General features: G+C 42.5%; 4 protein-coding genes across 12 annotated transcripts in view; 3 read left to right on the forward strand and 1 right to left on the reverse strand.

Annotated features, from left to right (window-relative positions):
• Positions 1–12447, forward strand: part of LOC308106835 (inactive serine protease PAMR1-like) — a 27614-nt gene extending 15167 nt beyond the window's left edge. For 4 of the 7 annotated variants that reach the window (XM_080458821.1, XM_080458820.1, XM_080458817.1 and 1 more), the window contains 6 exons: positions 941–1138; positions 1233–1415; positions 1751–1817; positions 7211–7425; positions 9052–9347; positions 10868–12440. In XM_080458821.1, coding sequence (XP_080314947.1) covers positions 941–1138; positions 1233–1415; positions 1751–1817; positions 7211–7425; positions 9052–9347; positions 10868–11323 — 1415 coding nt within the window. In that variant the 3' untranslated portion in view covers positions 11324–12440. Of the gene's footprint in view, positions 1–940; positions 1139–1232; positions 1416–1750; positions 1818–7210; positions 7426–9051; positions 9348–10867 lie in introns of all 7 variants that reach the window. The other 3 variants (XM_080458816.1, XM_080458822.1, XM_080458818.1) reach the window with 2 other exon arrangements.
• A 1354-nt stretch (positions 12448–13801) lies between these two features.
• On the forward strand, positions 13802–37809 carry LOC308106870 (excitatory amino acid transporter 2-like). 2 transcript variants are annotated; one of them, XM_080458880.1, is made up of 11 exons: positions 13802–14148; positions 25409–25548; positions 26721–26873; positions 28610–28860; positions 28937–29045; positions 30362–30488; positions 30565–30798; positions 31587–31781; positions 32811–32945; positions 34105–34315; positions 35241–37809. In XM_080458880.1, exons 2-11 carry the CDS (start codon positions 25419–25421, stop codon positions 35310–35312), a joined length of 1617 nt encoding a protein of 538 aa, XP_080315006.1. In that variant the 5' UTR covers positions 13802–14148; positions 25409–25418; the 3' UTR covers positions 35313–37809. The 2 variants fall into 2 exon arrangements, with proteins under 2 accessions (XP_080315006.1, XP_080315005.1); XM_080458879.1 differs by lacking the exon at positions 13802–14148 and adding an exon at positions 23419–23652.
• On the reverse strand, positions 36972–41925 carry LOC308106871 (uncharacterized protein). 2 transcript variants are annotated; one of them, XM_080458882.1, is made up of 5 exons: positions 41338–41925; positions 38964–39755; positions 38814–38870; positions 38651–38729; positions 36972–38535 (listed from the first exon to the last, which is right to left on the reverse strand). In XM_080458882.1, exons 1-5 carry the CDS (start codon positions 41408–41410, stop codon positions 38358–38360), a joined length of 1179 nt encoding a protein of 392 aa, XP_080315008.1. In that variant the 5' UTR covers positions 41411–41925; the 3' UTR covers positions 36972–38357. The 2 variants fall into 2 exon arrangements, with proteins under 2 accessions (XP_080315008.1, XP_080315007.1); XM_080458881.1 differs by having other exon boundaries at positions 38814–38873; positions 41338–41495.
• Positions 41926–51938: 10013 nt separating this feature from the next.
• apip (APAF1 interacting protein) lies at positions 51939–70362 on the forward strand. Its single transcript, XM_080458883.1, has 8 exons — positions 51939–52074; positions 57443–57511; positions 59160–59260; positions 63429–63477; positions 64052–64169; positions 66471–66606; positions 69657–69824; positions 69905–70362. Exons 2-8 carry the CDS (start codon positions 57446–57448, stop codon positions 70002–70004), a joined length of 738 nt encoding a protein of 245 aa, XP_080315009.1. The 5' UTR covers positions 51939–52074; positions 57443–57445; the 3' UTR covers positions 70005–70362.
• Positions 70363–71493: the final 1131 nt, after the last annotated feature.

Genomic DNA, 71493 nt, shown 5'->3' on the forward strand with positions numbered 1-71493 from the left:
TGGTGACACTCTGCCTCCCCCTTTAAGATGCTGCAGCACCGTGTCACTAGTTTGCATGCGACTCCCAGACCTTTTGATTTTGATTCCTCTGTGTCTGTGCAGCCTCATGCCCTGTGCAGCCTCATGCCCTGTGCAGCCTCATGCCCTGTGCAGCCTCATGCCCTGTGCAGCCTCATGCACTGTGCAGCCTCATGCCCTGTGCAGCGATGTGAGACAGCCAGTCAATGACACAAATTTATCACACCTATTTACCTCCCTGTGTTGCAGGGAGGTAAATATTACATTACATTTATTCAGTCCTTTACCTCAATGGGCATCGCCTCTGAACCTGAACATATCAGAGCAGTGCAGAATCAGAATCCTTATCAGAAAAAACTTTATTTATCCCAGAGGGGCAATTTAAGTGGGCAAAGAGCAGTACATATAAGGCAGGAGAGAGAATAAATAAATAAGTTAATCAAATAAAAGAAGAAGGCGAGTTAATTAGAGGCTAGCAGATTGTAATCTTGCACAGGTCCAGACGTTAATACACATGAACAATATTGCACTAAGAACATTCCCGGTTCTTGTAGCCCCTTGGAGTTCAGCAGGAGAACAGCAGTGGGGACAGAAGCTGCTCTCCAGAAGCCCTAATGAACGATTAATGAACGTTGTTCCGCCTGTACTACCGTAAATATTTGCTCTGCAGGGGTCCCCCAGGGCAGTGTCCTCGGGTCACTACTCATTTCACTATGTTTAATGATTGCTTAGGTTGTTTCCCATATGTATACAGGCGACATCCTGATGTTCAGCGGGACCTGGAATCAATGCTTAAAAGACGTTATATATGAGTAAAATAAAGTACCTTGTCAAATATGCCTGTGTCTCTAAAGACTAAAGTTCTTGTCTCCAGTGAGGACGCTCTGAACAGACATTTCACCAGCGCATCTTTTCTCCACAGTTCCTACCATCCGGACCACAGCCTGTGCACTCCCAGAAAGACCAGCAAATGGATATTTGGAGCCGGTATATGGGCCAGAGAAGGAGCTAGTATTTGTAAATTATCAGTGCTACCCACCTTTCATACTGACCGGCATCCAGCAGAGGACCTGTCTGCCTAATGGCACATGGAGCGGCACAATCCCCTCATGTGTGAAAGGTACTTTCTCAGCAGGAGGCTTCTGATGTATGTATAAATAAAAGCCACGTGAGGAATTTGCTGTTATTTTCTTCCCATCTCAACCCACATTCAGACCAAACAGGCCCTGTCCAGTGTGCTCCCCTGCCTAAATTGCTGCATGGCTACCACAGACCTGCTGGAAACAGAGAGAAGGTTGAGTTTTTCTGTAAGAACTCCTACATTCTGAGTGGAAACCACCGGAGCACCTGCCTTCCTAATGGCTCTTGGAGTAGCAGGCCCCCCACGTGTCTAAGAGGTAGTTTGTCTTTCTGAAGAGATGGATGGGCAACATACTTTTACAAACAAAAAGTAGACTTTTTTATTCATTTTTATACAAATGACTTTGTTGCCTTTAAAGAAAAGAATCACCTGATAGTTTGCATGTTATGAAATTAAAAAAGCTAGTTTAAATAATGCACTTTATCAAAACAGTCTGATACAGTTTAATCCTTTTCTTTTCTCTTCGTAAGGCACGATTGTCTCTAATAGTTCAGGTTTACTTCTGTTGACTGGCTCTGCTACTCGTAATCATTCATCAGACACAGAATATTCTGGCCTTTTTATAGTGGAATGTTTTGTTTTCTCCTGCAGCTTGCCGAGAGCCCAAAGTGTCTGAACTGGTGCGACAAAGTGTGGTGAAGTCCCCTCCTCTCCCAAGGTAAACTTCATAAGTCTGTATATTGTCTCTTGTTGGTTCTGGTGACGTTTTATTCTGACACTGATCACACTCAGAATTACATGAGGATGAAAACTGTTGTAGTTCATGTGTTGCTTCGTAATACCTCAAACAGGTGATAATGACGAGCACGAGAAAATCAGTGCACACTGCAAGCTGCCGCTCTTTGTCTGATACTGCCTGTGAGGCACCAGAGTCACAATCCTGACGTCTGAAGGCCCCAGGCCAAGGGAAACCATGAAAACCCTCCAATCAATAACCATTGAACTCCAGACCAAATGATCCTAATCACAGAAGCAACAGCGCTTACAATAATAATCACATTTAAAACAATGTTTTGCCATATTGGTCTGAATATTATACTATGAAGTGTTTGAGCCCCTTGAAGTAGGTTAGAAAGAGTTGGTGTATCTTATGTGCTGCTCCAGCTGTTAGGATGAGTTGTACTTAACAAGAGAAGGGGCGTCTCTTTACCCCCCCACAGCGCTCAGACCTACTGACACACAACGTTTTGAAACGGCTCCTAAGGTGAAGCTTTTTGGAAATGTTTTCTGAAACGTTGGTACTACTAGTACAACTACACCACTGCTGTAGTAAATGTTTCTTCTGCACATGCAGGACTAGATAGCAGAGCTGGGCAATAAGAAGAAGGTTTTCCTCCAGCGTGTCTCCCAGTCCACCTTCTCCTGCTGGTTCTATAGTTGAGTCACCAAACAACAATACCAAAGTCTGTCAACTCACCATTGTTCCTTTTTATAGCATATTGTTGTCTGAACGCATGTTTGTGTGGTTTCATCCTAAAAACAACCAACAGCACCCACTAGTGGCCCAACATGAAAAAGACATTGTTTTCAGCGTTTTTGCCGTTTCCGTGTAAATGGACATCGATTTAGAAACATTGCAGTGTCAACCAAAGCTTTTCTGAAATAAAAACGCAAAACGATGATGCACACCTGAGTGCAGCAGTGAACCAGCAGAAGGTAGTGATACTGGAGGGATGAGGAGTCAGCTCCAGGCCTGAGGCTCCGCCCACCCGCAGGTCTTCATGCTCACATTTTTTGCTGGTATTTGATTTTTTCACGTGATCATCACATTCCATTTTAAACACGACCTCTATCAGACTGTGAACGTGATCGGACCCGACGGTTTCGGGCCCCAGAGCGCAGAAGATGATGTGAGGTCACGCCGAGCAGCACGCTATTTACGCACGGCACGCCGGTCAGCACCAGGGTTGCCAGATTGGACTCACTGTTTTCAGCCCAAACAATGTAAAACCCACACACCTCAATAGGAAGTGTAGGAATCATGTTAAAACCCTCAAACTATCATATGTGTAATAAAGAACACGCCATAAACACACAAATACACAAAATAAACAAAGTTAAAAGGTAAAGAGAGTTTGGCTCCCCAACTGGGGGATACCCTCCATATCTGGCAACGCTGCTCAGCGTGTAGATTCATTCTCAAGTGGTTGTTAAATCCGAGCGACAGAATCGAGACAACATGAGGAGGAAAGAAGAAGAAAGAGGATAAAAGAGCACAGCTTTTATTCTGGCGGAGCCGCTTCCTCTGGCGCTTATCAGTGACGTCAGTCACCCGTCGATGACGAAGCAGTCGAGGTAGAACAATATCTGAGCTGGTACCACATATGAACGAGGCCTGGTTCTGGAGGGAAACATCAGAACCGGGTCTCATTCCCCTGCAGTGTGAAGGAGGTCTAGAATGAGTGATGAACAATCAGCCTCAAACATTCAGAGACGTTAGTGAACATTCAGCCAACAGGAGTAAAGTCTTAAGTAATCTAGTTACATTGTTTTCTTTAAGTATCTTTCTTTCATTATTTTACCACATATGAACGAGGCCTGGTTCTGGAGGGAAACATCAGAATTGGAGCTTTAACACTGAAACAAAAGAAGACATGAGTCACTAGTGAGTAAAACATCAGAATCGGTCTGATTCCGCCGCAGTGTGAAGGAGGTCTAAGACTGAAGGACGACAGCTACAGCCAGACAAGCAAAGCACCTATTTTTAAAACTCTCATGCTTTCATTTCTTTTAAAGCTTTAATGTTTTTCTTTTATTAATATCATTTTCATGTCTTTGTAGTTTCTTTCTGTATTTCTTTGTAAAGCACTGTGACTTGCCCTGTGTTTAAGTGGTGCTCTATAAATAAATTTGCCTTGCCTTGCCTTGCCTTGCCTTGCCTTGCCTTGCCTTGCCTTGCCTTGCCTTGCCTTGCCTTGCCTTGCCTTGCCTTGCCTTGCCTTGCCTTGCCTTGCCTTGCCAGATCTGTGAGAGTAAGGTTGAATTGTTAGACTTACAAATATGTGCATGCATGTGTCCATGTCCTATCAATGATATCCAAACATATCTATACACGCTGAATATTTCTTATTTGCGTCCGAGTTGATTTCCAGAACATTTTTCCAATATGAATATAATCACTAACCACTAAAGTAAATGTTCTTTCTTGTCTCCTTCCTGCCTTTAATACTTAGTCCTTGCGTGTTGTTCGCCTCCTGGTGTGGTCTCGGGTGGGGGGTTTGTTGTGGGGGCTGTGTGGCGTCTTGGTGCCAGGCCTCTTTGCGTCGGCCACTCGCCCTGGGCCTCACTGAAAGTTCCCCATGCATGTCTAATGATGGCTCACACGCTTGTGCGACTTGTCTCAATGCTTGACCTCACAGCTCGGTTCCTACACTTTGTCCACATGCATGATTTTGGTTCCTCTACAGCTTTCCAGACTAGTATCTGTCGGATTAGGACAACTCGTCCTAGTAATAACACTAATATGTCTCAATAGGGTTGAGGTTTGTTGTGGTCGATCCTCCTCTCCACTTTGTTCTGCTAGTACTGCTTGTTCTGCTCGTGAAAGACTACCTGTCCTTCCATTTCACTTTCTTTGTCAGATTTATATTCTGTCCCCTTGTTACCCTCTTTTGTCTCGCCCTTCATTCACCGCAGTGCAACAGAGTCTGCTCCGGCTGCCTGGTGAAGGACACACTAACACACAAAGAACAGCCACACAGATAGAATTTGACAAGATGTGAAACACAGAGAAGATCTCACTGCTGGATTTAACAGCATCTGGAGCATACACAAGCTCTTTTTAATCATGCAGAAACCTTTTACATGTATATTTTAAACATGGTAACCATCTTTTGGTGAATTTCAGGTTGGTAATGGGCGTGTACAAAACTGGCCCAAGATGCAAACAAGCAGATTAGGCAAATCTGGACATGGCATCTCCATATATCTGCATGTAGGAACAAGGCACAGCTGAGAACAATCGGGAGGAGGACACCAGGGTGGAGCACGTTTACACAACAGTGTTTTCAAGTGAAAGCTTTCAATCCAAGGTGCAACTTTTTGAAAACGCTCTGACTCCGTCTCTGTGCAAACAGGGGAAAACACCAAAATGCTCTGAACCCATTTCCATGTGGACGGCGGACACGCTGCTACTTGTGCACCATGGCCAGAGTCAATAGTTCTTCTGCACATGCTCAGCAGAAGGACATTAACAACAATGGCGACCTCCAGACTTCGTTCCTGGAATCCATGTAGTCAGTGTGCAAGTTGGTGGATATCTAATGTCAGAAGGCCATCCTGACTTTAAATCAATGGATTGTTTACAGAACAATGATTTCAAGTGAAAGTGTAAAACCTTCATTGCATTTTGGGTGTTTCACCACAACAGTTTATGAAAATGACTCCGAAGGTGGAACTCTTTGAAAACACTCCAACTCCATCTTTTTGGAAACGAGAAACTGTCGTAACAAATTGTTCTTCTGCACATGCTCAGTAGATGGAACATAACAACATTTTCCTCCAGAGGGTCACGACCCCCAGTCCACATTGTCCTGGACTTCCACCGTGATAACAATCCAACTTGGTCGTAGTAATGTCTGTGTACTCACAGTGTTAATGCTTATAGCAGATCGTTCTCTGGGTGGTTCCATTACAAAAACAACCAAGAGAACCAGCTAGTGGCCCAATGTCAGGAGAATTTCCTGGTAGAACCCTGAGAGAGACCGAAAACACTGGAATCATACTGAGAGCCATTTAAAAAGGTGTGAGACCATTTACATTATTCCTTCAGGAAGAGACAAAGTCACAGTACAGCCTTTGCATGATTGTCCAGGACTTTGTCTCACTATGAAGTCAGACAGCGCCCCCTAAAGGCTGGATTGTTTTGAGAAAGATCCTCCTGCTTGATTGAAGGAGACCAAACGTAGCACAGAGGTTCCAGCAGTACTGACACAGAGGTTCCAGCAGTACTGACACAGAGGTTCCAGCAGTACTGACACAGAGGTTCCAGCAGTACTGACACAGTTCATCCTGGAACACAGCCTGACTCACTACACATCATTCTTTATGAGACGGAACCCCCAACATGAAAACGACATGGTTTTCAGCTTTTCTAACACACTGCTGTGTAAAAGCAAAACCTTTCTGAAAGGAAGACATAACAACAGTGCGTTTCCACTCGACATGTTGTCAGGTAAACGGTCCTAAAGACACTGAACCAGGAGTGGGAGCAGATCAATGTAGCGTCAGAGGAAACACAGAATGCAGATTTGTTTTCTCATTTTGCTCTGGATTCAAAATCTCTTTTCGTATTCATCTGCTTACCTCACTTCCCCGATGATCCTCACGGTGCCTTATGTGGCACTTAGGGCTCCTATTTCATGAAGAAATGTGCAGCAATTATGCTTTAAGAGGGGCCGTAATTTCCACTTACTAAAGGTCTCCGTTTAGCCAGGCGCAGCCCTGGGTCCGAAGCTGACTGTCAATTATCATCGCAGGGAGGCCGACACAGCTGATCAAGGTCTCTTTCCTCTCCTCACAAACTTGTCTTGACGCGAGCACATGCAACAGTTTAGGACTGAGATAACACTGAGATAACTGCTTCGTCGTGCATGTGAGTCCACAGCAATGCCCACGGTGCATAATGAATACATAGGTGAGGTGAGGTGAGGTGAGGTGAGGTGAGGTGAGGTGAGGTGAGGTGAGGTGGAATGGGATAAGAACAGACAAGACAAGACAGACTTTTATTCATCCTACAAGTGGGGAATCCCAGCAGCATAGTGGACAGTGCAGAGCGATATCCTGCAAACCAAGAAATATAAATAGATTTTAGATTTTCTGATTCAAATAATCCATCATCACTCAATCACAAAAAAAGGCCTTGTGATGATTTTTAAATCTTTGAGCCAAACTCAGGGCTTCTTTGCTCTTTGTCCAGTTTAGATATTATTATTACTGTTTATTCAATATGCTGATAAAGGCCACCAGATGCACTCTGACTACATATATTTCCACAGATAAGATATGAGATAGAACTTCTCATCCCATTGAAAGCCTCTTCTCTTTATCCAGATACAGCATGCACGATGTGTTGTCAGCAGGCTTTCTCCCACTGTCCCTGGACAAAGAGGACAGACCTGACACCAGCTTCCCTCCAGGCGTTCACCCAGTCCACACCAGCATCCAGTACAAGTGTGCCTCGTCTCTCTACCGCCACACAGGAAGCTCTCGGCGTACCTGTCTGAAGACCAGCCGCTGGAGTGGCCAACATGTTTCCTGCTCGCCAGGTGACCCCTGCAGTGGAACATGGAGTACTTCCAAAGAGAAACTGAGGGCTGGATGCAGTACTGTGTGAAGATTCTCTGTAGGGAGCGTGAAAGTGCCTCTTATCAATGAAAGTATTACAATCAGGAAGAACTTCTGATAGGCTCCAGTCGGATCCTGCAGCACAAAACAATATGATCAAGACTCGAGCATGAGCTGAACAATGAGTTTGAAGGAGATTAGAAAGTGTTTCAGCAGAGTTCAATCTGCAGCCTGATCATCAGACACAAAGACCTGAAGAGAAAACCTGCTTTTTAACGTCACTCCACCTCAGAGGGATCCATTCTGTCTTACTTTAGGGGCCATAGTGCAATTTCCTCATGTGGGTCCAGACTGGTGAAAAAGAGCAAATTATTAAAGTAATAACTATTGATATATTACTAAGGAGTTCACAGTGATTGAACTATCCTTTTATAACATGCTTTATAACGTATATGTGCTTTACAACTTACAGATCACAGTGGATTATTATTATTACACTTTTTACATCTCCAAAGGTGTAAAACATTTATAATAATAATAATAATAATAATAATAATAATAATAATAATAATAATAATAATAATGATAATAATAATAATAATAATACCTTAAGATGAGCTCAGATGAGGCTTTTATGTATGGAGAGAAATGCCTTGTTTCATGCTGCTGTTTGATTTTAGTTTGTTTCCAACCCCTGGTCTGGGGTTACAGAAAGATACAGAGAGATTTCATCATGCATATAAACCTACAGGAGGTCTGTGGCCGGAGCATCAAGCTGCTTGGAACAATCTCTCCACAGAGTTTGCAAGTTCACTGAGAACGAAAAAAATAAATAAATCAGCTTTTATGTCCAAACAAATATGCATCAATCCCCAATGAAGAAGAGTCGCTGACACCAGAAAGGGGAAAACCCTTTTCAATAAGAAGAACTCTTTAGACACCAGTGATGGTGGCTCTGTTCTGGTACCGCGAGCTGTTTGGAAGGCAAATGCTCATAAATACACGTCTTCAGTATCTTTGTACTCTCTGCAGTACTTGATAAACCAGAAACTGGTAGAAACCCTCTCAACACAGGAAAAACCTGATCTTCTAGAAACTAATTTCCATTGAATAATTACATTTAAAGAAAAAAGTGTCACATTAAAAACAACAGAAGGAATAAAACCAAATAGAAGGCAAATTGAGAAATGACTGTTTTGATATATTTTGTGTTTTTTCTTTGCATGTTTTTAATTTGATGCCCAGATTTTGGCAGAATACTGTCTCTCTGTGTATACATTTAGACTTTAGAATATTATTATCACAAAAACCACTTGTGTGTTTTATCTACATATTTGCAGCTGGAGGCGTTGTTTGTTAACTCTTGAGTGTCGGAGTAAATCTTTGACCTGGGAGAAAGTAGATTATTAGGAATAGGTTGTGTTGCATTTAATTTGTATTCAATCATTTATATCTCTGCTAATTCAGCTCCTTCATGTTCCTCTTGCTTCAAATCAACTGAGAGTTCCATGTTTAAAAAGCAAATCACACCTTTTTTTCTGCAAAGAATACGATGAAGTTTCTCATGTTCTTCCATGTCTTTCTTCCGGGTGATGCTTCGTCCACAGAGTGCGGCAGACTGCAGCTTCCAGCCACTCAGTGGCCGTGGCATGTGGCCGTCTATATCCGCTCAGCTCCTGACGGCACCGGGGGGTCCAGCACGTCCCAGCAGAGGAGTGTTTTGGGCCAGCAGGGGGCCTCGTCCTGGTACCTGGCCTGCAGCGGAGCTCTGGTGGCTCAGCGCAGCGTGCTGGTGGCAGCCCACTGTGTGGCGGAGCCGGGCGGGCAGCGGCCCCTCCACCCTGCACAGGTGAAGGTGGTGACGGGGAAGCAGTACCAGGGGTCCAGGAATCACCACCTCAGGGTACAACTCTCACCTGAAAATATCTGAGGAATTCTGACCAGAGCAGATCTTTCAGACGTCCAGTTGTGATGTGTGTGTCGTCGTTTGATGTCTCTGCAGGTTTGAGTCTGAAGACGGGGCATGTTGTACGATTGCATGTGTCAAACCTCAATAGACCGTTTCTATGACCAACATCCAAACTGTAAATTGCAGACTGTTGCAGTGGAACCCAGGGGGGTCACAGACATCACCCCCCAGGCCTTTTGTTTAAGAGGCCAAACCACTAAGAACATGGGAAACAGTTCAACCAAGCATTGATGTTTTAAAGAGCAGCGGCACAACTGAGATATCGATGCTGCTCCATGAAAGATTGTAAATTCAAACTCTCCTCAAATCCATTGTGTCAGGGTGAGATCGTAAAAACATGCAACAGCTAGAGGAGAGCATTCTTCTCTTATATTTCACTGTATTTAGCAGAAGAAGGTTTCATTAAAATGAGCTTTATTTTGAGATTTAATCATTTTCGGTAGGAATTGTTTGGTTTTATGAAAACATGGACATTCCCATCACATATACTCTGCAGCGCAACACAAAGATAAAGTTGAAATTCAAATCATCATGCGACTATTTCACTGGGCCGGTGCGCTCAAGAAGAAATTGGGCTGCATGTGTCCTCTGAACTAAAACGTGTTTGAGACCCCGGGTAGAGACACGAACATGCATCCTGCAGGTCAGACCCAGACCTGGGATGACCTGACAAAGTCTACAAGTCAGAAAGAAGAGAGGATTCATTTGTTGGTAAAAGAATCTGCTGTTTCTAGTTTGTTCACTGAGGATTTCACTGTGAGCAGAAGAATTCAATAAAACGATCAGAGATGGTGACATGCTTCTGCCTGCATCCGTCTGAAGAGACCACCTCCTGCTGCCACCGTTTCAGATTGAAGTTCAGAGTTCAGGTCACATGTTCAACGCAACAAATCCATCCAAAGAGACGACATGGTTCCTGGACCTTTCTGCTTTTTCTACCAAGCAGAGTTAAAAATTGATTTTAAAATTGCACTTTAGTTTCTTTTGCAGGTTCAATTTGTTATTATTAGTTATCATAAGTGATTATTTTACCAATGTGGCTCTATGTCATCCCTGAACTAACATAGATAACTGTGCTATCGTTAATTATTCATCTTCCAGTCATCAAATTACAGAAAAAACTAAAGTAAAACTTTCTCATACCTAAAATTGTTTTAAACAAATGTGAGGAACAGCAGTGATAAAGTATTAGGAGAGAGTCTTCTTTAAATAAGTCTAATCCTCTGGATGAGTTTATGTTTGTAAATGGTAAAAGATGAAATCCTGCAGCGGAAGCCTGAAGAGCAGAACAATATATTTGACTTGGACTTGAAATATCTGCGCATCTTGATGCAAATAGTCTGGTCTTGATATGTTTTCCAAAACCAACACAACCTGGCACATTGTGAACGAGAGTCAGGCTCATTTCTGAGGTACTTCTTCCTTTTTACCCCCCCCCCCTCTGCCCCCGACAGGTTTCAGACGTCGTCATCCATCCGGACTTTAACTGGGACTCGGACGTCGCCGTGCTCAAACTGCAAGACAAGGCCAAGATCAGCCGATTCGTTCTGCCGGTATGTCTGCCTCGAGTGCAAGGAGGGGAGGTGACGGCGGCGGAGGCGTACACCTCCAGGTGGACTCTACCTGACGCTCACCACGACCTGAGCCGCGACACGCCGCCGAGCCAAACCCGGCCGGTCCAGCTGACGGACGTGGCTCAGTGCCAGAGAGCGTTTCCTCAAAGTGGATGGCTCAGTGACGATACGCTGTGTGTCGCCAGCGAGCCGGCCGGGATTCCAGGCATCACGGTGCTGCCGGATCCGTCTGGCTGGCAGCTGCTCGGCCTGGAGAGTTCCATTTATACCCACGACCACACCGTTCTGACCAACATCGGAAACTTCCTCGATTGGATAAAGGAAAACATGAAGTAGATGTGTACCTTCTTCAGGATAGTTAAAGAAAAACTTTATAAAAAGTTTGGTCAAAGGAACTTCTTAAGTTGGATTAAATATCTGTATGAAAGGAAAAGCAGCAGCAGTCTGCGTCGTCTCACTGGCTGCCGCTGCTTTTTAATTTATTTGATTTGTTTTTAAACCCTGAGATGGTTTCAGAGCTGCTCCTACCTTTCTCTCCTCCAGGTAATGAAATCAAAGCAGAAGCCACGAGGGGAAAGAATATTTATCTAAGTCCCGCCCCCTGAATGCAAATGAACCAATAGGATTCCATAGGTTGAAAAATTTACAAATAAAGTTTTATTTTAAAACAACAACTACCAACTGCCAGGACTGGACCAACATTGTGAGCTCAGTAGAGAAGCAGTAGAGCTGGAAACACTTCAGTTATTACTTTTCATTTAAGATACAATGGTCAAATACACGTGCAACAGCAATACGAGTTGTAATGATAAATTACAGAGTTTATTTCATCTCATTTCCCAAACAAAAGATGGACAAAAGTTTTTATTACTTTTTAGTGTTGTTGGTTGTTTGATTAGTTTTTTAATTCCTGTGTTAATTACATTTTATTTAGTTTCATTCCTTATTGTTTTTATAATTATGTTTTTTGAAAATGTTTTATGAATAAACATGGAATGTTAAATAATTACAGGTTCTGAAATGTACTCAAGTGAAAAGCAAAGTTTTTTCTTAAAGCACCTTAGGGTTAGGAGTTACCAAGGAAACTATTTTAACCAATTCAAATGTAATGAAGCCAAAAGTGTGATAGAATGTGATAGTTTAATTCAAATATTACTATGTTGCCACCTCTTACTTGATAGAATAGAATAGAATAGAATAGAATAGAATAGAATAGAATAGAATAGAATAGACTTCACTAGAACTGTGTTTTTTACCACTTTTCTCTACAACTTTAACAACGTTCCCACAGACACACAGAGTCTTCCTCCAGCGTCAATCAAAGGTTTTTAATCTCTTGTGGCATCTCAGTTTATAGTCTACGTTTTACACTTCTACAGTGCTTTCAGCTTGTTTTATGGTTGTAATTGATCTCTCTTACACTGACAATGACTTGAGTAAAGACAACAATTGAACTTCTGACTTCTTGATTTTGATCACTACGTCCTCCCTGCTTCACCCGGAGACATTGACACTCTGAAGACCACTCACGTGAGACACTGTGACGTGTTGGATTGAAATCAAACTGCTCATCATAGCAGCCACACAGCAGCTCCATCGCGGTGACGATCTTCATGTCAAACAGATGTTTCCCCCTGTAAACATCCACTAATGGAATCTGAAGTAGTGGAGATTACAGATCATTACAGCTGCACCTCACTGCCACCTACTTGTCCACTAGCTCACTCTCAGATCTTTAAAATGCTGTCAGATGTAAATTCTTCCTAATCAAATGGTCTCACACTCGCTGTTTCCTGCATCTGTCTCAGCACATCTTCAGTCGGTGACATCACTACTGGCAACACATTTTAACTTTCTGGAGCTGGATTAAAACAGAAAAGTTGCACCACAACAACTAAAGTTTATTTGCATGAATTATCTTTGGCTGTCGACTGACTGTTGACCGGCTTCAGGCCTCTTACCTCCGACTACATTAGATAAATCATTCTCCAGGAAGGACTCTTCATCTGCACAAGTAGGCTCACGGCTGTACAAATATGCACGAGGATTTCTATTTATTATTTATTTTATATTCTGCTTTGCTGAAAACTTAGATTAATTAGATCTCTCATGTCTTCTCGGTTTGTGCACCCTGTTCCTAACCCCCCCCCCCCCCCCCCACCACCACCACCACCACCTTTGCACGTATCTCTAAGCTCTGCATGTGCTCCATGTGTGGCTGCATCTCCATGTGCAGCGGCGGTAAATACCGTCTGTGCGTACCTGTACCTGTGTGACGGCGGTGTGCCGGCATGTGAGCTTCTGCATTGGTGAGTTTCCTCCTGCAGCCGTCCAACATGTGCCGTCATTGAGGAACACACTGAGAGGATTTGCTAAACTTAGCTCTACTCCTGAGACGCAGACGCCCGCTGTGCTCTCCACGGCTTTGTGCAGGACACCTTTTAATCCTCGGCCAATTAAACACTGAGTTGCTCTGCAGCCCATCTCTGCAACTTGCAGAGTGAAATTGCCAGAATAAAAGAGAAGCAACCTAAGATGTTAGCCGCTTTCCTCCACCGTGTTTAAGTGGAGCAGCAGAGCGAACGCTCAGGTCTCAGGTGTAGTGCCTTTCAAATGCATTGGAGTTAACATTGGAATTATTATTGGACGTCCAGAACATGTGGGATGATTCATGCTCAATGCAACTACGTGCACATTTTTGAAAGTATTGTGTTGAAGAGAGACGCGGTTGACTTGAGCCTCAAAGGCAACAGGTCTGTATTTCCCCTTCTGATGTCACGATGCTATAAATGGGCAAAAGTCTGCTAATCAATTACTGTTTAACGGAGAGAACACCACACCCACACCTGAGAGGAGGCACTGAGCTGTCTCCTGAAATCCTCAGCTCACTGAGAGCACATCAGTCACCGTGCATGACAAGGCTTAGCTTGCTTAGGTTTCTATACCTTAGACTAGGAGGAACCTGCTGCTCTACCTTAGGTTCTCTTTAAACTTTTAAAAAACAGTCTTGAAAGTTTTGATGCTGCTTTGACTGAACACACACACACACACACACACACACACACACACACACACACACACACACACACACACACACACACACACACACACACACACACGGCCAGGAGACTTCAGATCGGACCAGCAGAGGACTTCCACAGGTGAGCACTTCTCTTTTTCCCACATTAAACTTGCTCATGATGAGTGTGACGGCTGCAGATCCTCCAAAATGCTGGAATGTAACGGAGAATTTCTTCCTCCTGCTGATTGAAGCCTCGGTTTACCTGCTGCCTTTTGTTCTGTTGATGCTGGATGGCTCCCGTCATCCTGAGTGTGAATGCTGGGGTAAACATATTGTTGGAGTGTGTAGCTGTTTATTAGGGAGGAACTGCCAGACCCACGGCTGTGAGCCGTTTCTAAGCATCCCGTAATGCAGAGGTTGTATTACCCCTCCTGCTTGTGGGCGAACGGCTTGTCGGGGGTCAGTTCAGGATACAGGCAGAGCGCCAACTGGTGAAAACATCCCCATTGCTCAAAGTCATGAAATAAGCTGGATTGGACCAAAATTGCCAGAAACGCATTGAGAACTGCAACTTTTTCTTGAATCAGAAAAGATTAATGACTTTGCATCTCCAGACAGAAACAGGTCAACCGATGCATGTTTGGGGGGAAAGTGACAGTTTCTTAAAGCAAAGCAAACCCCGCCGGCCGGAGGCCACATGTGCATCATTAAAGATATGGTGCCGCGTGCGATGGACTCCCACCGCACTCCTTAACTCCACACAAGGCTGCATGAGGATGGAGTTCAAAAGAATAGCCTGCAGCGCTCCACTATAAATCCCAAGTAAATGAACATCAGACAGCTTCTCTCTCCCTCGCTGTGCTTCTTGTTTGGGAACGTGACAAACGGGCACAACTGGCCTCCCTCCTTCTGCTCTTAGCATTTTCACTAAAATAGTTTTTTAAAATAGTGACTTTTTATGTTTTTGTTGTTCTTGTAAAGAGAGAGAAATGCTGCAGTGGCTTTTTATTGCCCCTGTCCAGGAACATTTAGTGTTGTACTGAGGTCTCATGTAAGTTCAACCTCACAGAGTTTCCTATTCTGACGTGGAAAGGCCTTCAGTTCTATTACTACATACATCACCTAGTAGCAATATGATAACTTTTCTTTGCCAGCTTGACCTGAATCATAATCAGGAGAGAAAGCTAAAACTCAAAGTCAATAAAACCAAAAAACCTCACAAACCTGGGATGGAACCAACGTTTTTCCTTCCTTTTTCCTGCAAGACGTTTCCTGTTTGAGGCGTGAAGCATTAATCTGAAGCTCAGTGCTTCTGCCAGAGCCCAGGCTGACGGCTGAAGGCAGGCCTTTGCTTTCAGAGGTGGAGGCTGCATGTTTTCCTCCTGCATCGCCCACATTGGAGAAGGTTGCTGGTTGACTTTGATGAGAAGATGTGAAGCCTGAACAGGACCGGTGGTCTGTGTCCACACTGTGAGCGACGGGCCGGCGGCTGAAGGCCTCCTGGTCGCTTTTAACTCAGAAATGTCTTGGAATGTTTCCCTCCGTCTGATGGGAATGGCTGCTGAACGTTCCATATCACTGAGCGACGACACTGGAATCAATAGGGTGATTCTCTGATGATTATTATGAACCAGCAGCCTGAAGACGTGTGGGGAAATGTTTCACACCACAAGAAAAGGAATTATACATTTGGTTTTCCCAGTTTAAAGTTTGGCCTCTCTCCTTATATATATACATATTTTCACATTTTCATTAATTGATATATGTGCAAAGAAGTAGATATTTACACTTTTTTTAATAAACTGTAATCTGTTGTGTGGCTGCTGCTCGCTGCCGACGCGTGGCTCTACTAGTTAGTGTTCTTCTGCTTTGTCTGGACAGTTTTTTTGAATTTTGGTTTTGTTTTACTGAATTCTTAAAAACAAAGTCCGAGCACACCATTTCTGAATGTTTCACCCCTTTTTGATGTGTAATTTGTGTACGTGTTCCTAGCAGTGCTGGACTAGTTAGTTGCCAAATATCTGGCGGAAGAAAAATTGAACTAAACAGCAGCCTAGGATCGTAATGTTTGTGCCTCGCCTCTTAAAGGGACAGGCACACAGAACTCAACCAACTATCAAGCCGTTTTGTGTGTTGTGTGTTTGCAGAGAGATGGAGATCCATCATAAACGAAGGAAATGATTATAGTGGCGGCTGAGGGAGAGCATGAGGGATTATGAGAGGCTGTTTCCCGGGACTTGGTCTCTGGGCTGACGGTGGTTCTAGTTTGTCTGTTTCTGTTGTTATTTGGTCACACTTGTGTTTCTTGCCTTGGTTAGAGCCGGTTCTGATCCTTGTTGTAGCACCAGGATGGCTGCAGCTGCAGCTGGTGTTGATAATGTGTGTAGATTGGCTTGTTAAGAGAGCCAGGAGCTCAGTCTGGTGCGGGACTATATACAAGGTTCAATCTGTGATAAAAGAAGGAAAAAAAGCAATAAACTTTTAGAATATGAGATTTTACTGAAACTCAAAGTTTTGCAACTTCATGTTCATTTTCATGAAAAACTAATGGAACAAATGTGATCCAGATCAAATTTAAAATGTATAAAGAAAGTACTGGTTTCTTCAATCTGACCTGCGAGGCTCTTCAGTTTGCATCTGTATGTGATTATATTGAGTGTTTCAGTGTTTGAAACTATGACTGTAATTATTTATGTTTTCATAAATGTACTGTTTCTGGACATCTATGACCCAATGAAACAATCTAATCCTGCCTTGTGATCCTCACCTGGACCGCTGGGGGTTAGTGAGCCCCTAACCTGAGCTCACTTCATCTCAATGTGATGATTCAGGACTCAGATGCAGTTTGCAGGTTGTTATCCAGCCGTGTGTCTTTACATCTGGGCTACGTTTCACCAAACATCACCAAACATCACCAATCATCACCAAACATCACCAAACATCACCAAACATCACCAATCATCACCAAACATCACCAAACATCACCAAACATCACCAATCATCACCAAACATCACCAAACATCACCAAGCATCACCAAGCATCACCAAACATCACTAAACATCACCAAACATCACCAAACATCACCAAACATCACCAAGCATCACCAAACATCACCAAACATCACCAATCATCACCAATCATCACCAAACATTCAGAGGGAATTAATGCGTTTTCTTTCATCCTCTGGAGGGTATATCTCCCCTTCGAGAACTTATGAGATGTAAATGCATTTTAGTCCTTTAAAACTCAATCTCCTCCACTTTCCCATGTACTGCCTCGGGCGCGAGGCCGGTTATTAACCTTTTAATGTTCAATTACTCTCAGTAAGTGCGGAAAAGCATGAAAAAGGCATAGAAAGCCCAGCGAGGGACCTTGACTTGGGTCTATAATTTACATGTACAAACACTAAGTGCCGTTCTTGTTGCAGCTTCTTTTCAATCCATCAATCAAACAAGTTCTATTTATGGGAACGCTTATAGGCACCAGCCTGATAAAGACACTGGGACGATGGGATAGGAAAGAAATACAGAGATATCTGTAAATAACATTTTACTGAAAAGAGAAAAGCTTCGAGAATAATGGAAAAAGCTGCAGCGTTCTAAAAATAATGAAACGGTGAGTTTCAGGCTTCTAATGGATTTAAACTGAGTTTAACAGACAAGAAATGTCTTTGCCATAGACTGATTTTAGTCTGAAACACAGTGGATGAATCAGTACATGGAAGCAGTACTACGTATGTCTCTACAAACCAATGCGGTCAGTGTACTGATGTAATACGAGACCAAAGCAAATGCTTGAGGTGATTACTACTTTACAAGTATAGTAGAAATACTTCTTAGTGTGAGGTGTTGTACAGCTGGAGTGCGAGTCCAGAGGAAAGCTGCTGTGCCCTGTGTAACTGAGCAGGGGTAGGAGGCACACCTTTCACACTTTATTTGGGGCATTTCTATTTTTTGTTTGATGATAATTTTGCATCAGTTGAAAGTTGTATTGTTTTTATTGTTGGTGTGTTTAATGTCATCTGGAACCGAGCTGGAGCTGGAAACACTGCCAACAACGGCTCCAGCTCCAATATCAACACTGATAATACAACCACATCTGCAAACGTCCCTTTGGTTCACCTGGCGCCGCTGGAGGAAGGACGGGAAACGTTTTGTGAAAGGAGTCTGAGTGCTAACATCATGTCCTTCTCTGCTCCACCCTCAAGTGGAAGACATGATGGCGCAGCGAGTCAAGAGCCGCTCATCTGATTCCCAAATCTTTTAATTGTACATCTCCTGCGCCGGTGAGAGCAGTTAACTCATAATCAGGAGCCGGAGCATGAGCTCTGGCAGCTCTGGCTCCCATCCATCACGAGTCCTGCTCTTACGAGATGGATGTCATTAAAATCATTACTGAAACACCATCATCAGCCGAGCATCGTGATTACAAGCCGTACTTATGCAAAACATGATGTGGGCTTGTTGTAGAGCAGGCGGCAGCGTTCCCTGGTCTTTTGCTTGATTCTGGTCGTGTTGCTGCATGTCCAGTGTCGTCATACGGACATTTTCAATGGAGCGCTTTGAGAAAACAAGACAACTTTTAAGAACTTCCCAGGATCTCGGTGCCGTTGCTGCCTGACTTCCTCGTCGAGCAGCTTTCATTGGACACGATGGATTGGTTGGTTCGCTGTCCGCTCACATCGCTCAGCGTCAAGTCTTCCTCTGCTCCTTTGTCTTTAGCAACTCAAATTTGGTATCGGCATAAAAACCGGTCAGAACCCCGCAGTGGACTTCTTATTTGTCAGACATTGTTCATGATCCAAATTACATTTTGATATTAAACAAATAAATAAATAAAAAGGTAACCTAACCAGATTCAACACGGCACAATCTAAACTATTAAGATGAGGATAATAAAACAAAGGAGGGGCGACTATATATAAATATATAGATATAAAACTACCTGAGGACTTTTGCTCGGCTCCATAAAAGAAAGAAAAGCCAGTGAAGTGGTTTTCCTCCGACTCCAGAAATCAACACGTCCTGCGTTTCTCCTGAAGGCAATCATTCACACATTGAAGCTGTCAGTCTGCTTCACCACTGAAACATCCATCTTAATTACACGTCCAGGCGCACATTCTTTTTTTTCTAAAGACTCTTCAACTAAGAAAAACTAAAGAAAAACAAGTTTCTGCCGAAGCTGCAAATTCGCTTCTCGTTCCCCCTTGGACCGGCTTTTGCAGAGACGTGTACTGCGCTTGTTAAAAACATTAAAGTAAAGTACTTTTAGTAGAATTATTTCACTTTGATTGCAAAAACTTGGGCCGACAAAGGAGGGAGATAAAAGTGATGCAGGAGGAGTAATTGCAACTAGAGAAGGAAAATCTTCTATTTTTCCGATGTGACAAAGTCTTTTTATTCCATAAAAACCTCCAGAGCTGCATTTAATGACTGCTTCCTAATTTACCCCCCAAAATCTTTGACTTGCATAAAACATATCAAAATAATTGTTATATTTTTAAGTGTGAAGTTTTTTATCAGATGGGATTCCTGCGTGTATCTGAAGAGCTGTCACTTCCTTTTTTAACTTTCAAATGAAAAAGCAAAACTTCCGTCGAGTTTTGTGACTCCGTTGGCACGGCAACGGTGCTTGGAGCCACTGTTGGCGCAACTTTTTGAAAATTCCTCTCAAGGTGGAACTTATCAAAAATGTCCTGAAATCTAGCTTTGTGAATGTGCTCAGACTCCGTCTCCATGGAAACGGGGCGTTTCTCTCCCAGTCGTCTGTTGACAGGACGGTGGATTCAGGAGTCATGTGATCTCACTTTGCTGAGCGGCGGTTTGCAGCCCCCGGTGGGAGGGTGCAGGACGCGCTGCGCTGAATAAAAACACATGGAGGTGTAAAGCCAGAACACTGGAGTGAGTCAAACTCAGACGGAGGCTCGGAGGGTTGTTAAGTACCAGGAAACACCCAAACTGACCCCTTTGGCCCTCGGGGCTTTTTTATTCTTTTTCTTTTGCTTAAAATACATTCTGCATATCGAAGAAATTCCTGGCGCACTTCCGAAGCAGAGCGATAATAAAATGCCAAGATTGATGATATTATATATCCATCGATTAGTTTAGAAAATGAGATTTAATTGATGGAGGTTGTTCAAAATATGTTTGTTTGTTTGTTTTTTAATGTGGATTCAATTCAAATAAAGTCACCTAATTAATGCTGCAGCTGAAAGTGCAGTTTGACTGATTGGCTCATTGTTTACGGTGCTTTTATTGCAGTCCTGTTGTTTTTATGTGGTAACTAACATTAAGTTGATTACTGACAAACTGTGAGTAAGTGATTTAATTTCGTCTAACATCTCAGACCAACTAAAGTGTGAAATGCGTTCACCAAATCCACTGAACGGCTCGGGGAAAAGGGGCTTTTAGGAGGAAAATCACATTTTTAAATGGGGCATTTAATGTATTTAATGCAGTTTGCATGGTGGAGAAGCTTCCACACTTCATTTACGGTTTGATTATTGCCGGTAACTGCACAGAATTTGCATGTTCTCCCTGCACATGTGTGGTCATCAGGCTTCCTCCTGCAGTCTTGGTCCATTTGTGATCAAAATTGCCTTGAGGTGTGATTGTATTCCTTTTTTTGGCAACAGAAATAGTTGGAGAAATGTGAGGAGTACGTGCGTTCATGTGGTTGTTAGAGATGGAATGAAATACAGAGTCGTAATTGTTTCCTCTCCTGTTTCTCAATTATTTTCTACAAAATAGTTCATTTTTGAGATCATGTGACAAAACATCACAAATGTCACCCAGAGACGCCAGATTAAACCACAAAGTCAAAACGGAGTGTCAAACGTCAGGAGAGTGGGCCAGAAGGATCTGGTCAGTCCACCAAGCAAATCATCAAAGATTCAAAGCAAACACTGCTTTTTAAAACACATTTATAAGAGTGGCGGTTATCGCCCTGCTAAAAACACCCAGAATGCCACAGCTCCAGGAGAAGGTTTTGGGATATTTAACTGTATTTTGCACCAGAAAGTTTCATTAAAATGAGCTTTATGTTGAAATTGTAGTCATTTTCTGTAGTAATTGTTTGGACATCTTCATCACGTCTACTCGGCACCACAACAAAGAAAACCCTTATAGTTTAGATTTAAAGGTCATTAAGGCTCTATTTAACCAGCCTGGACCACTGAAGGTGCATGTGGGTTGTATTTGGCCTCCGAACTGAAATGAGCTTTACACTCCTGATCTAATACGTTCACATTCCACTAACATGTTTTCAGTACATGTTTATCTATTAGCGCTTGAATCCAGCCCAGACTTTGAAGAGAATCTCTTTTGGCGTTTCAGATGAACTCTATCATGTTAGTGATGTGCAGGATTTATGACTTAATGCTGGGAATGTCTGCAAACAAGCAGCAATGGAGCCAGAAGGATCAGAAGAGCCAGCCCACAAGCACCAATGTATTTTCTCATCAGGGCTACTTCAAACAGTGTATTTGTAACCGAGCGTCATCAGGAAACAGCAGCGCCGAGGAGACGGCACCTCTGTTAGGAGTGACTTTAAGAAGTAGATTGGGAGCTTTCACTGCTGTAGACTTGTTCCCTGAGTGTGTCTGATCCATCTCAGTGGATGTGCACTGGATTAGAATGGCTCAGGACAGATTAGATAATTATAGACACCCGCTGTCTAAGCGTGGCGCTGTGTTGTCAGGTGTTGCAGCATGAGGCGGGCCTGTTGCTGGGTGGAGAAGAGGCGGGGCCAGGTGAGGTGCCAGGTGAGGGACCAGTGCTTTGCCATGTGCTCTCTTCCCTCCTCCTCTCAAAGCTCTAAGAGCAGCTCAGTTTAGTGGGATCGTCACAAGCCCTCAGGTGTCAAACAATTCAAAACACCGACACCTGTAGTGCAGCGAGGACGGACTCTCTGTTGGTTAACACTCTACGGATCCCTCACTGCTTCAAAGAAGGGCTTTATATATCTATATACATATATATAGATATATATATATATAAAACCTCATTAAAAGACCTTTAAGGAATTTCCCCCTAAGAATGTTCTATTCTATTCTATTCTATTCTATTCTATTCTATACATCTGTTGATATCACTGATATAATCTCACTGATACTAAGCAGCAGAAATCGCTTAAAAAAAACATCAGAAAAAAAACAAATCCTAAAAAGTTGCGTTATTGTTCCCACCAGTGGAATCATTTTATCTTCATGCAAAATCACTGACAACATAGTATAAAGAAAGTGCATTACGGTGACAGCATGAGAAGTCGCCATGTCCCTCTGCGAGGCTAAAAGGAGCGGCGGTAACTTCCCGGAACACAATAATGACACTGAGGACGCTCATTGACTAAGCAGCACTAAACAGCTGTGCCTCCACAAATATCCTGCATCTCCGACCCTCTGGCTGTGCCTTCTGAGTGGAAACAGCAAAGAAAGGTCTGGTGCTGGCTCAGAGCTCAGGAAGCATTCAGGATTCTGAACGTTCAATGTTCCCTGACTTGCACTTTATCGCCACCCCTCCTTAAAAACAGAAGTCAATCTCATGTGATCCAGTGAGGCTGAATGAAGAATATGTGACCCACGTCACGTTCAGGCAGAAACTTCTATTAAACTTAGGGAATCCGGCCTGAACAGAGTCGTTGAACCAGAGGCTGCAGCCCTGCACGTTCTCATGTCTCCCTTCTTTAACCTCTGAACGTCCTGATGGTTCCTCACCACGTTCAGCACAAAGCCAGAGAACCAGCCTCATGTCAGCCTGTTGAAGCAGGGAGACGTGGAGACATGCAGGGCTGCTCCTCCAGATCGGAGTTTGACACCCCTACCTTAACTTTTGTCCGATTAGATATTTGGAAATGAAAACAGAAAAAGAAAAGCTGCCATCAGTTTCTCGCTTTTGTTCAAATAAGCTTTGATTGGGCTGAACGAGCTTTTTCATCTCTGAGCTTTTGTTTGCTGCGAGCGTCTCGCCCGGCGTCGCCTGAAAATTACGTCAGAAATGAGTTGAAATTGAAGCTTTCTACTTGACTATTGAGGACTGTGTTTTCGAGAATGAAAAGTTATTACTGATTGGCTTGGTGCTAAATGTCGATGATTTCAAAGGTTCTAATGATTCCCACACCGGCAGGATCTTTAATTATGAGATGCATTAAGTATTAATTCCAGACTGCTCATGGTAGAAGTATGGCCTTTAAAAAGATCCTTGTGGTTTGTAATCAAGTGCAGAATGTGGAGATTTGGGAAGAGAAGATTGGTGCAGATTCCCTGCATGGGAAAGTAAAGTAAACAAAGCAAAGCTGAAGTGAAAAAGAAAGCAGTGAGGGTTTTACTCCCGGGCTAATCTTAGCGGTTTGACTCCGCCCTTCACGGCTGGAACGTTTTGTTGGACCTGCAACCTCAGTCACTTCACCTTTCCACGCCTCCGTGCAGCTGAATGAGCAGACGCCTCCTGATTGTGGATTTACATCAAAGTGAGGACGAAGTGAGCTGCAGGCTTTGAAGCGTCCAGGGACTCGTCTGGTTTTTGGAGGATTCGGATTGGATTTCTCAACACGAGCCATGACTTTGTTCGGGTCTCGTCTACACTGACCGTGTAGCCGCTCTCCACAAGTACAATCTCCAATGCCTGCGACTCGTGAAAACTGCTGGTAAGCACTCTGAGTACAACGTAATGATGTAGTGATGGCAATTCGTTGAGTGACTCATCGACGCAACGGAGTTGAAGAGGCGCCAACGGAACATTGACGAGACGGCGATGCTCCGGTGACTCAGCGGTACCTGAGGTGTTGCCTCAGGTACCGGGGAGTCAGCGGTACCTGAGGTGTTGCCTCAGGTACCGGGGAATCAGCGGTACCTGAGGTGTTGCCACAGGTACCAGTGACTCAGCGGTACCTTAGGTGTTTCCTCAGGTACCGGGGAGTCAGCGGTACCTGAGGTGTTGCCTCAGGTCAGGTCTGAATCTGTGGTAGTCGTGGAGTTCATGCAACATTAGTGTTGACCATATCTGTGCATGATATCTTCACCGACTGTAATCTCATGTGACTTTAATGAAAGTAAGAGATGAGTTGGATCCTCTGCTCACTCACCAGGAAACGTGTCGTCCTAAACAGGGTTGGTGCTTTTCTTTACAGAGAACAACTCCGGCAGGTAAACTTGAAATTCAAAGCAGTAATCTCCTGCATAACACTTTAAGGCGGGCAGCGGTGACACCTTGACTTTTCCCGGGAAGCCCCTTTTCTGTTACGTAACTCAATCTGTGCTGGAGGTGCTAATTTCATCCTCTTTAGAGGGCTTAAGTCCCATTAATGCTGCTGCAAAGTGTATCAGACAGGCGTGATTGACTTGGCAGTCGCTCTGTCCTCACCTGAAGTCTTCTCTTTCATGTCCTGTTCACCAGATGATGCAAAATTCTGATTCACCGAATATCTTCAAGAATTTAGTGGCGAAGTCCACCTTCTCTCCGCCGCTTCGCCTGAACCAACACGGCCCATTTCCATCTCGTTCTCTCTGTGAAGCGAGGTCCTGGCAGGATTCCCAACGTGTGAAGAGGGAAACTGTTGTTTTGTTCTTCTGAAGCGTTTGCAGCTGGAATTCTGCTTCCAGGTGTTTAAAGTCATGGAGGTTGAGGTTGTTGGTTACATAACTGCGTACGTCTGTGCTCTTCAGAGGACTTAAAGCCTGCGCAGGGGAGAGTTCATCATTAAGTCAAAGAGGCTTTACTCCAGACCACAACAAACGTGAGACGCTGTTGCTTCAGAACCTAATGAGAGGCGTGCACAGGGAGATGGAGGAGCTTTGAAATTACAATTACCTGTAAAAGCCTCCGCTTCCACGCACAAACACACGCTTTAAGCGAGCAGCATAGCGTACGCCTGTGAAATGTCCAGCTGTCCAATTTCTTTCTTCGTCTTTTTTTTTTTTTACAACTCACACGAAGGTTCTCTCTTGCGTCCATCTGCAGTTTAAAGCACAAACACCTCAAATTATCATAAATCATCATGCAAAGGCCTTCCGACTGAAGCAGCGCAGGAGGGAACAGCTGCTCTTCTGTTTATTCAAATTTACCAACGGAAACTGGAATAAATAATGGTTGGAATTGCAGATTGTTAACAGCTTTTTCTTTTATTGATTCGGAGCTGATTGTTTGGGAACGTCAATCACCACATGTGAAAGACCATCTGCAAACTTTTTCCACTTCTTAATCTCTGCATGCATTTGGAGCATGCACAATGAGCTGAATTGATGCACGCACACAAAAAGCACTCATATCTGCCATACACACTCATTACAAATGTTTTATTCACTTTCTTTGTCTAGTTTTTTCATAATAAAACTCTTTCTTCAACATCAACATCGTTCCATCTTGTTTTCTAAGTGCACTTTCTCTTCCTCTGTGTTTTTTAGTGCCAACAAAATGCAGAAGCAAGTGGAGGTCAGAATGGATGAGAGACACTTGGAGCCTGTGGTCGACACCACTGAGAGCGCATGCAGCAGCTTCTGTGACAAGATCATGAAAAACATGGTTCTCACGCTGACGATCCTCGGTAAGGCCAACCGCTTCCATTCAGTCACGTCCTTTTATTGTGTTTGGTCAACCTGCGATCTGAGCTGCATTATTTACAACTGCACTGTGCAACTCTGAGGAAAAAACAATCTGCGGCGCAGAACTTTAAACTTCAGACAGCAAACAGGTTGGAGGTGAACCTTCAGCCTGCCTGAGAGCTGGAAAGAGAAAAGCTGGACAACAGGGGACACAGTGAAGATTCTGTTTCCAGCCTCACATTCAAATCTCTTTCAAATCCCATCCAGATTCAATACGATATCAGCCAATCAATATATTAGGGTGTTTCTGATGATTGATGACCTTTAATCATCTTTGCATGACAGGAAGCAGATTGACATGATATATTGGTGATCTTCAGGTAAAAGCATGTTTTAGATGTAAATTTAGAAAAGCTTGAAATGAAGTCTGATTATTTATTTGGCCCTTTATCCAAGTTCCCTGGTTTGTGGATGAGGCAAGAATGAGGTTGAGTCTGAAGGAGGTAGGATGAAAACAACATAAAGTACAATTAAAATGTAAATGTTACGGTTATTTATCTACTTATTGTGATAGTTATTTCTTTTAAATTCAACTTCTGAGAGTCTGAATTCTGTGGCTGTCAAAGTGAGAGCTAAGGTAGATCTCTTTACAAGAACAATGACTTTAATCAGAAATGGGTCAAATGTTTGAGGTTTAAGATATTATAACTTTGAGTTTAAACTATCATGACATTTAGACCAAATTATTTCGATGTTCGGTTCAATATTCAGCTGAAAGCAGCAGCAACTTTTGTCTTAAGGTTTCAAAGCCTGCCTGGAGGTTTAGCTGGAACTGGCAGAGCGTCCAGTAATCAGAATAATCTTCACTTTTAAGTCAACTTATAGTTCAGTTCAGATTATTACGACTATTACCGTTTAATCAGATTCACCGTGACCCAAATCTGGACCAATGAGTAGACGCATGCAGTTTCATTATAAATTACATCATCAGCGGAGAGTATCAATAAACCCTGTATGATAAGAAATGAATTTTATTTTTATTTACTATCAGCAGCGACCCTTCATTAAGTCATCTAAGATAATCCATCTTCTCCCACGTCCAGATCACTAAAGATCAGAGTGAACTTTCTGTGGAGTGACTTCTGTGTTGTTGTTGTTTTATTCTCTGTCTCAGGTGTGTTTCTGGGTTCTATTGCTGGGATGCTGCTGCGACACATATCGCCCCTTCCTCCCGATGTTATCATGATCATTGCCTTCCCCGGGGAGATCCTAATGAGGATGCTGAAGATGCTTATTTTACCTCTTGTTGTTTCCAGTCTAGTCACAGGTGGGTGAGTTTACAATGCGTGCAATGTTACGCTGAATTTACCCCAAACTTTCCTGAAACCAGGTCACATGGATCTGCTTGGGCGGGGGGGGGGACGACGACAACAGGAATGTTCCTGCCAGGACAAGATTTGTGAATATGTTTTTTGATTCTTTGTGAGACGCATTAGACATCATTTAGACAAAGCCACTATGGGAGCAACAGAAATATCAGCATTACTTCCAGACCGAGTGTTTCTACTACAAGGCTTTATGGGAAGCATACTGAATACTATGATGAAAATAGAAAAACTTCTGTCAACAGTCAACATGTGTGCTCTTGAGATGTCTCATCTGGAAATGAGTCGGTGACGCAGCAGCTTGGAATAATTTCAGTGACACGATTGGAAAGTGTTTAACATGAGCGTCATCTTGCAAAGTGCCTGGCGGCTCCATGGTGCCCTCCTCAGATCTAAAACTCCATAATCAATCAAGGGAAAAGATTGTATTTGGCCTCTTCAGGGCCTTCTCAAAGTGTAGAAGGATACTTACAGCCAATCTGTGGCCTCACTCATTCCCTCTTTCACCAGGTACTTATTTATAGCTCGAAGTCCTCACAGGCTCCAGAGGTTGTTAGGCCTCTGCGTTTTGGAATGGGTGGATGTTTCCTTCATTTTGATTGGTTTCGACTATATTTAGATCAAATTCAATCATAGAAATATCTGTTGGAATCATTTAAATAACACTTTTCTCCTCCTATCCTGATTTTTCTTCTGAAAAATGTAAAAAAAATAAAAAAACAGAAACATGCTGAGAAGCAAAGACCCCGGACCCCAAAGACAGATCCCCTCTGCCGCTCCCTCGAACCCAAAATAAAGTTCTTTAGCGCCCCCTAGGAGAGGTCGGCTTATACCTCAGTGTAAAACAAACCAAGAAAAACTGAATCATCAATTGATGGTGATGAAACGTCTCCAAGGTTCTTTTAAATTAGTGCTAACATTAAACAAAATAGAAATTCTGACCATTTTCAGCTCAAGAGTTCAGAAAACAAGATTTAATCCTAAATACAACAGAACTGGGATCTGCCATTTGAAGAAACTTAAAAAAATGTACTTTTTCTTATACTTATTTGTCTTTTGATGAGTCAATTAAAGCAGTAGAAATAAACTCAAAAACAGCAGAGATGTGATTGGTCCACAGACAAAATCACGTTTTAACAACTAATAGCATGCAGTGATGTGCAGAATCTGTCTTTATAAGCAGGAGTGTCAATCTGCACTAACAACCATAGAGATATGAGGAGATCCTGCTGTAGGACCATTAGATATTTAACAAATCACAAGTCCAATTGATGGGAAGGTTGATGATTTGTATTATTTATGAGCGCTACCAGGAGAGTTTATACAATTAAATCTCAACATATTCAGTGAAAGTCTGATTCTTCCAGATTTATTCCTCAAAAGTTGAATCATTTCATACCTTTTTTAAATTGTTTTTATTTTAGTTTAAAAAAAAGAGGAAAACCAAAGTTACAGTATCTTAGCTGTGGTGAGAATATTTCACCAGAGCAGATGTATTTCCTTTTTCTTTACAATTGAAAGGCATCGTTCTCAGAATGTATATTTCTTTAAACGGGATTCGGTGCAGTAATAATAGTTTTTTTCAGATGAACTTCTGTTGTTTTGTTTCATATTTAAATTGAAGTCTTCCAATTGCATTATTTATCACCACGACTTTCTTTTCTTGTTCCTCCCACAGGACTTGCTGGTTTGGATGCCAAATCCAGTGGCCGCCTGGGCACCAGAGCCATGGTCTACTACATGTCGACGACGGTGATCGCAGCCGTGCTGGGCGTGATCCTGGTGCTGCTCATCCACCCCGGGAACCCCAAGCTGAAGGCAAACCTCGGGCAGGGGAGGAAAAACGACGAGGTGTCCAGCATGGATGCCTTCTTCGACCTGATCCGCAACCTGTTCCCGGAGAACCTGGTGCAGGCCTGCTTCCAGCAGGTAGGAGTCTCCTTCCTCCCACATTCTGCTCCTCATGTCAAACTGCTCCAACACCTCCGTCTCTCCTGTCGTCCAGATCCAGACCGTCACCTCCAAAGTACCGGTGCCCACGAACAGAACCAAAGCACCTCCGCAGTTCACAGTGAAGCGGTCACTGCAGTTCAAGAGTGGGATGAATGTCCTGGGTGGGTGAAAAGTCTGAATATTCAACTGAAATAGACACAAAGTGAATTGTTCTTTCTGTTGGTTTCATTTTCACTTCTGTAATAACAGTAGAACCCCCAGATAACACCACTTCTTCCTCCGTGTTTAAGCTTCTGTCTGTGAATCCACAAACCTCATTATTACATTTCATGTAATTTAACATCCAGGAGGAAAAACAACACATTTTTACTGAGCTGATGTTTTTAAATAGTTCCACTATTTGCATTGCTTCATTTATATATTATCTAGAATCTACAATTAATTTAATTTGTTGGATATTCTTCATTCCTGTTTCTAGCATCTCTTTATATTTTTTCCATGAATAAGAATAAGAAAAAGAATAAGAATAAGAATAAGAATGACAACAAAAACTGAATAAATGAAGACAGAAAGACATTTAAAAAAATAGAAAATAGATATGTAATTTTCTTGTTCAAATGAATGTTTTATTATTATTATTATTATTATTATTATTATTATTATTATTATTATTAATAATAATAATAATAATTATTATTATTATTATTATTATTAATAATAATAATAATAATAATAATAATAATTAATAATAATAATTAATAATAATGATAATAATAAGACGAAAAATACATATATCTATTTTCTATTTTCTATTTTTCAAAATGTCTTTCTAATAATATTATTCTTATTAAGAATAAGAACATCTTCAGCATTTGGTCATTATTATCAAAAAGCCATCAATCTTTACCGTCACTATAATACTTGAAAGTTTTTCTCGCCGAGGAACTCTCTAAAGAGTATTTACTGAATTACTTTTGAGACTTTTTAACAACAACAGTGTTTTGTGAGTTTGGCTTCTAATAAATCATGTTTCTCATTACGGACGATCCTGTCGACACATCTCATTCTTCAATACCCACAATGCAATGCGGCTCATCACGCTGGACCATGTGTTCATTGTTTTATGAGGACTGAGATTTAAATATTATGTCAAAATGTCCCATATTTTATATCAAGTTATGTTCTTTTACAAGGCAAAAGGGAAAACCTCAAGTTTAAAGCAGAAGTGTCATCATTTGGCCAAACAACATTTATTTCTTTTTTTAATTTTCTTTAGCGAGGTCATGAGCTTAACTTGGATAGTTTGAAACAAGCAGCAGGAAATGGAGGATCGAATGAAGATGTTGTGCTTGAATGAATAACTTTGATTGAAAGTGCTTCACAATAAGATTGTCTTCATTTAGATGGCGATAGAGCAGGTTGTCCTATTATTCATTCATTCATTCATATTATTGTCGTTTCATTCTGCGTCTCGCAGGGCTGATTGGATTCTTCGTTGCTTTTGGAGTCATTATGGGGAAGATGGGCGAGAAGGCCAAGATGATGTTGGAGTTTTTCAACGTCCTGAATGAGATCGTCATGAGGCTCGTTAGCGCCATCATGTGGTGAGTGTCATTTACCACAAACGCTGAGTCTTACTTCTGGCCCGGTATGTTTTCATAACCAAATCCATTCCACCAGGTACTCTCCTGTCGGTATCGCCTGCCTCATCTGTGGAAAGATCATCTCCATCGCCGACCTGGAGGTGGTGGCCAGGCAGCTGGGGATGTACATGGTCACCGTCATCGTGGGCCTCATCATTCACGGGGGCATTTTCCTGCCACTCATTTATTTTGTGATCGTGAAAGAAAACCCCTTCAAGTTCTTCATGGGAATATTCCAGGCTTGGGTCACCGCTCTGGGAACAGCATCCAGGTATGACGAGCAGTATGGCCATCTCTGAATCAGGCTTCCTCTTCCTCTTCCTCTTCCTCTTCCTCTTTCTTTTAGAAAGTACTGCGTGTTCTTATGATGTAAAAAGAGAAAGAAAAGATTAACAGCAGCAACTTTTCTTTCTCTTGGTACCAGAACCAGTCTGACTTCCCCTCCATGTGGACACGCGTTCCTCTCCTGCATGTTTTATTAATGACATGGGATGCACTCCGGCTCCTCATCAGGCCCTCGCAGCTTTGTTCAAGTTGGCGCTCGCTGGTTGCCAACCTACCAGAAACTTTCAGAGAAAACAAAGAGAACAACTGCTGAGTCGCGGCAGTTGTTCTGAAAAATGATCCAGCGTCTCAGTAAATTCAAATGAGTCCAAGTTTTAGTTGTGTTTCTGGTAAAGTTCTGCTCAGGAAATCTTGAAAACGTCATACTATAGGAGGAATGTAAGCTGCTTCCCGTCCCTCTCGATTGGTTTCATTCTTAACCTCGGCTGTAATGGACCAAGGTTTCCACATTCAGCTGATGAACCAGGCAAGTTGCACCAATTTGTGAAGCCAGTAAAAGAGGAGCAGCTGAATAAAGCAGATGAACACAACATTTCAAAGCTTTTGCAACGTCAGATGTGACCCGGTAGAATCGTTTCTCCAAAGACAAACTGCAATTTGCTGCCGATTTCTTCATTTCTGCACGTTTTAGTGCAGAATTGAGCAGTCGTCACGCGCTGTCTGCAACTATTCCAGTGATGCATTCCTCTTTTTGTTTGCTTGTTTTCCCCACAGTGCCGGTACCTTGCCGGTCACGTTCCGATGCTTAGAGGAGAACCTGGGCATCGACAAGAGGGTAACGCGTTTTGTCCTCCCAGTGGGCGCCACCATCAACATGGACGGCACGGCGCTTTATGAGGCGGTGGCTGCCATCTTCATTGCTCAGATGAATGGGATCGCACTCGACTGGGGCCAGATCATTACTGTGAGGTGAGATATCACCACGTGTGCTGTGTCACTTTCAGGCAGTGCATCAGGAAGATTCTTCTCAGTGGGGCTTTAGATCTGCCTGGGAGTGACAACACAGGTCCTTTTCTTTGGACTGGATTACACCGGCTGGCCCTGGAGACAGTAGTCCAATAAAATGGTACCTGACTTCTAAGCTGGACAATGTATTGGCGAATGTTACAACTGAAATGAAAGATTCTGCAGTCCTCTAGTCTGTCCACAGTCACCTCATAAAATGTGTCTTTCCTACTCTTATTTCAAAAGGTTTACCTTTGGGGAAAGTTCATAAATATACACGTTTTTACAATTTAAAGCTTAAATATTTACCTAAATGGGATAATTTTCCTATTGGACTCTCATATAAAGTCAAATATTTACTAATTATGGCTCACGAGATGTGCAGGGTTTGCCAAATTGATATGCGCTCGTTTGTTGTCATTTCTGTGTTCAGTGCATTGGATTAATTATGGTGGTTAATTATGATGCACAAAGCAGAAGTGTTGTGTATTGTCATTATTTCCTAAACTTATATCAACAAATTTCATATTTTAGTGCCATTATATTGTTATTATTAGTTTGGAGGCTACATAAAGTTACTAAATATGGCAAAAGGTTAACATAGTAGAGTCATGTATATGTAGAGTTTTGATCAATTCTCCATGTATTTGTATAGTTTTTCTATTCAATTCAATTCAACTTTATTCATTTAGCACCAGATGCAACACATTCAGTTCAAGGTACTTTTAAGAGAGAGAAACCCAACAAACTATTTGACAGTTGTATTCATAGTCCTGTTTTATTCCTCTTATTCTGCTTTACTTGGTGTTTGTATCCATGTATGGATTCTTGTAAAGCGCCTTTCAAATGAACTCTGATAGATCGATGTTCCAATTTTCTTCTTATAGTCAAATCTGTTTGACTCTCGTAAGTCGGTTTATTGGGACCGTCAAATGGTGCCGGTAAGTTTCATGTCCTCCTCTCACACTGACTGACTTTGTTTCCTCCCTGCAGCATGACGGCTACCCTGGCCAGTGTCGGTGCAGCCAGTATCCCCAGCGCTGGACTGGTGACCATGCTTCTGATCCTCACTGCAGTGGGTCTGCCCACACAGGACATCAGCCTCCTGGTGGCCGTCGACTGGCTGCTGTGAGTTCAACACACACACACACACACACACACACACACACACACACACACACACACACACACACACACACACACACACACACACACACACACACACACACTACACAAAACACTACAGGTTTTACTAAAGTTTGGCCGGTGAACATTTTATGCTTCGATCACAGAAACATACTTCTTCTCTGCACTCTGGCGCAGCCTACAGAGACACATTGATTTGCATGTGTGGGTTTATGTTTGAATGTTAATACCCAACATATAGTTTGAAGTTGTGAAACTTCCTCATTATTCCAAGTCAGTGTCGCTTTCATGTTGACTCAGGAACGGCAGAACCATTATCTTTGGACCAGGAGGAAAGGTGTTGACACTGACCTTCCTCAGCTGGAAGTAAAGCCTCCCCACCTACACATCTGCCCAGTTAGAGGCTTCGCACAGCTGCAGGAGGGAGACTTTGAAGAATTCATGTAAAAGATGATAAATACTTCTTTTAAATAACAAGATCAAACATCTGTTCATGCACACAGTCCACGTGTTGTGTTTTATGAATGTACTCAAACAGCAGCTTAGAAACAAGTAATAGTATATAGAGAGAGATTTTCTGTGTTGGGTGGGAGTGGGGGGGCTGGAGGGACTGAAAACAATGAGCAATCTAAACCTGAGCTAAAAGCGGCACGGTGGTGCAGCGTTTACCACTCACTGTCCCACCGTGAGGACATCCTCAGTTCCAGTCCACAGTTTGCATGTTCTCTCTTCCACAGTCCAAAAAGCAACCAGGCACACCACAACGTTTTGAAAAAGGTGTAGTCAGCATGCCAGGCCACAAGTTGGCACTGTTGGCTGTGGACTGGGAGTCATGGAGACAAACATTGTCATGTTCCATCAACTGAGCATGTGCAGAAGAACTGTTTACTACAGGCGAGGTGCTCCTGTGTAGCAGCCTTTTCAAAACGTTCTCCGTCGTTTCCATCGAGTCGTACCATTTTCTAAAAGTTGCATTTTCAGCGTTTTTCGAGCACCTTTATCACGCCAAAACACAACATCTGCTTAAAAGCAACCTGGTGTCTCGTCAGTGGCGAGGAGCTCCAGCCCCTCCTGACCGTCAGCTGGATGGAGCAAAATGGATTCTGTAACGTCCGTTCTTCTTTCTCTTTTTACCTCCTAGGGATCGTTTCCGCACCTCCGTCAATGTGGTTGGGGACTCGTACGGTGCGGGCATCGTGTACCACCTCTCCAAACACGAGCTCGACAGCTTCGATGCACAACAGTCCCGGATGGACGAGTTTGAGATGGCAAAGACACAGTCCTTCTTTGAAAATAACAGCAACCAGAATGTATACGCTCACCACAACTCAATCTTGATAGACGACTGCAAGGTACATTTCACCTTAACGGACATAGAGACCTGTATGTAGAGCATCTTCCCCCCCGATCTCTGTGTTCCTCCTTTTTTGTGTCTGTGTTTGTTTTCTACGTGACTTTCTCTATCGGTGTGTTTGTGTCCACGTTAATAGTCACTTTGACAGAAATGTTTTTTCAGAATGTGTAGGTGAAAAAAAAACATTTCTAAGTGTATTTAAATGTATGTTTTATCATTTGAAAAAGCAGTTTTTGTGATACCTGGTACATCAACAGCAACGATTGTCCGTTTTTTATAAAAAACAATCTATTTCAATCATCTTCCAAAAACTCTGTTTTTGTTCCACCAAATGTAAAAGTTCATTTTAAAGGACTTGCTGCATTGTCTTGTACACACTTTGTTTATTAATTTTAATCCTTGTATTCGACGTCTCTTTTCTTATGTTGTCTATACAATTGGACGTGTATTTATGGCAACCCTGACCAAATTGCAATTTCCAATTATTGGCCACCAGTTCTATGAGTTTTTGTAGCCATAGGTATACATAAAGACTGCTGTTTCACCGTATTCTGTCTGAAGTGATGCATACATCCATGCATTGCCTATCTCAGATCCTTTCCTATCTCTATCTGTAAACCATCAAATTTGTGTTGACATTTCATTGCCTGTGAAATCATAATTGTAATTCGGTTGGGGAGAGAATCCATAAAATACATGGCCAAGTCAGAAAACAAAACCAAACAAACTGTCTGATATGAAACGACCATTCCGTCAGTATTTGAGATAACCTCTGGTTTCCACAAGAAAACCAAAACCCAACCGCAGGGACAATGGCCTGAATGTAATGACGCCATGGCTTCTCTGCTCCCAACCCGTTGCCAGTGTGTGAATAATTGGTGCCTTGGCCCCGATCGTTAGCTCTTCTTGATAATTGCTTACAGGTCACCATGGGCAGAAATGGCAAAACTGCAGAGTACTCACTTGTTGAGGAAGAACCCTGGAAATTCGAGTAAAGCAGCAGGTTCAGACGCCCGCTGCACCTTTACCCTGAGTTTCACCAGCTTTAACCTCCCGATGGCACAACCAGTAAAATATCAAACACACACACACACACACACACACACACACACACACTGCAAACACAAGGAAAGACAAAAAGAAGAAGATAGTCGGAGGCTCGCTGAAGGACTTTGGTTACCCACCCGGGTAGCAGCTGGAAGCATCCTGTTAGATCTTGCACTGATTAAACACAAACTGCATTGAACTTGTGCATTTGGTGCACCTCCACAGAAGAAGCTAATCTTGAGTTGACAACACTCAGGGCCTTATTCGGTGCTGCTGCAAGATCCCCGTCCTGTCACCACAAAGTTTCTTCCACTCGACGCGGCATCTGGTTGTTTCTTTTATATCGACGCATTTATTCCTGTAGCTCCGAGGACAGTTGGCGTGTGAACGATGGCCTTGCCAGTTAATGCAACCTTGAGGGTTAAGTGAGTTAGAATCAGTAAAGCTGGAGTCATCTGACTCACATCTATAGGCACACTAGCTGAATGACTGAATGTTTGTCGTTGTCGATGCTTTTTGTGAATTTTATGACTTTGAGATGTCTTGTTGATAGAAACGATGCTTCGCAGAGGTTTTGCAGGACGGTTCAAACACTGCGTGAAGTTTTAACTGTTTGACTTACGGGATTATGCCCTGATGTCACACACGACCAAGAACAAGCCTAAGACGCAAAGCTTAGGACTTAAGAGAGGCTGCTGCCTCTAAATGTGGTAACAAACAGGACAGAATGTGTTGCAGAGTAAAGCTCAAACTAGAGGGCAGGAAAGGTGCCCTCCCATGTTTTTATTTTGTTCTGTATTTCTTATATCTTCTTTCTTTCTTTCTTTTTTAATATACTTTATCAGTGAAGCACTGAGGTTATGCTAGTGATCAAAAGGTCTGCCTGTATCCTGGATTGTGTGTTTTCTGAGAACAAGAGAGGAAAGAAAAGGAAGCTGATGCTTTAAAGAGAGCAGGTGAAAAGGAAAAGAGAAAGTCTCTCACCCTCTCAGTCGTCCAGTGCTTTCTTCTGTATCTTTCTTTCAAATTGTAAATTTCTTTGCTTTTTGACAACCTTGCCTTGACGATGTCACCTGCAGAGTGCAGTCAATATCATGACTAAATCATTTCTGGATAAAGATTCCTGCAAAATATTTTCAATAGATCATCGGGACTCACTGGAAATAATAATAATAATAAAAATAAGAGGTGTACCATCTACCTTCATCTACCTTCGTCACTCTGAATAGTGCAGATGGTCGGGATCTTCACCAGAACTTATTACTTAGAGTTTAATGCAGCAGAATTAGTTATAAATAACAGGCTTGTAATTATATCTCCAGTTAATTAGCTTTGGTCACGTCTGTTTAGCAAGTGCACACTAAATTCTGCCTCCAGCACTCGCATAAATCTGACGCGGTAATAACAAGGTCATTGGATGTTGTTTGAACATGTACGTGTTGTCAGTTTGACTTTGTGACAAAATTCTGTTCAAACGGAGGAGAAAACCGGATTATTTCTATCACTCAGCTCATGTCTTCATGTTTAAAGTGCCTGCTTGCACTTTGTATATATACCCTCTTTAGATTTATTGTACAAATCAAATGTATAGGCATTTTTGTTGTTTTAACGTTTTATTAAATTTTTTTGCTATGCTAAACGTTTCTATAAAGATCTTTACCTATATACAAAATATGCAAAAATATGCAATAATGTTAGTACATTATATTTGATTTTGTTGGATGGACGACTAGATCTCGGTAGGTTGTAAACTCAGGGTTATTCATTTACAAAAAATGATTGTAAGAGAAATGTGGTCCAGAGAAAAAAATAAGTCCAACACTTTCCACAGCTTTCTTTTTAATGAGCAACGCTGTTCCTTTTAGCCTTTGTAAACCTGGTGTTTGCAGGGTTCTGTGCTTATGAAAAGGTAGTTCAGGGTGCCTGACGATGCTGCTGTTAGTACCTCCAGTACACTCACACCATGTGAGAGTTCGAGAAGCGTTCAGCTGAAGCACCGTGTTGGAAGAGAGACTCCCAAATTAATTAGGAGCGCACCGTGATTCACGTCAAAACCCCATTATCTATTATTAATGACATTACTTTTCAATTGATTGCATTTGCTATTGGTCCTGGTTAAAGTATGTTCTTAGTCACCTGGCAAGTCTAGCAAGTGATTTCTTCTTTTGTAATGAAAACGTGAGATTGTACCATATTAGATTCCTTAGAAGTCATATTTTCTATCTTTTGTTTGGATTTTATGCACTTATTGGTCCAAGAATGTGATTTTCTTTTCTTTTTGTCTCATAATGCAAAACTTCCATGACTTTTACTGCTAAATACATTTAAATGGAGTAATGCTGTTCAAGCAATCACAAGCACCATTATATATGTGGACTGAAAGCATGTAAATATTCTAATACTTGTGTGTAAGTATTAACGGAAACAAATAAAGGTTTATCGAGGAGCTGCCGTTGTCTTTATTTGTTGCCTGGTGAAGGATGCAATACAGCGTTCAATAAGTGCCTGTTCCAGTTAGAAAGGCTGCGTATTGAGACACGAGCCTGGCAGCTGTGAAATGCTGCGACCTTCCTTTATCAATATGGGAGAAACAATAGAGCAGCTTAACATCCGTCACAACTGGGTCATTGATAAGATACTATACCAATAATATTACCACAAAGAGTGGAATGATGTCTCCGTACCAAGGGACAAAAGTTATTATAAAAAATGACAAAGCAAGGAACCAAAACACTGTTAATATTTTTCATTTGAAATATATGACATTTGACATCTTAATAGATCAGTCTTCTACTTTACAGGTAACACATGGCAATAAATACAACAAGGAAAATGTTGTGAATACAAAAGTGTGAAAATATATAATGAGTCCACACAGAAAACATACATATGTACAAATAGAAAGCCTTTTGTTTTGCTCAGCAGCCTGGACCTTCCTGTTCCTCTGATCACTGCGAGATGAGACTCCAGTCCCCAGAGTTTGTTTCTGATCCTCAGTGTGATGAATAATCTTCTGGAAGCTCGTCCAGGGGAATGACCGTGTACTCTGCCGCTTTTCCGTTCTCCCTGGGACTTTCTTTGTGAACGAAGGTGGTCATCTCCTGCTCCCTCTGCTGGTCCGAGGAGCCGGGCTTGGTCTCCAGCTGGGAAGCCTTGTGTGGTCCGTTCCACCTATCCCACGAGAAGAAGAAGAACAAATAAAAACACCAGGGGGTTATCAATTAGCTCAGATTAAAAAAATAAAAACACTAAATGAAGATAATTTTACTCCAAAAAATGTTCTCACTTGTCTCTGGTGGCGATGGCAACGCAGAGCATGACAAGAGCTGCTAGGCCAACAATAAAGGCCACGATGATAATCCAACCTGTGAATATAAGAAAGGAAGTGTTACGGAATATTTGAGGGCGAATCACAAAGAAATGTTATTGGATGAATATTGGGTGTTCACCTGGGGTTCTGTTCTGGGTATCGGCCTTCGGTGTCTGGTCGTTCAATATCACCTTGTCTACTTGGGAACATGAAAACTCAGGGTAAGACAACCGATTAAGACGACATGAGAAGACTGTAGGTGGATACTGTCCAATAACTTGATATTTACCATGACCCTGTTGCTGGGTTGCCATTTCAGTAATGGAAGTACCGAACATCCTGGACTTCTTGGATCCTGATTTAGTGTCGGATTGTTTATCAGATGATTTGTCTGATTGTTTATCAGATGATTTGTCTGATTGTTTATCAGATGATTTGTCTGATTGTTTATCAGATGATTTGTCTGATTGTTTGTCAGATGATTTGTCTGATTCTGATTTCTTCCCTGATTCGGTCTCAAAACCTTCACCCACAGGAATCGATGACGCTGTACTTTTGTTGGTGTCAGAGGTGGTGGTTTCCCTGGCTATTGTCACAAAGTCCTGCATGTCTCCAGAACCAGAACCAGAACCAGAACCATAGCTTCCATTGCCCATCAGGTCTCCACTAGAGTCTTTGATGTCATTGGTTTGATTGGTAAAAACGGGGGTGGAGGGGGCTCTGGGTGGGACTGATGAGGGGAGGAACTTTGGCTGGGAGCTTTGGGTGGTTGTTGAAGCAGGACTGGTGTGTCCCGTGTCCTGTGCAGAGGTAGAGTTCTCAGATCGTGTCGCGTTCATCACGCCTGTGTCATGGTCCTTGACCGTGGGGGTTGTGGAGGGCTCGGCGTTGGTCTCGGCACTTCCCTCTATCTCAGGGTGTGTGGAGGCAGAGAGTGGCTGCTGGGATGGCTGAACGGTCGGCCGTGTTCTGGGTGGATTAGTCGTCAGTACGCGGGGAGTCATTTCATGGACCAGGTACCCATCCTCCAAGACCTCTTTGAGAACGTCATCGTCAGGTTTGGTTGGGAAATGGGTCACGTCTAGGATAAAGAAAAGACAACAACAACCCATGAATGAGTTTGAGTATTTACCCCCCAGCCCTGACAAGAGCAAAGAGGAAAGTTACCAGGCTCGTTTGACAAAAGGACGACATGGGACTCGTGTACTTTGCTCCAAATACTTGTGTTAGCTTGTTCCATGGCCTGCTTTGAAGGTGTGGTAAGACATAGTAATGATTAACCGTGGTGACTAATCGAGTATTGGAGAGTTAACAAAAGAGAAGGAGACTCATCAAAGCATCCATTTGAAATGTTGACTCACCCAAAACAAACCAACTGCCATGCCTGCACTTTTTCACTGTTTATGTTGGAGGGCAGCCACCAGAGGGATGGGAGTGCAATTCTACCATAATGATAGTCTCACTTTCAATATTTCACAACACTTATTAAAGATTGATGGTTAAAGAATTGGATTTAGACTCAACAACTAATCTGTGAGTTTTGCAGCATTATTTCCACAATATATGAACTTTTGTTTTTCAGCTTCTCTACATTCTATAGAAGCGCTTACTTTTAAAATTTAGAAATACACAATATTAATTACATTTTTTAAAAAGTACTCTGGTGGTTTCTATCCGCTTTGAAGTAATCCTTCTAATAAAAGCAGTGGGAGAGTGTTTCAATGAAAATGTCAAATATCAGAGCGATCATGTGATGAACAAATTAGTTTGTGCCACGAATCTTATTTTGTCTCGACGCCTCATCGTTCCTGTTGTTGATCGCAATAAACATCTCTTTACATACTTTGTCAAATTCTCAATCCACGACATTAACAATATGCACTGAAGGAGTCATCATTTTACAATTGTACTTGTGGATGTTGAGTTTGAGCAAAAGGTGTTGTTTTTGTCACCAAGTCTAAAAAACCACATTCTGCAGTGAAGTTAATAAAAGAGAATTTGATAGAGACGTCCTGGGTATAAGATCACATATCTTTGCTCAGCATTGCATTTCAGCTCAGTCATGTTAAGATCTGCGTTTCTCTATGAGGTTACCGGTTGTCCAAAGTTGTGAAACGGCTCTTAGCAGATCTTTGGTTTCACAGGTTGTTTTTTTTTTTTTGTTTTTTTCCAAGACAAATGCATTAATGCACCTCCTGGAGCAGCTCAGAGTATTTCACAAAGACCTCTGTGTACTCGGGAGTAGCCAGCGAGACCTGCGCATTGGAAATGAAATACGACTCTTGGAAAAAGAGTTAAACCTGGAGAGCATTTAGTCAGTGGCAGGTAAAGTGCTGACTCAGAAGGTGAAGAAAGGGACACTGTGAGGATTATTCAAAAGTCTGTATTAAAGAAATCACTTTGTTTCAGGTTTTAAAAGCCCATTGCTATTACCTTCTTAATCCTGAGACCAGAGTCCCAGAGTTTAACAGTAAATTATTGAATATATGATATGTCTGTTTCTTTAAAAGAGGACGGAAGCAAAGTAAATTCAGCAGAGATTTAGACTTTACATACTCAAGTTATATATATATGACACACTCAGCTTGGATCAAGCTTGTTGGTTTGGGTGTTTCAGAAGGCCACAACTTTCAAAGCTCATAACATCAAAAATAAGTACTTACTATCCACAGGTGTCGAATGGACAACGGCGAGAAGCCCAAGAATAACTCCAAAAAGAAGATTCCTCATCTCCATGTCAAAGAATGTGGAGAGACTACGAAAGGCTGATGTCAACTCTCAGTGAGACGAAGCTCTTTGGCAGCCCGAGCTGATGATTGGTGGGAGATGAATCACACGCTTGGCTTTTATACACAGCAGCAGGTAGGTGTTACATCAGGACAATGGCTGCTGACACAGACTTCATAGGAGAAGGCTGGCACACCGGTTGACACACCCTCCACTCAATACTTTTTCTCACGCTTGTACTTTCTTCCTCTTCTTCCAGGAACAACATACACTCATTTGTACTCATTAGGAGATGGATCAATAATTTCCATTGTCACTTTGTGTAATTCGCAAAAAAGTGTGAACAAGAGGCAAGAAACAGTTTCATGATCCAAGTGCTGTGGGATCGATCTATCTATCTATCTATCTATCTATCTATCTATCTATCTATCTATCTATCTATCTATCTATCTATCTATCTATCTATCTATCTATCTATCTATCTATCTATCTATCTATCTATCTATCTATCTATCTATCTATCTATCTATCTATCTACCTACCTACCTACCTACCTACCTACCTACCTACCTACCTACCTACCTACCTACCTACCTACCTACCTACCTACCTACCTATCTATCTATCTATCTATCTATCTATCTATCTATCTACCTACCTACCTACCTACCTACCTACCTACCTACCTACCTACCTACCTACCTACCTACCTACCTACCTACCTACCTATCTATCTACCTACCTACCTACCTACCTACCTACCTACCTACCTACCTACCTACCTACCTACCTACCTACCTATCTATCTATCTATCTATCTATCTATCTATCTATCTATCTATCTATCTACCTACCTACCTATCTATCTATCTATCTATCTATCTATCTCTCTCTCTCTCTCTCTCTCTCTCTCTCTCTATCTATCTATCTCTCTATCTATCTATTTATCTTTGGTTTGCTATACAACTACTATTATTGATTCGGCTAATCATTTCTGGATACATCACAAAAAACGGTGAAAACTGTTGGAATACCAAGTGGATGGGAGAGGCACCTCCTGGAGGAGATCAAAACAGATCCTTGTCTGTCTCCTCGTAGAAAAAACTAGTCCCGCACCATTTGGAGGACGGGCGCAAAAAGGACATCAAAACATTTGGGACGTCCAGGAACAGGTTGCTCCGATTCTTGTTCATGACTCTGCAAACCTTTTCCCAATACTACTATAAATACTAGTATTTATGAAACATTAACAAAATGATAACTACAGAAGAGTTAATAAATGTACAAGTGTGTGTTTTCTGGAAACCTTATAACATGTGTGGGTGAGGTGTGTACGATGGAGGATGTTTCTGTACAATGATAAGAAACACAGGAGGTCTTCCCCATGTCAGGAGCTGAAACCACTCTGTCAGCTTAGTGTTCATTAAATTAATGCACTTATTATATTTAAAACATTTTTAAGTTGCTCAAATGTCAGATTAGATGTGATGAGGTAGTCGATTGACATAAGTAATATTTTCACCTGTAAATCACCATTGTGATTAGATCACTATAGTTAAACATCAAATTACATGATGAATTTCCAAAATGGTTTAAAAAAACAAAAGGTTATGAAAGAGGTGGCTTTACAGAAACAGTTTTTAATGATAAACATTATGACATTGTGACTTTACTTTGCATATCAGAAGAAAACGGCTTTTATAGAAAATGTTAAATCTGTTCACTCAAACCAGAGATGAAACCTGAGCGCTTCAGTCGCCGCTCATTACTTGAAGTCACAGCAGAAGCCTGCTTACAACCAGAACATTTGGCCGACTTTCAGATTTTCAGTATGCAAATCCAAATTTAATGAAAGATCTGGCAAGAAAGCCGGTTCAATATCATGTCCCCCCAACAGGCTTTGTCTGCTGCTCATGATAACTGCACCCTGCAGGAAGCTGAGACGTCACCGCGGAGCCTGCTGCCGGAGGCTGCCGGAGGCTGCCGGAGGCCGTCGGGCACGTCGGTGAAGTTTCAACCTTCGTCATGAATTAGTCAGTGTGTGGGTGAGCACTCGTCCAGACTTGCATTCCACACCCACTGTGGGCTCATCCTGTAACTGTTAAGACAGGAGCCTGACTCTGTGTTTTATCTGTGATGCCTAACAGGGAAAACCGCAGGAAGCAAAAGGCAGATCTTTGATCCACCAGCCAGGAAGAGTGAGTTTTCACTAGGCTAGACCCCGTCAGTGAATCAGCATTGAAATTGTGACACATCATGGCCGTCCAATGGGTGTGCAGCTAACAGAAGGCCAGGATCCCATTTGGGATGAAAACTGTTGAATACTCTTACAGGGTATTAAAGCTGGCCTGCAAAGCCATAAGTGCGGCATGTCACTGTTTACAGGGCGAAATAAATGTCTGATTGTTCATGATAAAAGCAGCTGACATGCTTCCTATTGTCCTCCTTGTCCATCGTGGATCCTTTGTGTGTGTTAGTTATTGTGATATAACATCAGAGAGTCCAGTATTTGGTCTGATAATACCACTAAACCTGAAGGACAATATGGAAATCATATGACTATTGAGGTGAGTGTCACTATCAGTGTGTAAAGAAATGTATTTTTAAATGTGAATAAACATGAGTCAAAGTAGGTCCAGCATGTTCTCCTCGTGTCTCAGCGCCACCAGCTTCTCAACAGAACATGACAGAGGATTTTGTTGGTGCTCATGGATGATGACATATATGAATGAATATATGAACATTCGCCAAGCGGCAGGACCCCTTCAAGGACAATGCAGACCAGGTCTGTGTGGACCAGTTAGCCATCGTCTCAGTCTCTGCTGCCTTGCTCTGATCTCCTGTTTCATGGCAGACACAATTGTCCCTGCCTCTAAAATCCCAGGACGACTGAGCCCAGCAACTTGTCTGCCGCAACTTTCATTTATTTCCACCTTGAATAAGCAGAAAAAAACTGCACTTGTTTTTATCGCTTGTGCTTCTCTATGGAAAAGGGCAACTTGCATTATTACTTTTCTACAACACCTGTCTGAAGGTTGCTGACATTCACCTGAGGAAAAGTTTGGGGGGGAAGGGGGTATTAATTGAATGTCTGCCAATTTCTCACATGAATGATGTGGAATGGACAAATGAACCAAAAGAGAAGAGGGATTCCAGGACTTACGTGACACCAACTTATTTAATTAAACTGGAAAGTTCAAGCATTATTATGAACACAAACCTTTCTGCAAATATAATCTGTTTGGTGGGAGGTATGGAGAGAGTGTGGTTATCAGAGCCACTTTGTGTGTTCCTATACTCACATCCAGTTGGACTGGGTTGCGATGCGGACGGGACAACGTGTCAAGGATGAGCTGAAGTCAATAGGACATCGTGAGGAGTCTCAGCTTTATGCTCGGGACGTTATATCAGGGAGAGTCTCAACTATTAAACTACTGATCTGGACCATAAAACTAGAATCTGGACCGCGGGTCATACCACTACGGGTCGTACCGCTACGGGTCATACCACTACGGGTCGTACCGCTACGGGTCGTACCGCTACGGGTCATACCACTACGGGTCGTACCGCTACGGGTCGTACCGCTACGGGTCGTACCGCTACGGGTCGTACCACTACAGGGCGTACCACTACGGGTCGTACCGCTACGGGGCGTACCACTACAGGGCGTACCACTACAGGGCGTACCACTACAGGGCGTACCACTACGGGTCGTACCACTACGGGGCCGCCATGTTTGTTTACCACTGGATGAGCAGGGGGGGGGGGGGGGTATGATCAGTAACAGGCTCTGTAGCCTCCATCAGTCTCTGCAGGAGGGAACAGAGAACGTGACAGAATCTTTCCTCTTTGGGAGCCGGATTAAAACTTTCACAGACACCGTGGATCAGAACACTGGTGTCGTGGAAACGGACCCTCCAAAGTGAAGAAGGTTTTGCGGATACACTGGAATTCGTTGTCGTCCTAAAAAATGTCGCTGTAATTCACTTGTGGTCATTTCTGTATTACTCATAAGACTTCATTGTATAATGAATAAGTGATTATCATGTTGATAATAGGTTGTGATTAAAAGCATACTATTTATCACATCACATTATAAATGAAGCCAACCCAGAGGGCCACAATGAGAAAATCACAAACCGGAAACTTCTCATGCTAAGAAATTTAATTTAAAAATAAAGAACAGTGGTGGTCACGGTGCCACACCCTTTAAATTGACAATTAAGGTAATTACAACCGTTTTTCAAAATGACATTCAGAAATGTATTTGAAGTAAACATTACTGTCAGTAATGTTGAGTTCAGGTTTCTTACTGACAGAATAACATCTTCAATTTGGTAGAAGTTGTAGAATTTCTCCTGTTGAAACCTGCATATCTGAGATTTTCACTGGATTGTGTGTGTGTGTGTGTGTGTGTGTGTGTGTGTGTGTGTGTGTGTGTGTGTGTGTGTGTGTGTGTGTGTGTGTGTGTGTGTGTGTGTGTGTGTGTGTGTGTGTGTGTGTGTGTGTGTGTGTGTAGAATGCAGACAAATAGATCTTTGACTGGTTCCTCCTCATTACAGGAGGACTGTCCCTCCTCATTACAGGAGGACTGTCCCATCACAGACGTCCCACAGTTCCATCAGACACTCGGTGAGATTGATGAGCTGCCAGAATTCAAAAGTGAAAACAAATTGGAAAAAGCAACAGTTTTTCTTTCTCAGACTGAATCCAGTCAGTCTGGTAGTAAAACTGTGACTTGTGTTAACTGAGCATTTCATTTTAAACTGGAACATTTTCCGTGTAGAAAGTCCATTTTATTGGGCGAACTAGTCACATATAGTCACTTTATACACTTCCACTTGCTTTACTTTGTCTCCTGGCTCCCTCAGTTACTCCTGTTAGATAGTACTTCTGTTCTATAGCGGTATACCATCACTCTGCTTTACAGTCGGTGAGAAGGCTTTCTATCAGCAGTTTGTCTTCACTACCATTTACATGACAACGTTGTCAAGTGAGAAGGAAAACTTTAATTTCAGGATCTGTTTCCACGACGACAGTGCTCCCGGGCATTGATCATGCAACTTTATGAAAATGGCTCCCAAGGTGGAACTTCTCGAAGACACTCCAAGTCACTGTAAACTGGGACAAAAACACTTCAAGTCACTGTAAACTGGACGAAAACACAACTTTTCTGAAACCCTGCTACTGTGCATTGTATTCTCCTGATTTATGGAGGATTTATATTGAGAGTCACTCATAATGCCATCTTCCTGGTCTGTCCGTACCAATGTCCGTGTGCTCCGTTTAGAGCTTGAGTGTGGTTTTATTACAACCAACAAAGAAAAGCACCTCGAGTGGAACAACATGAAAATGACATCGGTTTTAGCGTTAAAGCTGTTTCTGTGTAAACAGAGAGAATTTTCAAAACATTGCCGTGTGAATGCAAAACATTTCTGAGATGAAAACACAAAAGATGTATTTCCACCTGAAACGTTGTCGTATAGACAGAGTCGAGATTACAAACCTTTTTGTGTACTCAAACAAGAGAAAATTAAGTTACATTAAGTTATTTATTTCTAAACAACTAAACAGCGGAAGAGTGAAGGTTTGTCTCGTTTTGGATTAAAAAACTAAAGGAGTGAAATAAAGATATATGGTCAGGTTTAATGGATCAGAGTGTTTTTATAATAAAACACAGCATCCAACACGTCTGTGGTCAAACACTTGTTTTATTAAACTATTTCTTTGTGTTCCTCAGCAGCTCAGACAAACTGCAGTTTGGCTCCGATGCTCCTTTTTAGTTTTTCCAGCCTCAGGAAGCTTCTCTGGGTTTTATATGAACTCAAATGTTCAGGATTCTTTTAGAATAATTATTTTTGCTTCATGACTTTTGTGTGAAATTCCCACAACTTGTGTCTAATTTTTTATTTCTCACAATCAAAAGAGTTATTCGATCTGTCCTTCCAGAACAACACGGTGGCTTTAGAACCTTAGAACCACCAAACGGTGAGACGGTTCCTAGTTGAATAGTTAACCTGTTCTACCTGTTGGTTAACATTCCACTTCCTCCCACAATCACGACACAACCTTTAGTGACCGTTGACTTCTACCTGGCTGTTCGCTGTGAATTTGAAAGTTGATGAAGTTGTTTTTTTTTCTTATTGTGTTTGCTTGTTAATTAATGTTTCTGAAAAATGCCAAAACAAAACATTGATAGAGTTTGAAATACTTTGCCAAACTCACAAAATATCTGAAACTAACTTTTCCCAAGCTCTGCAGTCTCCAACCATAAAGATGGAACCAGTGTGGGAGTGAACTTTCCTGATTTGCACGCAACTGATCGGTTTTATTTATATAGATTATCACACTGTTTAGTCAGTTGGATTCGTGCTGCTTTAATGATTATGTACTGATTCAAAGAAGGCCAGTGAAAGGTTGCCCAAACATGTCCAAACACCCACTAAATTCCAGAGAAGATCTTACCTTTAAACATGAATTTGGCTTCATTATTGCCGCCCCACAGGTTTAAGAAAGTATAATAGCTGGGAGGGGCCCACTGAAGTTGATTTAACATGTCATGTTTGGTGCAGAGAGCCTAGATTATCTCACTCAGAATTGTCCAGTATGTTCTAGTTCAGGGGCCACATACGGCCCAATACCATCTTGAGTGGGTGGGGCCAGTAAAATAGCGCCATAATAACTTTTAAATCTAAACTTTTGAAAGTTGTGAAATAAAATTTAAAATTTCTATATTTTCACAAAACCAAACAATTACAATAACTCCAATCTATTTAAAGTCACTTTAAGTGATATCTTCTGGTGCAAAATACAGTGAAATGTCCATAAAACTTCCACTACTCTTGGGAAATTTCTTTAAAAAATCTATGTTTTCTTCAGAATTTTGACCATTTGCTTGATTTTGACGGCCGGAGTGGAGTGGAGCCGGAGTGGAGCCGGAGTGGAGCTGGAGTGGAGCCGGAGTGGAGTGGAGCCGGAGTGGAGCCGGAGTGGAGCCGGAGTGGAGCTGGAGTGGAGCCGGAGTGGAGTGGAGCCGGAGTGGAGCCGGAGTGGAGCCGGAGTGGAGCTGGAGTGGAGCCGGAGTGGAGTGGAGCCGGAGTGGAGCCGGAGTGGAGTGGAGCCGGAGTGGAGTGGAGCCGGAGTGGAGCCGGAGTGGAGTGGAGCCGGAGTGGAGCTGGAGTGGAGTGGAGCCGGAGTGGAGCTGGAGTGGGGTGGAGGCCGGAGTGGAGCCGGAGTGGAGCCGGAGTGGAGCTGGAGTGGAGTGGAGCCGGAGTGGAGTGGAGCCGGAGTGGAGCCGGAGTGGAGTGGAGCCGGAGTGGAGCTGGAGTGGGGTGGAGGCCGGAGTGGAGCCGGAGTGGGGTGGAGGCCGGAGTGGAGCCTCTTGGTGGCCTCTTGGTGGCCTCTTGGGGGCTTCTTGGGGGCCTCTTGGGGGCTTCTTGGGGGCCTCTTGGGGGCTCCTTGGGGGCCTCTTGGGGGCCTCTTGGGGGCTTCTTGGGGGCCTCTTGGGGGCTTCTTGGGGGCCTCTTGGGGGCCTCTTTCGGGCTTCTTGGGGGCCTCTTGGGGGCTTCTTGGGGGCCTCTTGGGGGCCTCTTGGAGGCCAGTTTGTTTGACACCCCAGATCTACACATAATATTCTTTACTCAGAGAATGTTGGAGGTTTTATTATATATTCACTTAGATTACTTTTAGTTCCAACTTTCACTTCCTGGATTATTAAATTGATGTTTTCCCCCCAAAAAATATTCAAAGGTCCAAATACTTTTGGGGCCTTTCAGAACATTTGGCCAAAAAACTAAATGAAAGCTCTGTTCACTATTTTCAGTAATGTCTAACTGGATCATGTTGTTTATCTCACATCTACATGTGTTAAAAGAAAATATTCACAAATGTTAAAAAAAAGAGTCACAGAGAAACAACCAAAAATATCATTTGACAAATCTGCTCCTGCCATTGTTTTGAAGTCCCATCTTGACATTTACTAATATTTTTCGCTGCTCTGTGATGAGCGTATTATTCTCTGGAATTAGTCACTTCTGCTCGACATAAAAACACAAATTGCGATGAGCTGTTTTAAAATGTATTTTAAAAATCATGAAAACCAGAAAGAAAGAAAAAACAAACATGTCTCAGAGATGATCCATAAATATTTGTTGAACACGATCAGTCTTTGTTTCCCGGAGTATATTCAGCCTGTGTTGCTCTTCACACAGGAAGCTTCACAAAGAGACTCCGGCAGGAGGCCGACCTTCACTCACTGTGAGAGCAAAGGAATGGCCAAAGTGGGAACTTCCCAAAGTGCCCACTGCATTCTGTGAAGTCATACTTTCCCATATGTAGTACGACTTGGATTGGAGTCTTTTCATCGTGAAGCAAAGCCAAACTGTGTGTTCGGGTTAGAGGGAGTGGCTGCATGAAGCAATCCTAGATGATATCTTTCACACTGAGGACATGTTCAGGCTGGACGGAAGTTTCATCAAGACTTCTCTCTCTTGACATACATACATGCTCATATGCCAGTTATTTGTAGTGGATTGTGATCAACACATCCAGTGTTTGCTTTCAGGAAGTGCTGTTGACCCCCGTCTTAACCCTGTTCATATTTTGTTGTATATTTCCACATGTAAATAAGGCAATGCAGTCCCTGCTGTGATCTCAAGCACCCCCAGGAGGTTCCAGGATTCCCAGCAAACGCTGAAGATGAAGTAGTTACCATGCCAGGCCATGGGTTGGTGCTGTGGGTTGTTCTTGTAATGAAACTACACAGTCGTGCACAGAGAATAATACGCCGTAAACATTGATAGTGAGGAGTACATGGACATCCGTATGGACAGACAACAAAACGGGATTACTATTCTGGGTTTGTCTCGACTTTAAAACTACCAGGTCCCGGGAGAATCTGGACTGGGAGTCATGACACCCTGGAGGAACATGTTTTTATTATACTAATTACTACGGCTGTGGTGCACATGCGCAGTAGCCACGTTTCACAGAAGTAGTTTTACATAGAGACAGAGCATTTTTGAAGAGTTCCAGTTGGGAGCTATTTTCAAAAAGTTGTGTTTGCAGTGGCTCTGAGCACTATTCTCATGTAGACGGACACCCAAAACAAAAGTTTTCCTTTTGCACTTGAACACAGTGTCGTGTAAACGAGGTTTTACCCTAGTCCTGGTGTATTTTCTATTTTTTTTTAATCCGTTTCCTTCTGTATTTGGTTTTAACATTTTATGCTCTCATAGCTTTTACGAGAGGTCATCTGTATATCTGCGATTAGTGTGTAAAATCATAAAGTACTTTTGATATATTTTGAACAGTTTAGGATATATATACTGACATACTGTATATATACTGACATACTGTATATATACTGACATATAAGCTGAAAAAACCTGAAGGGGGTGAAAAAGGTCTGTCTTTACAGAAAACATGCTTTGTGTAGAGACTGAACAACCACTCAGCAACGGCACCTTTCACAATTGTTCCATTTCTTCACACCACACCTCACCATAGCAACTCTTTCATGAGGCTGATTTGGTGCCAAGGGACTCAACGTGTGCCAGAGGAAATTTCCTCTACGCCACTACCACTACCCTGACGTGTTGACAAGACAGGGTGGATCCATGCTTTCATGTTGTTTACACCAAATTCTGACCCTCACATCAAAATGTCACAGCCCGAACTCATAACATGTCAGAGCAGGCGACACTTTTTACAATCTTCTATTGTCCAGTTTCAGTGAGCCGATGTGAAAACACATATACATATAATGTGAATAAACACACCTTCCTGTTCTCATCTCACAGGTGATGAACCTGATTTAGAGTTCTGAGCTGTGGCCCAGGTTTCATCCCACTGTGTATGACGAGATGACCTTCCATCTTCTTCATACTAGGTTGTCATTTGAATGACATCGTCAGTTTTTTTTATTACATTCTTATGAAGATGATTACAATAAAAAATAAACAAAAACAAAAAAAGATCTTTCACAGGTTAACAACAAAGCCTGAATGACCGAAATTTCACAATAAAACTACAGATAAATGATCAAATATTGACAGCTAATGTATTATATTTATTAATAGACACAGCAATATGTAGATGTAACTGGAAACAGTGACATATACATTGTCCATCTGTCCAGCCGGGGCAATTTCATGTCACCAATTAACTTCACATGCATGTTTTTGAACTGTGGCAGGAAACCAGAGTATCCAGAGGAAACCCCCCCACACACACACCTGGGGAGAACATTTAAACTCCACACAGACTAGTGTTTGGTAGATAATTAGGATTTTATTTTAAAAAAATTAAAAAAGCAACATTATGAATATTACAGTACAATTTATAAGGGGTACATTTAATTCTGTATTCTATATTTAATAAATTTTTTAATATATTATATTAGATATTTTTATCTCTACTCATAAAAATCATCAGTTTCCTTACTTTGTTTTGATATTGTACCGATTATGTTTAATTATTATTGCTTCATGTATTTCTTATTTTTCTTTCCAAAGCAGTGCCTTCCAATGATTTCTGAGCGCTGGCATCACGTCATCATTATGCGCCCACGACAGTGTTGCGCGTCCGTGACGTCATCTCAGCTGTAGCAATAGCTTGTTAGCGGGAAATACTTCGAACAACAACAACAATAAAGATTTCGCAACATTAACAAGGTAAGGTGGCATGTCCTGTTGGCTCCTTTCATTTGCGTCTGACGTAAAACCGCCGCACCTAGACTGCCTGGTGCCGCGTTTACAAACTAAAAGAAGGAACTGTGTGAGTTCGTCAAATGTAGTTTAGCTTTACACGGTAACTTCAAGTTCAACAATATTCAGTCCCAAACTCTTTTTATGAGACAAAACAGACACCGATGACAACAAACACGTTCTTTCTGGATTAGGAACGATTTACTGAAACTGAATCCTAACCCCGTAATAATGTGATAAAAGCAGTTATAGCTGGTCAAACCATGCGTTTATGTGTTTAACTGGATATTCAACATGCATCTTAGTCTTATTTAGATTTTGATTAACACCGATCAAACCTCGTTTTTCCGGGGTTTCATAAAATCTCACTTTTTGCCGGGTTAAGTTGAGCTCTTCAGGCTATAATTTAACCTGCTGCGCCACATTTCAAAACTATGAATGTTGAAGGATCTGAGTGGAGTGGAGGATGAAGCAGAGTTTAATATTTACTGCGTCATCAGATGACTTAAAGATCCTAACTTCTTCTGTAATACATTCTCTGTATGATGGTTGAGTTCCATGATTCCTTCCACACCTCCTCCCCAGAATGTCTTACACACAGGCAGTAATACACGGGTTATGTTTGGGTTTACAGACTAATATTTGTGTTCCGAGTTTGTATGATTTCCCTTCTGCGTGCACATTTGAGGTAAACCTGCTGCTGGTATGTGTGGATGTGAGTGACTGTCTGCTCCTCTCATGGACCGGCGTCTCATCCAGGATCGACCCTGCTCTCACCTTCTGTGCTCCGGAAGCGGCTCCAACTTCTATTCAAAGAGAGCAGTACCACACAACGGACCAAGTATTGAAAATACATAGTCTGATGATATTGAGCAGTACTATTTTGATGACGTGACCATTTGTCTCCTTAAAATGTAAAGCTAAACATAGCAGGATTGATAATCAAAATGTTTTATAACTCGTTCAATGAAAGTCCAATTAGTGATTTCTTTATTTATTATAGAATCATGATGATGATGATAGAGGCTTTTTTTGCAGTAAACAGTTTACTAGTTGCTGACTTTCTTTTGAAATCAAAGCTTTTCTAGTCACTATAAAACAAATACTTTGAGCAATACTCTGATGTTGGAAAAGACGATGATTAAAAAGAAGTGTGAAATGACAGTGAGCTGATGAAGCTATACACCCGACAGCATTTGTTAATCTGACTTCTATCTTTATGGTGGTCGATATTAGGAATAAATCAAGTCCACAGAATAAAATATGAGTTGTCACCACAGCTGTTGTTTTAAAATGAGTCGATATTCAAATAAAAGAAAAGCAACAATAAATAAGCAAAATAAAAAGAAATGTACTTTATTAGGGAAGTTATTTTTCTGCATCAGTAATTATTTGTGAATAAACAATACATAATATCCACATTTTAGCTTGATGACAGAACCATGTTGTGTATATATATATATATATAAGTCATAATTTGAGGTCAATATGCAGCATTTGTGTATAGCAATAAATATGAATAAAATTATATAATCATATTTTATTTAATTTTCCTATTAACCCTGTTGTTCCTTAATTGGGAAACATATCAGGTTTTCTATCTCTTTAAACATTATTTGCATTTTCAAACTTCATATATTTGTTGATATATACAGTATCTTGATATTTGATAAGAAATGATGTGATTTCTGTTTTCAAAGTGGAATAAGGATCAGTTTCTCTCCAGTGTTCTTCCTTATCTGGATATTACTGTGTGACGTTCAGAGCTCTGTGGTGAATTTATGAACTGAAGCATTTACTGTGGGCCGTGTTGCTCACTTGTCTGGTCGCCACCCTGTTGACTCAGAAACGTCACATGCAGCCCTTCAAATCTGTTTCTGTTCCCGTCTGATGACAACAGTGAGCCACCCAATGAACTCAGCTGACGTTATCACGTGCCACATAAAGAATCTACATACAGCCTGTAATGATGCAGGGTTGTTCATCCATGTGCTGGCAGCCTTAGCATTATCAGAGCTGCTTCACAATACATCTTAATACATAACGGATTATAGTTTTGCAGGGTGTTTTGAAACATCAACAAGTTGTGGCAAAATCCAAAATCACTGCTTCTCTACATATTGACATCAGGCTTATGTGGATTTACATTCCAACTGTAGCTTTGACTTTCTTTGTTCTACGTGGAAAAAGGCCCAGAAGCTTTGCTCTGGATAAATTGAGATATTTTTTAGTTTGTGGAAAAATAAAGTTCAAACCATCTTAAGTCAAACAAAAGGTTTCAAAATAGTGAGGAATGTATACCAAATATTCTTACTGCCCAAAATAACTTCAGATTCCACAATAGTTGTTTGACAAGTAACCTTGAACTTTACCAATGTATGTACTTATTTTGTTCACTTGATTCAGCCACTCTAGAGTCGTGAGAAGTAAAAATATTCAGTATCGGTTCTGCTAAAATGTGTGTGTGTGTGTGTGTGTGTGTGGGGGGGGGGGGCTACTGAATCCTTTCAAATTCACCTACAATTATATTATCCTGTCAAAGTATTGCTGGCTTTTAGTGGCCATTCAAAATATCTTTTCTAGCGATGCACCACTATCTATACTAATATTGGGTCCGATACTGCATGAGGTACTTGCTAATGATCCCAGATACAACGTTACATTACCTCATCCGTAGGCAGCGGGTATACAAGAGAGGAGGAGCAATGTCAGTGTGGAGATTCTTTAATATTAATGACAGACTGTGAATTATGTTCTGCCAAAATATAAAGAGGAGGCAAAAAATTGTTCGTACAAAACCAGCAACTTAATCAGCAGAGACATTTGGCGCAGCAGGTAGCCACTCTACTGCATGAATAAATGTCCGCTAGCAGCTGCCATCATTTACCCAGAGACACTGTGAGCCAGCCCGATCTCAGACAATGGAGCTCATTACAACGTTCATCTATATGTTGAGTCTGTATTCACTGTTCTAAATCTGCACGGTCTTCTGAGCATTTTTATTTTATAGATTACTCTTAATTAAAATCTTTCATTCTGGTGTCAAGAACATTCATACTACACGTTACCGTGCTCCAGCAGCTGGACAGAGGCTCGATGCTTTATCTTCAACAATGGATTCAATAGTCCCTGAGTGTGACACGCCACATTAGAATTTACTTATGACACAGAAAGCAACTTGTTTCTAATTAAATAAACAATTTACAAGCCAGAGTACAACAACTGTACTGAGCTCTTAGCTCAGCTTGAAAAAAAACAAAAAAACGGTCGACAGTTGGTTCTGGTGCAGAAATGATTAGCCCCATTTTCTCAAATTCACCTTCAGACCTTTCCAGCCTTGTATTTGCAGCGTTGCTTATTCTGGTTCGCTAAACGAGTCCGTTTGCTTTTACTGTAAGCAAATAAAGCCTGTCAGTTGATTGTCAATATTTATAGAGATTTCTGCCAATATGATTTCTCTGAGTTTCTGTGAACTCTTTCCTAAAGCACAACCCAGTCCATTTAAACTGCAGACACTCACAAATGTGACAAATGGAGTAGAATGTAGAGCCGCTGCTGCTGCCCAGACTGCAGCCAGCAGGCCCACAGGAAAGCACCGATGTAGAAGACTGTCTGCCACAGCTTGTTTTAGACACTGGGTCTCATTCTCCAAAATGAAGAAAGAAAAACAAAACCTTTACTTTTATGTACTTGTGAAAACTGACAGATAGCAGCTCTATAAACTTCTCTGCTCGAGTGCGTTGAAATGTAATAAACCTTTTCTGAATGCATAAAGCGGTATGTTTGAACTTACTTCTTGGGTTTGGTTTTCGATGACTGATCACATCCTCCACATCTCCACAGTGCGATATGTGATATCGTTTTTAATGTGGGATGAGACAACAAAATCATCAAAATGCGACAAAACAATAGTCCTGATGTAATTTAAAAAACTGTTTAGCAATGTGCTTCTCATACGTCTTCAAAAATCTAAATGTTTTCCACCTTATCTGTTTCGTCTTGCAGTACAAATGTGCACCACAAGTTGGCGCATTGAGTCGCTCAATGAAGAAGCAGTAAACTTAGTTAAAAAAACTGCAGCTGAAGCTTCTGGGTACAATACAAATGTAATAAGCAAGTACAGACTGTACAAAAGTGCCTGGTTCTGTTATTAAAATCTTGAATGTACCTCAGACCACATTCAGCAACACGCGACCAAAGTCCACCGAGCTTTAGCATAAAATCATTGATACTGCCGAGGCAGCATTCACACGACAAGGCTTGCAAGTGAAAACAGAGGAAATGCAACTTTTTGAAAACACTCCATAGAGACAGGGTAAAACGCAGCTTTTCTGAAATGCTGCTACTGCGCATGCGCCTCCTGCCGTAGTGAGTAGTTGTGCTCAGAGTAGACGGACGATCACAATGACGGCGGCCTCCAGAGTGGCATGCCTCTTAGCTCATATTCTCCTGGGACTTGGTGAGTTACTCCTGATAAGTTTTAGAATTGAGTCACCTGGAACAGAGACAGTTTGTCCATAAGAATGTCCCTGTACTCGCCATTTTGAATGTTTCCATCATGTAGTTCTCTGCAACCATATTTTTGTGGTTTCATTACAAAAACGACCCAGAGTGCCTCCTCATTGTTTGACTTTTGTCAAACAAAAACCAAAATCAACGTCTTCTCACTTGAAACGTGTAAACAGGGCGTTATTCTCTGACAGCAAAGCTCCGTTCATCTGCTGAGCCCAATCTGGGAAAGCAGCTAGAGGCCAGCTAGAGGGCTGAAACTCTGAAGATTGACTGCACCTAAGTCACTTAACACCACCACCTATTGTACCTCGTAGGAATGAAGTTCAATCCAACCTGTTCTGTCTAAAAGTAGAATCTGTTGTTCAATTACAACCAATGAAAAACGACTGTGCTGTCTAATTCATCTTCATTCACATTCACCTTCTTCTGTCGAGTAATCATTTCCACAACGGCACATTTTATTTGCTTTGTATTTTTAAGCTAAAAATCATGTGCCTTGTTTCTACTTAGAGTGGTTTACCTTTGTGTCCTTGTTCAAATAAACAGAAATCTAAATCAACAGTGACATCAGATTTCTGATCTGTCCATCGATGGGAGGAAAACCACAGCTTCTCAATAACTGACGTGTGGGAGGAGAAGGAAGAAAAGTTCTTTCCTGTTCTTCCACAGCTTGTTTTCCCAGTGTCTGCTTCTTATGAGGAAACAAGGAAGTAAAGCAGAATAACTCTTGATGAGTCAACTGCAACTGTATGACACTAAAATTGTTGTTCCTGCAAGTGTTTCCCACACATCCTGTCTCGGCATTGAGAATTGTTTCTTGCAGGAGATGTCGTCTTTGTGTGGCACCGGCAACGGCTGCCAAGACGCAGATCAGGAGGCCACACGGAAACAGGCAAGCGCATCACGACTTACAAACACTTAACATTAAACACAAGTGCACTAAATATGCCAAAGCAAGAAGTATTTTTGCATGATTTAAGTTTATTTTTCAGCAGTGGAACTTTATTAGGACAAGGCTCCAGTCGAAATATATTTCAAGGGGTATGAATGCAGCATGTATCAGAGGTTGCGCTCTACTTTCTTGTGGCCTGTCATTTTGACTGACAGTCACAGCAAAGGATCTGCCCTCTGTAATCTAATATGTCAAAATGACGGACAGCGTTCCAAATTTTCTGTCATTGTTAAAAAAATTGGGTCCATGGCGGGAAAATATGCAACCTCTGGTATGTGTATGTATGCAGTTTAAATAAGCATTTCGTGTGCGCACATTATTATTCTGTATCGCTTCAGTTTCTACTGCAGACATCCTCCATGCATATTTTATATCTTCAACCAAGATCACTATCAGTCCAGGCAGGATGATCACAGGCCAAACGCAGAGAGAAAGACCACCACCAACACTGTCAATCAATCCTACGTGACACTTAGAGTCACACATTTACATCAGAGCTTGTTTTTGGACTGCGAGGAGAGTTAACTGCTTGCCAAACTGTACAATTCCATAACTAGTTGGTTGTAGTTGTAAGAATTTTGAATGTGTTTGTTAGAGACTGCTATCATCTGTGTCATTGTACATGTGAGGTAATGTGTGCTTGACTGTCTACATCTGGGGTGTGAAACGTACGGTCCACAGGTCCATTCACCAGCTGTCAGTACAGTATTCTTATTGGACCACCAGTGGTGAATCAGTTCAGCTGATCAAGATTACTACACAGATGTAGAAATCGCGTTTACATGACAAGTTTGAAAATGATGTCCATTTACACACACAAAGGCAGAAACACTGAAAACAATGTAATCGGACCAATAGTGCTGTTGTTTGTTTTTCTAATGGAACCACACATGTGCAGAGAATAATATGCTATAAACGTTAACAATGGCGAGTAGACAAACTTTCGTGTGGACGGACGACCAAGTTGATTTTTATTCCGATTGACTGTTAACTATAAAACTACCAAGTCCCAGGAGAATCTGGACTGGGAGTCATGCCACGACGGAGGAAACGTTGTTGTTATTGTCCTTCTACTCGCGCATGAAGAACTATTTACTACAGCCGTGGTGCTCATGTACAGTCAGAGCGTTTTCAAATCGTTGTGTTTTCCGTGGCTCCCTGCACCCTTCTTGTGTAAACACCAAACACACAATGAGCGTTTTCCATTTTCACTTGAAAACATTAACGTCTAACGTTAAGATAGTAAATCTGTTGTTGTGGAACAGGTACCAGTTTAACAAGAAGCCAGGAACTGATTATATAGATGAGAGAATAGTAAAATTCCCTTACACTGCTTAATGTAGTAGTATCCATATACAATGTATTGCAATGCTTTATAACTTTCCGCCAACAACAAACTCTTAAAATGCCACCAACCTCTTCATTTTCTGTATTTTACAGCAGCTGCAGCAACAGTTTGTACTGTAATGACACAAAACACCAGCAGTAACAAGTATACTGCTTGTACATTTACCAGCTGTTCGAAGTTGCAGCTTATCCTGACATATTGATGTAAAAGTGTAATTTTATCTGTTCGTATCTGACACAGGAGGAGGAGCATCCCCGTGTGCTCATCCCTGAGTTATGTCGGCTTTTCTACCAACTGGGCTGGGTGACGGGGACAGGAGGAGGAATCAGCCTCAGACAAGGGTTTGTACAGTTGGTCTCGTCCCTTCTTGTTTGCTCTGTCTCAAAGCAGTGGCAGTGTGGAGGGATGGCCTCCCTGAACCACATTGTACCGCCTCCATTTAGTCGTGATGTTGGGTTTAATGTTGAGCTTCCAATTGTTTCCTACTGGAAGCTTTTGATAAAAGCTATTGACTCATTAAGCAAGAAAATAAACTGTACTCGATGCTTTTAGCTCCAAACAACTCAGGCAACTTGAGCAGGCTGGACCGGTGAAATAGTACCAGAACTACCTTTAAATTTAAACTCTGCTCTACAACAAAGAAAACGTTCAGAGTAAACGTGATGAAAATGTCTATTTTCACAAAACCAAATAATCACTATGCAGAATACAATGAAATGGCCAAACAACTTCTTCTATAGCTGTTACATTATACACATTTTTACAAACTCATGACTTTGGGGAGGATGTACCGTACTTTCTGGACTATAAGCCGCTGCTTTTTTCACACGCTTTGAGCCCTGCGGCTTATAAAATGACGCGGTTAATTTATGGATTTTTACGGGTTAGCAGGCTTCATGCCACCAGATTCTATACATGCTGTTTTGATCCTCTGCTTCTCCTAAACTTGCCCTAAAGGTGATATTTCTGCTCTTCATGACCTCATGTTGAGCTGCTTTCCGTGGTCCAGAGCTCCAGCAGCTGAGGCTGTGAGTGATGCGTTCAGGTGCATCACGTAAAGCCGCCTGCTGGACTCCGTGGCTGAGAAATCTTCCTCCTCAGAATCACAATCAGCAAATCACCCATAAAATACATTATCAGCAGTGATGAAACCCTGTGATTGTGTATTTCTCTCTCTCTCTGTGGGCTTCTCCGCAGCACGCACACACACTTTTGATTTTTTACAACCTGGACACCTGCAGCTTATAGTGAGGCCGATATATATACTTTTTCTTTCTTTTTAAATTTCACGGTGTGGCTTATATCCAGGTGCGCTCAATAGTCCGGAAAATACAGTAAATTTGTATATTTGAAATACAAACATGCAAGTTGCACAGAAAAGCCCGGCCAGTATTTGGACCCGGTGTTAGATTGTAAATGGACCCCCATAGAATATGGGCCCCAGGGTCTATTTTCCACTGTGAGATAAAGACCTGAAATGTTACTACATTTTAACCACATAAATAGATATGAACATAGGCAACAAAATACAGTAGGAAGTGAATAACAAATGTAGAGATAAACTATTAATGAGTGACAACGGGTTCCAAATGCTGGCACATGTTTTTCGAGAACACGGCCATGCCTGATGGTACCGGCAAGGCGGCACGTCGTCTCTGCTTTAGAAAATGGACACAAGAATAGCAAAAGCCATTTCCCCAGATTGTCCAGCTGTTGTGCCCCTCCTGAAGCTCTCTGGCGCCCCCTCAGGAAAAACCCCAATACAAAACCTCCTACACTTTAAAATGTACAGGTTTAACAGCCTCTAAAGCTTTTCACTCCAGCTAAGCTGACACATCTTCAATTCGCTTTCCATTTTGCAATCTCTCACAGTGACAAAAACTGGCAACGCCATTATACCAATATATATTTTAGAACAGTGGCATCCTGACAGAAGGGCTGTGGGGCTAATGGGAAGTCACTTGTATTTGTTGTGACAATGCGTGCAAATCCAGGGTGAAGACAGAAGGCCTCAGCCCGGCTGTGATAAAAGAGAATTTAAATTGAATGCTTTGACAGCTTATTACAAACATCTTTTGAACTGTGTTGTTTTCGGATGGCCACGACAAACAAAAGCAACGGTCTGCAGGAAAAAAAATCTCAGTTTGAAATCTGCAATGGCAGACATTTATTTTAAGCCAACACAAGCACTTGATAAAACCTTATGAGATCCAGCCTCTGCTGCTGGTTGTTCGCTGGTGGTCCATTCGGCTCCAAAAAGCCACGGTTAGTCTGGAATGATTCAAGGTGGAATCTTCTCTCCTCTTGTTAAATTATATTCAAATAGAGACAGTTCCTCTGAGCTTCACTATCATGGGTGTGTTGTGCACATTCTCACCAGTTAAATAAAGTATTATTTGGCCCTGTTCAGTATAGAAACCTTTTTGGAAGTTCCTTTTTTTTTTCTGCATGAATTTGTCAAAAATTGTGATGTGATGTACATGAAAGTCAAAGATAAGGACTTAATACCACAGTGCATGTCTCAGAGAGAATATCACTTAATATTTAAAGTGCCGATGGAATTAATAACTGGTTAAACCTCCTTTGGCAGCAATATCGTGAGTCATGTGTTTCTGGTAAGACCTCGGGTCCGTTCTCACTTCCAGAAGTGCTTCAGCTCATCCATATTCCTTGGATGTCTCCCGTGAACGGCTCTCTTCAGGGCATTTCAAAACATCTTTATTGGATTCTGGTCCGGCCTCTGACTGGGCTTCTCCCAAAAGCTTTTTGAAGCTATTCTGTTGCAGATTTACTTTCATGTTTAGGGCTGTTGTCCTGCTGCATCACCCAACTTCTACTGAGCTGCAGCGAGCGGAGAGCTACACTGACCTCATCCTGGAGGAAGTGCTGATTAAAACAAAGTTATTCATTCTCCTCAATGATGGAGAGATGTCCCTACTGTTGATATAGTTATGTTGGTGTTAATGTGAAAAGATCCTCGATACACCCTGACGAGTATTGCATGATGTCATAACATCAGCAGCAGGTGGACAAGAGAGCACGAGCAATGTCCACAGTTTAGAGTCTTTATTAATACTGAGAAGACTATAAATTATGTTTTGACAAAATGTCAAGAAGAGGCCAAAGCAACTTAATCACCAGAGTCAGTTGGACCAGCAGTTAGCCCGGTGTTTCTCATCAGTTTAGCTGCTCAGTGGATCAGGAGGATTTTACTCCGAGCCGTGCTACATGCTACATGCTAAAGAGTTTCAGGCTCACACACCAGCGATGCTACATGCTAAAGACTTCTGAGGCTCACACACCAGCGATGCTACATGCTATCCATGATTAAAGTCTGACTGCAGACGCAGTGGCTGTTGGAGTTGAGCATAGCGCTGATGCAGGGGCTATGTGGAGGTGGTTCCCGGCAACACATAACCTCCACGAATCATTTGTGTATGGAGTACAAATGAGACTATGGCATTTAATTATTATCATTAATAGTCATCGGTGCTCTGTATTGGCAAGTATCTAATGGAATTGTACTCATACTTAAAAAAAGTGGTATTGGTGCATCCCTACTTCATTAAACCAAAGAATGTAGTCTCGAATGTGTTGATTTTCTGACTATTTACAAAATACATGATCATAAACGGCCAATGGAACAGCACAAGCTCTGTGTGTGTTTACACAATTGGCAATTTTACATATCAAGTATTTTCCTTTGAGTGGCAGTCTGAATTTTAAGTAATGTTTTTTAAAGCTTTTTGTTTCTTCTTACTGCTGCTTTGGTTTGACTCACAAATGACTCACAGCTCGGGGGCAGCCTTGCCAGAACTGGCTCCTAAAATCAATAGGCTCCTCTTTATTTGGACTCATGCATTGCAACATAAAGAAGAATACAATAGCTCCATCTTCTACATTAAGCCTCAAACTTTTTAAACAGAAGTATGCTCATTCCAGAGATTTCGAGGGGGATAAGCTGAGGTTGTCTTTGTAACGCTGGAGCTCTGCATTTATTTACATTTCATTTCAGTCCTTTTGCTCCGCTTGGTCTAGTGACCAAGGCCGTAGAATATAAAATTCCTCTTAAAGACGCGACTCTGTCAGGGAAATGTAATGTGTTGACACATAAGGCAGCCATTGAAGTGCTATTTGCATGTTTGCAGTTGGAAGAGAACTCGTGAATAAATTGAACTGCAGAGTAACAACAAAGTGTTTCAGATAAATGGCCGGCTTCAGCACCAGCTAAAAATGTCTGTGGCAAACTGATGCCAAGGTATAAAGAGTCACTTACAATAACTACTTTGGGGACCAGGGCCTTTATGGATGGCTGGAAAAGCTGTAGTATTTCTTTCACATTTCACTGCTGCCACAGGTTCAACTGAGTACAAACCATTACATTTACCTGGAGGGAAAAAGACAGAGACTACTTCACTTTGTTGTCTGGTGCTGTTCGGCAAGAACATGACCTCCTTAATCATCTTCCTCCTTAAACTTAACACATTTTTATTTGTTTGTAACAAACAGGGACCAGATTTACATTGCACCATCAGGTGTCCAGAAAGAGAGAATCCAGGTGAGAATCTTCTGCTCTTAACTTAACGGGGTCATATTATCCAGCTTTTCAACAATTTAACATGGTCTTGGTGCTCCACAAACCTTGTATTCCAAATAGTTTTTGCTCCAAATTCAGCTTTTCCTTGATTTTCCTCATTTGAATATTGGATCATAGGAGCTGCATTCAGAATCTGCTGTGTCTGTGTGAGCTGGACTGGCTCCGCCCACACATGCCCATCTTGGGAAGAGGAGGAAGTACTTCCCCTCGTGGTGCCATGTGCCAGAGCAGAGCTGCCTAATTGTGGGAGGAGTCAAAGGGAGGGCCTACCTTGATTGGGATTGGCTAAACCCCCGATGACACTATATAGGGTTTGATTCCTGATTGGCTGCTTGGAGCAACACACTTTTTAAACCTGAAACAAGCCAGGGACAGAGAGGACAGACTGTCTTCACTTCTGGGACGTCAGTCCAGGTATGGGGACGAGTAGTACTGCTGGAGAACCTTTAAGAAGTGGACTCTGCATAATATGACCCCTTGAAAATCAGGAGTTATTGTGACAATGATTTATGTTTGAAATATTTGTGCTTTCAAGCCAGAAGATATGTTTGTGTGTGACGTGGAGGAGAGGGACATCAGCTGCCCGCCTGCATGGAAGAAGTTAAAGAAGAGCCAATGTACACCACTTTTTATGAACGCTTACACTATGAGAGGTTCGTCACTCTGGCACTGCATGCATCCCACATACACCGTGGTTTATAGACAATAGCAAAGACAATTAGACATACATCTTGATATTTCAAAACCTGAATCCATATTGCATCACAACACAAGGAAAGAATGAAAAATAGTGTGGATTTTCTTAGTGATGGCTCTATAGCCCCAACTTGTGGTGGGAGCCTGGATGACAATTAAACGCTAAGTAAAAGATGAAATTACAAATATTTCAGTTGCAGTCTGGTGTAAAATAGTACTCTTAAAAGTGTTCAGGTACCTAAAGCTGAGGAGATCGCCCTCAGTGGCGCTGCAGCGATGTCAGCTGTACAGAACGTCCAGAGATTAAAAAGAGACGACTACAAATGATGCACACTGAAATTTGTGCCAATTTGTGGTTGAATTGTTCGATTTTTCTTTGTAAGTTGCTGTTAACCTCTGGATCTGTATCACCACTGCACAGTTTGTTTTGTGGTTATTCTACATGCGGTCATTTACATGTAATATTTGGGAGGTTTGCCGGTTGGAATCTCACTGTAGATTACCACTGTGTGCCTCCCCAGGTGCTGCAGAGCAGCAGCGACTGCTCCTTGGTTGTGTAGTTAAGGTTGACTACAAATAGGATGTGGTTGACGCAGACAAGTCATTTCCCCAAGGCAATTGATAAAATGCTTGTTGATTAGAGATGTACGCTCTACTATAGTGAGCCTTTGACATGAACATGCCATGTTTGAAGAAAAACTGTGAATATTATAAAAAACTAAAAGGTAATTAATAAATGCATCTAAAAGTATTGGCAAGTACAGCACTCATGCTTGGTAGATAAAAAAAAAAAACTGGGTTCACTGCTCACAAAGCACTCTGTCTTTCTGAATTTAAGAAAAATGTGCACGTTCCTGAATGCTGCAGTTTATTTCCATGAAGTTAGAATGACATGACAAACAGCTGTAAAATCCAAATTCCACTCCAAGTAGTTGTTTGTTTTCTTTCCTAATTTTCAGAACAAGAAGGTTTTTGTTTGGATGAGTTATTTGAGATGAGTGTCATAAATAAATGACAAATTTCAAGTCATTTTTCTGCTGAATGAACCTCTTCCATGTAATATTTGTGACATATCAGTTCCTTAATGTAGTGCACTAAAACACACGCTGACTGCGCTCGTCGAAAGGCAAGAGATGGTTTATTAATCACTTTCCCCTCATGCAAAAATAAACAGACAGAAAAATACCTCAACGTAAAATGTTGTCTCTCTGGGTAGTCCAGATGAACCAAAAATAAATGATCCACTAACTCCTATATAATCCACAATGAAAATCAACCCCTGCTGCCACTGACTGCCCCTAAGTGCTTGTTCAGTTTTCTGAAATGTTTTCTGTGGGCCTGAAGGAGAAAGCAAGAAGGTCCTCATGCTTGAAGAATGCTGGGGAAAGCATGATATCATTACGTGAGGTGGAGACCATCGCTTTGTCCTAATTCTGCCTGTCTTGGTAAGTAGGGTGGACACGGGACAGCTTGCCAGTCGTTCAGAGAAAACGCCCCCGGATTCAATTCAGTTTTATTTTCAGTCGTCATTTCAACACACTTTTATAGAGAAAAACAACAATTCCACTTGTGCAAGCATAGGAGACAGTGGAAAGGAAAAACTCTGTTTTAACAGGAAGAAACCCGCAGAACCAGGCTCGGAGGAGGAGCTATTCTGCTGTCCTGGTGGTGGTTCGAGGATAGAAAGAGAAAAGAATAGGACGGACAGACTGTGTGTAGAGATTTAAACCCTGGTGCAGGTAGTGATTCTCTATTCAATTCAAGATAAATCCACTCACTGCCAATGATGAAACCAAGCTCAACTTAATGAGCAGCAGCATTGTGAAAAAAACAAGAGGTATTAATAAACCCAACTCCCGGGTCTGTTTTTTTGATAATAAAAAAATCTACGTTTATAAAGAAAGTATAAGTATTAAAGACAAACTTGTGTACAATAGAAGTATTGTCGTTTAATTAAAAAATCCGATAGAACGCATCTCCTCCAAATTACACTTAAATCCATAACTCATTCCCAAGTTAAAGTCTCTTTCATTTATATCCTTCATTGATAATGAAGCCGTTCTGCCTGCAGTCCAGAAACCAACCCTATTTGGTTTGTGCTTCAGAATTTCACATGATGGTGAACCTTGATGTGTGATTAGCATCTTTGTGTGGGGGAGGAAACGCTTTTATTCACCGTGTTATCATTGGAAAAAAGACACCACCAGAAGGCAACACTCAAAAATCCCAAAAATCTTCTTCTTTTTGCTAAAATACAGGAGCACAGGCAGTCATACACACCCACTCCAAGGCTGCTGTCATGGCAACACTGCTGTATCCTGGCAAAGAGTTCAGGATAACACACCAGGAGATGATCAAGGGGATCCGTAAGGGCACCTCAGGCACAAACTACCGGTATGTAATCAAGCCGCAAAGATCAGTGCCTTCCAAAGAGCCTCCGATCCAAGTCTTCTTGTTCTCATAGTCAAGAGGAGCGCCCTAAAGAATCTCCACACTTGTAATCAAAAGCACAAGCTCAGTACACTGGCTGTGTCTCCAGCTCCAGTAGTAGTCGGTGTTTGTTGAGAAGTCCCGTACGGTCCCCCTGAAAGCAAACGGGCCCCAGGATAAGGTGCAGATCAAGCAGACTGCTAAAGTGAATGAAAAGTCCCTCGTGGCTGCAGAGTGAAGAGTCGTCCTGTCAGTCCGACACCACCAACTTCTTCTTCTGGAAGCCGTGGGGGAAAGGTGCAGTCGCAATGCGTCCTGTCTCTCTTGGACAATGTAAAGCCTCGTTTACTCAACCTAAATAAACTGCTCCTATGGTGGAGCTTTTTGAAAACGCTCTGAATGTCTGGGTAAGGTAACCTAGGTAACAGAGAGATATTCTGGGTATGTTAAGCCCGCCTCATCGTATATGATGTCACTCTCTCTGACTTCCAAGATGTCACTCTTCTCCATGACGTCACTCTTCTCCATGACGTCACTCTCATCCATGACGTCACTCTCCCCCATGGTGTCACTCTCCTCCATGATGTCACTCTCCTCCATGACGTCACTCTCCTCCATGATGTCACTCTCCTCCATGACATCACTCTCCATGATGTCACTCTCCTCCATGATGTCACTCTCCTCCAAGATGTCACTCTCCCCCATGGTGTCACTCTCCTCCATGATGTCACTCTCCTCCAAGATGTCACTCTCCCCCATGGTGTCACTCTCCTCCATGACATCACTCTCCATGATGTCACTCTCCTCCATGACATCACTCTCCATGATGTCACTCTCCTCCATGATGTCACTCTCCTCAATGATGTCACTCTCCCCCATGGTGTCACTCTCCTCCATGATGTCACTCTCCTCCAAGATGTCACTCTCCCCCATGGTGTCACTCTCCTCCATGGTGTCACTCTCCCCCATGGTGTCACTCTCCTCCATGGTGTCACTCTCGTCCATGGTGTCACTCTTCTCCATGACGTCTCTCTCCTCCTCTATGTCACTCTCCTCTGTTCTCCACCTCCAGATCAGACTCTTCTCCTCCACCTCTACAGTCTCTAATCTCTCTCAGACTCTCTCACTATCTCCATCAGTGACGACGAGCTGCTGATCTCGTTTTTTCATTTATTAGTGATTCCACTACTGTGACACCAGATAAGATCATCTCCTGACCTCCATCATCTCCTGACCTCCATCTCCTCATCACTATTTCTCTCCGTAAAATTCCTTTTCCTCGTCTTTTCTTCGAGGATTTATTGTCAAATGCCGGCGATCAACTGATTGAGATGCCAAAATATTGACGAGACCCTTTGCATTGACCATTTATGGTAGAAAGTGGGCGTGTTCAGGGCGGGGCCTGAACTGTCAACCTTCCAGGTGGACTGGATCGAGAAAAAGAAAGTGTGTGCTGATGTGCTACGCACTATTTGACTGATCCCAATTTTATGGGGCGCACGCCATTTTCAGCCCCCCAAATCCCGACGGCGAAGCCCGCCGCACCCTCGGGAGCCGGTCCCCACATCACCCCCCCAACCCGGCAGGGCAGAGATGGCCCCAGCCGCCGCGCCCCGGACCAGCCCCTCCCCCAGACCAGGAAGGGCGAAGGCTCGGACGGGCCCGGTTGGAGGACAGCCAACCACCCACCCCCAGGGGCCTCATACCCCACCACCCATGTTCCCACCCCATGAGATCCCCCCCCCGATCTTGATAGATACACCCACACAGACGCAGGCGCACGCGCTCACACACACACACCGTTGGGGGGAGGGTGATGCCTCCTGCCCCCCAGGCCGCCAGCCCGGCCCCCACCCGGCCACTGATCCCATCCTCCACTAATCGAACGGGGGGGGAGAACCGCACCCCAGCCCCCCCCCCCCCCCCCCCCCCCCCCCCCCCCCGAATGCCATGCCTGAGCAAGCGTGCCCCCCGCATTCCAGCCGCACTCACCCCGGGTCGGGTTGAGACCCCAGCGGGAGGTTCTGGGGAGCCCCATCTACCCCCCCCCCCCCGTGGAGTGTTTGATGCATGTAGGGGTGTGTCTTTGTGTTTTGAGGAAGTGGGTGCAATGTGTGTGTCTAGGGGGGGTACCGGGGCAGAACGCCGAAAGCGGCTTACCCCCTCAAGACCCTGCGTGACTCGGTGTGGTTAAATTTGTGGGTGGTGCAAAGTCGGGGGAGGAGCCAGACCGCAGTTAAGTAGCCTGGACCCCCACCCTAGGCACCGCCCCACTGTCCCTATTGTAGAGTCCTTTCCATCCTTCCAATCATGAATGAAATTAGTGACGGCAGTCCCCTTATTGCAAAATAACCAGGAAGGAAGAACTCAATGACAGACTGAGGAGAAGACAAAGTGGTCATGGAAAAATACTTTTCTTCATCTTTTATGTTAATTTTCACTGGAGTGCAGGAAGCTCCAAAAATACAAGAATGTTTCGGTGGCAAAGGTTCACAGAAATGTGGGGGAGGAGGCGATAGAGAGGTTGTGCCAAAAGAATGAAAGGAGTATAATAAAACAAGACTGAGCTCATCTGTGCATGAAGATAAAAACTTGAGATGAATATGAATAAGGTACAAACCAATAATCTAATGCGGTAAACACCAGGTTATGTGATTTCACTTGAAAACGTTGTCGTGTAGACAAGGCATGACAAGTTGTCTGATTTCATCTGTCCCTTCACTCCCAGTAGATCGTTGGTAGTATCCCCGAGTACGTCCTGATCGAGATACATTAGAAAAGTAGCCTAAAGGAGTAAAGGTAAATATATAGAACTCAAATAAAAGGGTATAGGTAGTAATACTATTGTTGAAAACACGAGGGTCCGCACCATGAATGTGTTTGGATTGTTTCGGTTTGAAATAGTGATTTAATGACGCTGCCCTCCGTCACCCTGTCTGTGTTGTAAAACCTGGTTTGACGGGACGGCGGCCCTGGCGATGTTTGTTTATATGGCGCCCTGCGTGCCCTCACAGGTACGACGACACCCTCGTGGTACCGATTATTGAAAACACGCCGGAGGAAAAGGACTTGAAGGAGCGGATGGCCCGGGCGATGGAGGAATACCCAGAATCCTGCGCGGTGCTCGTCCGCCGACACGGCGTCTACGTTTGGGGCGAGTCGTGGGAAAAAGCCAAGACCATGTGAGAATTAGATTTGGAGGCGAAAGTAAGATCTTAGTCGTCCTTTAATCTAAATGCTGCTTCTTTCTTTCTTTGTTTAGGTGTGAATGCTACGACTACCTGTTCGACATGGCAGTGCAGATGAAGCAGAGCGGCTTGGACCCCTCGGCCCTGCCAACTGAAGAAAAGAGGAAAGTCTGACATCCATTGGTGCTTTTTAAAGAGGTTTGTTGCTGAGAGCTTGGTGGAGTTCAATCAGGAGAGCAGATTGTAATCATTTGCCTTTCACGCTGGCTGGCCTGCTTCAAATTTGATGAAATGTGATGGGAAGGGCAGATTCAGGGCCGAGGCTGAATGAATGCCTGTGATCCAGAGAACCTGGAGGGACACTGTAAAGCTCTGTGGGACAAATCAGAGTCCGCACGTTCAACTGATTCACTATTCAAGTCCGACTGCACTGGAACTAAGTTCCCAGGATACGTCAGGCTCCAGTGTCGCACGCCTCAATTCAATTTGTCAAAAGTTGCTTCAATCAATAAAAAGAAATGGTGGAAATTCACTTCTGAGCATCTGAATTTATTGTTTAAGAAATGTTTTCTCACCCAAAGCTGACAGTTTTAGCAATATTGATAATTATGAACATGCATTTTATTGAGAGAACGAACACCGTCAAACTGGGAAGCGCATCTTTTACATTCCTGAAGTTATCGGAAGATAAAATAGCCCAACTTGTCAATGTAGAGATGTGAAAGTGTGCAGGCAGCAGGGAAACAAATGGTATAAAGAACATACAGTACTACGAAAAGAACGTGAAGGGAAACTCGCTTCATCAAAAGAACTGTGTTCTGCTATATGCACTAGGATTTGTTCCCGTTGAGATCTAAACTGAAATATCTGATATTTTTAGCTCCTAAAGCAGTGAAGTCAAAACTACAGTATCTCAAAATATTTGCTCTCATCATTTGTTTTTATGAAACCAATTGATGATTTTTAAAAGTTTGACTGTAACAATAACTGCCATGATGATATTCTTTTTAATTCCAACCAGAATATTAAAGAAAAGATGAACATGTTAAAAGTCTAAAAACAAGTTGGTGTTAAAGGTTTTGGGGAAGAGAAGAAGTAACTGAAACAATCTGTAATGATTTCAAGTGAAAATGTCATGACTGGTGCTCAGACGTCAGAGCCGCTGAAAACACAACTTTTTGAAAACGGCTTCCAAGGTGGAACTTTTTTGAAACCCTGCTCAGTGTGAGACAGCAGGGGGCGCTGCTCCGGAGCATGCTCACCACACTGGACACACTGAACACGCTGAACACGCTGGACACACTGGACACACTGAACACGCTGAACACGCTGGACACACTGGACACACTGAACACGCTGGACACACTGGACACGCTGGACACACTGGACACGCTAGACACACTGAACACGCTGGACACGCTAGACACACTGAACACACTGAACACGCTGGACACTCTACACACTGGACACACTGGACACGCTGGACACGCTAGACACACTGGACACGTTGGACACACTGAACACGCTGGACACACTGGACACGCTAGACACGCTGGACACTGAACACGCTGGACACGTTGGACACACTGAACACGCTGGACACACTGGACACGCTAGACACGCTGGACACTGAACACGCTGGACACGTTGGACACACTGAACA

Source organism: Lipophrys pholis (assembly GCF_963383615.2).
Source record: "Lipophrys pholis genome assembly, chromosome: 2".
Classification (NCBI taxonomy): Eukaryota; Metazoa; Chordata; class Actinopteri; order Blenniiformes; family Blenniidae; genus Lipophrys; species Lipophrys pholis.

Coding starts and splice junctions, on each gene's coding strand:
- apip (XM_080458883.1), top strand. CDS start 57,446: ATGTCGTCTTTGTGTGGCACCGGCAACGGCTGCCAAGACGCAGATCAG. Junction 59,261..63,428: donor GGAATCAGCCTCAGACAAGG/GTTTGTACAGTT, acceptor TGTAACAAACAG/GGACCAGATTTACATTGCAC. Junction 69,825..69,904: donor TGGGAAAAAGCCAAGACCAT/GTGAGAATTAGA, acceptor TTCTTTGTTTAG/GTGTGAATGCTACGACTACC.
- LOC308106870 (XM_080458879.1), top strand. CDS start 23,627: ATGCCTGCGACTCGTGAAAACTGCTG. Junction 32,946..34,104: donor GTGGCCGTCGACTGGCTGCT/GTGAGTTCAACA, acceptor TTTACCTCCTAG/GGATCGTTTCCGCACCTCCG. Junction 34,316..35,240: donor TCTTGATAGACGACTGCAAG/GTACATTTCACC, acceptor AATTGCTTACAG/GTCACCATGGGCAGAAATGG.
- LOC308106871 (XM_080458881.1), bottom strand. CDS start 41,410: ATGGAGATGAGGAATCTTCTTTTTGGAGTTATTCTTGGGCTTCTCGCC. Junction 38,874..38,963: donor AACCCAGCAACAGGGTCATG/GTAAATATCAAG, acceptor CATGTTCCCAAG/TAGACAAGGTGATATTGAAC. Junction 38,730..38,813: donor TACCCAGAACAGAACCCCAG/GTGAACACCCAA, acceptor TTATATTCACAG/GTTGGATTATCATCGTGGCC.